Consider the following 71,926-nt stretch of genomic DNA (forward strand, 5'->3'; position numbering starts at 1 on the left):
TTTGTTTTGTTTTGTTTTTAATATAAATTTTATTAAAGCTTGTTGGCTCCTAATTTAACAATGATCGAAATACAGACAGCTAAATCATGGTTAACACAAACATGTTCAAAGATAGACTTGACAATTGCTTGTTGGGAAGGGTAGCCCAGTTTTTCCAGTTCAGTCACTGGTCTGATAAAAGCCGTGCCCTGTCCCCTTACCTGCTTCTTTTTCTTCACCATGGGAGCTACAAAAAGCTCCAGAGGGGAATAATCTCTTCCTTTCCCTTGACTTGCTGCACTCTAGCTAATACAATCCAGATGGCTCCATGAGAGCTCTTTCAGCCCTTTGGTCTGTGGCCCTGAGGTGAGGAGTAGTGATGGCACACCACGCTGACGCATATGGTGGCATTCGTGCACTGCCAAATAAACAGAGGCTTTTCTGGACTTGTTGGCTTGAGCAAAACTGTGTGTGTATGTTCACTGTCAAATGACAAATGATGAGCTCTCCACAGTCCTGTGTGACTACAAGTGTATTTAGCTCATGGTACCACGGTTATTGTGGACATGTCTGCTCATGCACAGGCCCTACTGGGCTCCAGGGAAGTGGTGGCAGGCAGCAGACTAGCTCACAAGTGCTCAGATCTAAAGGGCCTCCATAAGACACGGCAGCAGAGACTGAGGACCAGCTGGATGAAATATTCCAGCAGGTCATGTCTGAGCTAGGCTGCTTCTAACGAGTATCTCAGGATCCAGAGGTCACTGCAGTTGCTGCAAAAATTATCCACCTCAAATGAGTATAGATACCAAAATATCAAACTAGGTTTAGCTCCTTTCATCCTGACAGATCTGGACCTGCACTTTTTCCAGATCCTAAAAGAAGCAGAGCTCCTTAACACATCTCTGGATGCTCCTAGGGCCTGAGTCTCAGCGCCACTCATTCAAGTCATGTTTATCGGGCTGCAGGCACATTTGAGTGCCTGCAGTCACTCACTCACGTTGGGGCAGAATGTGACAGCAGCTATGAGAAAGCACTGGTATTCTTTTAGTCACCTTAAAAAGCAGTTCTCTGCATTTAGCAAATCCCACAGTGCAAAGATAAATTGCAATATGTAGCTCAAAATGATCAGGATGTTAGCATTTTTATATGTACCTGTATAGCAAGAAGAGAGGCTAAACTGAACTAACACTTTCTCTAAATTTCTCCATGAAATTTCTCTGTGAGCTATTATATTTAAAAAGCATATAAAACTGTGATATTGTCTTGCGTATTACCCAGCAGTGGCAATTCACTATCTAGTGAATTCATCATTCCTCTGCCCTGCTGCTTTGTTTGCTCAGTTTCTTTCCATGTAAAGCATGGACAATATGTTCTTTCTAGCACACGTGGGCACTTCCAGAGCAAACAAGAGACACAGGCTTGCAGAGAAAATCTCCAGGTAGCCCCTGTCTCCACTCAGACAGGCTTGAAGCCAGAAATAATTGTCCTGACAGTGCAATATGTTCCCAAATGCGTTCCAAAAATATTGGAGGGGGGATTGACACCACTGAAGTAATCTTTTTTTCTGTGAGGGTGTGGAACAACAAGAAGACCTGGGGCAAAAATGTAGAGAGGACTTTTTTGTCCGTTCCTGATATTCAAATAAAAATATCTTTTTCTTTTTTTTTTCATGGTTAATTCCTCTTTTAAATATTATAAATAATATCTATACCCTTCCCAAAGACCAGACTTACACCTCCAACCTCCAAGCACTTACTGCAGTGTATCAAAGAAGCTGGCTGGTGACATCACGGTAAACCCGCTCCAGGTGGGCTTCTGTCTCCCAATACTGCAGTTATACAGACCCCAAGGCAAATTATCTCCGTGGTCAGCCATGGCAGGGAAGTGCCTTTTGCTAGGTGTTATGAATCTTTACCTTCTGCTTAAAAATATTGGATAATAATAAATATTTACACTGTGCATTGGCAGGAATCATTACAATAGGGAGATGCAGTAATGTCACAAATAAATATCCTCTGCTATACAGAATGTGATAAGCACATTGCCACAAAGCACAATAGTAAACAAATTAATTTATTGTAAATTATAGACACTGTTCTGAAATCTCTATTTATTATGAGGAATCTTATTTCTTAAACTGAATCACTTGAGTTTAATTAAACAGTCTAATTTAGCTCTTCCTCAGGTTACTGTGGGCAATTGCAAATGCAACTTTTCATACTTGTCCTGTGAAGCTCATTAGTTTCAGAGAGACTAGAATAAACTTGAGGATAAGAAGGAACTATATTTTTGGAAATGAAAAACAGCCTTTTTTTCAGAACATACCAGTTATTCTGCTACAAAGAATTTAATACATTTGCCAACTATCCTCAGTTTTGTTTTGCAAAATTTGTAAATATTATTTTAAAAGAGCACTTTCAGCTCTGTGTAGGTAGTTACGTATTTACAGTGTATGTGTGAAGAAGAAAAGTTTTCCTAAGCCAAAACCTGTAGTACTTTCTATGGCAAATCTCCTCAAGAAATCAATGCACAATTGAGTTGCTTGTTGTCTCTTTTTTAACCTGTTTCTGATGCATGGAATGTTGTTTGCCTAATGTCTGGCCATGCCTCACCTAATCACGTTCCTGCCATCAGTAATTTTGAAGGCATCTTTAGTATCTTTGCTTTTCTGTTCATGTCACTAAGCAGCTTCAGACTCACCAAAACATCAGCTGAAAGAGGCCTGTGGGGGACAGCTGCCTCCACCAAGCAGGGCTGTCATGAAAACCAGCTCAGCCCAAACATGGCTTTGCCTTGCAAAGTTTTGAAAATATCCAGTGACAGCAACTCCACAGCCTCCCTGAGCCACATCTTCCCAAATTGCACTACCTGCCTATAGAAAAACTTTTTCCTAATGTTTGTTCTGCACCTTCTGTGGCTGTTGAAACCATGTCTGGCCAGTATGGCAGTGCTGAGAAGATTCTGGCTCTGTCATCTTTGTAACTACTTTTTAAATAACTATAGCTTGCTATCATGTCCCCCTTGATTTCCGCTTTGCTAGCTTTAATAAGCCCTTCTTCCCAAACTTTTTTATTCCAAAAATCCAAATGTTTTAGTGCAGCTGAATCATGTGTTTCCTTGGATCTGCAGGATTTGGGAGTGAATTCAGGGTGTTTGAGTGGCAGGAGATCACATTACCCCTTTTGGTCTTGAACTTAAAAAGAAACTTGTGAAATGAACAGTTGGGGGGAGGGGGAGGGTGTTTGTTTGTGTGTTTGATTCCTGTGTGTTGCTAAGTATAAAGAGTATCAAGTGTCAGCTATTGCTGAAATGATCCCTGTATAAGGTGTACTAACCTTCCACAGTGTGGATTTAGACTCGTATGTAGATGTTTGTATTGGGGCAGGTGCTTTGAATACATCTGGTTTCAAAACCAGGGGGCTGAATGATGCTGATGCTAAGTGGTGCTAAACCAGGATCACTTTATTTTCAAGTGTGCTGGTGAAGAGCAGACAGCCACAGCAAGGTATTAACACACACTTTGCTTTTCCTTATAGACTGTGTGCTTCCATGCCAATGGTGATGGGTAGAGAATAAAAACTAAATTCAGAGCTCCAGCAAAATCTCCTGCTCTTTCAGAGAATAGTATTTGAGCTGAATGCAAGCACAGGCACAAGGCTCTTGTAGCAAGAGGAAGGCAGTATGATTCAGAGAGCAGCATTTACTTTAAAACACTCATATTACCATTATTATTTTTAGTTAATAAGTGAAAGTGGGATTTCCTGTGTTTTTCAAAAACAGAAAATGCTAATAAAACAGTTAACAAAACCTCATATTCTATTAAAAAAAAAAAAAAACTGTCCATGTGAGGCAGTGGCTGGGGTAGAGGTAGGTGGCAGAAAGCACCGGGTCCCTCCTCAGTGCCCCAGTGCTCCCTATGTTTGAGGGACCTGATGGACTGTCCTTGAGCCAATGCCTCCAGTTCACACAGCCAGACCTTGGTTGCTTTTTTCTTCAGACTGGTGAGCTCTATATAATGGCACTACCACCACCACTAGCACCAGTCCCACCTGCAAGCCTCTGCTCTGGAAACACCTCCTCACTATAGTAAATTTTTTGGGGAGGCTTCTCTGGGTGAAAAATCTGCCCTCGGTCCTCAGACCTGCCATGTCTGGAATGTTTTCCTGTAAATGATAGCAAGTGTTCCTGCATCACGTGCTGTCTCTGAGAGATGGTAGCTAGCTGAAAAAGCCAGAGGAAGGAACATATAATATACTGTCCAACAAGTATTGCAGTTCTAGCTGCAGTTGACTTAGCATCCTAAGAGAAAGGGCAAACACGGGTCTGCACACAGCAGGGAAGCTCTCCCTGCTGAGGGGCTCCGCAGACACTGAGGTGACTGTTAGAGCTTGTATGGCAGTACCACTAATTAACTGAGAAAGAAGAGATTTATTTAGCAGTTTTATTGAGCTTTGATCAAATGTAGTGAGCTTGGACTTTCTTTGAAATTATGGGAAGCTCCTCTGATAGTGAAGTGTTGGTAGCAAAGACACGTCTCACAGAGACCTAGCACCAGCTGCAACCAGGTATGGGTGTCACATATATTCCAAGGTTGTCCTTTCTTTTGTTCACTGTGTTTCGAACATTATAATCAATAATTTAATCCTGTTCTTCGTTAGAAACAAGAAAATATATTTTTGTTTTAAACTCATGCACAATCTCAAGTAATCCTAGCAAATGCATAGTTTTATTTTTCAGAAACTGTGAAAGCAAATACAGGCATATTGAAGACATGATATAGAAAGGGCTCTGCAGTCCTAAAGGTTGCAGTGTGTCTTCCTTCTGGCTGAAGATTGCACATCAACATTTGCTCTGCTGTGTTTTTTTTTCACAGAAAAAGCTAGCCAGTATTTTCTGCTTAGGGGTAAGCAGAAAGAACTGGCAATGTCAAGAAACCCCATGTTAACACAGCTGTCTCCTCTTCTGCAGACAAAATTTCTTACAAGCATGAGGACGGTTTATGCCAGGCCCACCTGCCCATATTGCTGATGGTGCTTGGCATCTCTGGAGCGCCAGGTGCTGGGGCAGGGGCACTCCCACCAAATGCTGTGGGCTTGATGCCCCCATCCATCCATATGCAGCAGAAAGATCCACCAAAGCACCCTGATGTGGCCCTGGAGAAAATTATGCCCCACTGATGGGTGTTAGACATAGGTATTGATATCTGTGGTATTTGAAAAGGAAATGAACTCTCATCTTGATTATTATTTTTTTAATCAGGTTCCAAAAAAACGTATCCAAAGTAATTTTCACAGCTGTTGCTGATTTGTTAGTACATCTGTCCCCAAATCTCCCTGCTGTTTGTTTTATGGTTTACGATCATATTTTCATTTGTTTAAAGAAATGTTTTTCTCTCCCCTGTTGTTACATGAGACACCCGCATGAACAACAGCGCAGGGAGGAAACCGCCCATACCCACGGCTCTGTCAGTGTGCAGAGCAAACAGGGCTCCCCTCCCAGCCCCTCTCGCAACACAACACATCTACCCAAAGGTATCAGCATTTTGGTGCCAAAACGTGATTCCTTCAGGCAACTGAGAACTTCTTTAATGTATTAAGGGCACCTTTTCTGTGCCATATGCTTTAGAGGGAGAGTCTGTTTCCTTTATTAGACCATTTGATGCAAAGGAATATACGGACAGCTTTGAGATTCAAAGTCCATTCAGCAAGTCTAACCCCAGAATTTTATCCATTTTTCTAACAGGTTTAAGACAAGACGGGACCTCTGGCTGCAAAGCTTTCATTTCTCACTATTTGCCTTGTGCTGCTTTTGGCATCTTCTGGCCTAACAGTCCTCATTATCAACTGCATTTTCATGGGAATGCAGAGCTGAAGGAGGCAAAGATTATTTTTGTTAAACTATTTGTCTGGGGCTATATTGGAAGTCAGATTTTTTTGGAGGGGGAGATCGTGAAATGGCACACCACAGTCTGTGGCTGTAGCAAGTCAGCAGGAGCTCCATGCTTCCCCTGGGATGGAGGCACCTGGGATGGGACACCCAGAAGGTCCCCACAACATCTCATGGGAACAGACATGGCCCCTGGGGTAGCTGCAGCTCTGATGAGTCAGCACCAGCTCAGAGAAAAACACAGCATGGAAAAATGCCCAGCTACCTACAGCAGCGTGTGCTTGGGTCCCTGCAGGCTGTCACCCAAACTGAGCTAACACAGTCTGAAGGGCTCCACAGGGACTCATAGGAATTAAAAATTGCAGGGTTTTAATCACAAAGCCTACACGGGAGGGAGGGAGAGAGGTAAGGAAAGAGGCAGGTGGGCTTTTGGTTTTGTATATTTTTTTTTTTTTTTTAATTTTGGTCATTAGGTAATTGGATAAAAGGTTTTAAATTCTGAAGCATAGCAGTCACATTGCAGATAATGAAGTAGTTCTCCACGGGCCTATATTGCAGTTAAATGAATAGTATTTGTCACTTGACACACAATTCCACAATTGCTCTTATGGTAAATATTTCAACTGGGAAACTAAGTCATAGGTCAGCCAGCCTGGTTGAAAGCTTCCGACTAAGCCCCGCCGCACACCCCACTGCCGTTTCAAGAGGTGTCTCTGCAGTTGCAGAGATAAGAGCCATGTGGGAGCCCTCAGCTACTTCTCCCAAACGCCGTTTTCAAGGCATATTGGTATTGTGCTGCTGCAAGCTTAATGTGCATGGGTGGCTCAGAACTCAAGATTATCAAGTGAAAGCATGGCCGAGCCTGGGTGAAGCATTCTGCGGAGATGCATTTTGTAATAGTGCTAAGCTCTGAGAGCAAATAGCTCTGGTAAGGGAGATGTTTGCCCTCAGTGTGCTCCAATAAACTGATTTACCTTTCTTCTTTTTTTTTTTTTTTTTTCCCTTTTTTTTGAAAAGAGCTGACGCAAATTTGTCAAAGGGAGTTGTTGGGGTGTAGCAGATGTTGATTGGCTCATCTGATACACTCCCATTTGTCTTTAAATCACTGTCCAACTGCTCTAGGTTGCACATGAGCAAACTTTTCATTACAGGTGCAAATCCTAAAAGACAGAACCTGCTTAGGCAGCAAGCAAGAGAACCAGCTTGGCTCAGAGGTAAACTTAAAACTTTTCCTTTACAATGCATAATCAATGTATTTTAGACACTGTCCACATCTTCAAAAACTGAGAATTAAAAATGCAATTAATATGTAAATTTAAGTGTAATTTGAAGGATGGGCTCCTTAAGATTTACTGACATAGTTGTTTATGTTGGCAAGTATGTTTGGAATTTCTTCAGGAATTAAATTTAGTCTTTTCATTGTATTTTTCTTTTTTATATATATGGACAAACAAAATGTAAGCAACCAGAGAAGTTGCAGGAGTTGTTTGAAATTGACCAGACAATTAAGAAATAAATGCTCACTTTCCTTTGGAGCCTTTGGCTGACTTCAAGGCTCTTGATTTACTTGGCTAATATTCCAGTAAATAAATGAATTTGTGGAAATGGGCTTTGCATTTTAATTGTTTATTTCACAGTGATAACACTTATTTCATTTTTAAATAGCTGTGCAGACAGTAACATTGCAAACTCTCTGTCATGAAGATGAAGAATCTGGCAAAGTCTGCTAAATCAGATACCATGGTGGAGCTTACAAATCTTGATACTGCAAAACCCACAAAAATGCTGTTAGTCATATCTGTGACCTGGCACGATTTGCCTGGTGGTTGTCCCTTCTCTAAATGTTCTAACAGCAGACCAGATGGAAATCAATAACATTGTGCTATCAGACGCCAAAAAAAAAAAATCATCATCATTTTCTGAGTCGTTTATGAAAACCATTATTTAATAACAAAGCAGAATTGTACCCTGTATTTGAACAGAAAAATAGTTGTATAAGAAGGAATAACTTTCCTCTAATAATAGGCTAATCTCTTTTGCAACCAGTATTTCCATTTTAATGCAATACTTTCAGAAATTTTTTTCTGTTTAGAAGAATGCCATAGGAAGCAGCAAATGCATCACCATATTGAAAGCCAAGTTTAAGGAATAACATAGAGCTAAGAGATTTTTCTTGCATATAACCAAAGACTAACATTTTTTTAACTGAAAGAAAAAGAAGTAGAGAGATTTTTGCTTCCTTTCAAACTTACAAAATTATTCTGAAGTGAGACAAAGCTGGGTAGATTTTGATGGGTTTAGGTTTCTGCAATGGGTTTTAGGTGCCAAATTCACAATTCTGAAGCAGAAAGCATTAAACCACTGGGGAGCTAAAGCAGACCTTTGGCTTACCTGAAAATCACCTCATGGGAGGAGTTGTGTTCTGGCAGGGCACAGGCCTGACTGGCCTTGGTGGCCATGTTGTGCTGTGCTTGCCCTGGCCCTGTCCCTGGCACTGGCACATGCCCATCTACCAGCCCTTGCAGGGAGCTTGGGCTGGGAGCAGCATGCTGCTGCAGCCAGGATTTTCTTCTCAACATAGCCAGCTAGCACATCCCCCAGCTCCTAAATAACGTCTCGCAGGTAGAACAGCAACACAAGGGCTGTGTGGTCATGCAGAGGGGTGGTAGTGGTTCCCCCTTGCTTTGCTTGTCCCTTCTAAGTACATGGGGGGCACATGTTACTGGCACATTAGACCTCAACATCCTCCCAAACCCTTCAGTTTTGTGGGTCTTTTGCAATGCTGGGAGCATCAGGAAATGGATTTCCACTGACTAAGAGAAGGCTCTGCCAAGTCCTGCTGAAGATCAAAGACACTCTTGGTTGTAGTTAATGTCAAAGTTATTAGCAGGATTCAAACCTAGTGCTGAGTCTGTTTGATAGGTCTCATCCTGCCCACATTTATGCCAATGGCTTTCAGCTCATAGCTGTGCAGACCCTTGGAGCTCTACCAACTGCTCTCTAAAAAGTGACAACTGCAAGTGGCTGTGTACTCGATAGACTTAATTTTGCCACCCAAGTGTTTGCACCTTCACTGGAAGACTTTTAGGAATTCACAAATTAAAAAAAAAAAAAAAAAAGTATATTGAAAATCACTGCTTTATGCAGTAGTTCCATAGCCTCTTGTGATGACGCCTGTAAATCAGATTACTCATTGTGTAAATGTTTGACAGGACAATGTCCAAATGATTCTTACACTGTAACGCATATTTCTGGTCAAGTTTTGCTCCCCTTTCCAAGCTGTGTTAGCTGTGCTGTACAGAATTCTTGCTCAGTCTAACCTCTGTGTAACTTAACTCCTGGAAACTTTTTTGGCTTATTTTTTCTGTTTCCCAACTCTTTGAAGATGTGTATATTTTGGACTGCCGCTCCTGGAAAAGACATTTCTCCAATGAGCACTTGGTAGCGTGCATTTCATCAGAGCAGGGCTAAGAGCAGGCAGATGTGCCTGCTTGACTTTTACACATTAGATTAAAAATAAGCCTCAGGAGCTGGAAGGACTCTGTTCCCTGGACAGGGCAGCGTCTGCGTTTGAAGACAGTTCAGTGAATGAAGCCACAGCTGGGAGGGTCTGGAGTTGTTTTTTTTTTAATTTTGTTAGTCTCCTGGTGTTATTCATACCCCGACTGGGCAGAATCCCCGGGTCGCTGGAACGTGAGCCTGCCCTGCTGCCACGGGCGCTCATCGCCCTCGCTCGCACTCCCCGAGTGGCAGCAGAAAGGAGTAAACAGAGCCGCGTCCTCTGGTAGGAAATCTCCTAATGCATTCTGATATTGCTTTTCCTTTTCGGTTGTCTGGTCTGGGTGGATGGTTTTAGAGAGAAGTAAGGAAGCTGACTTAAATTTCTGGCCCAGGGTTGGTTTTAGCCTCCAGGACTGGTATTTAAAGTTTGTGTTTACATTTTAAGCCCATGCATTCTAACATTTTGTCACTACAAATACATTTGTAGATGCTCTTAAGGACAGCATGTGATCAGCAGCAGAAGCTAGTGAAGGTCTGGTCCTCAAGAGAGGACTTACACGTGCACAAATGCAAAACCAGGAAAAGCGCTATTCAATAATTTAAATTCAAGTTTAATGCTACAAAGGGCCAGACATGGAAATTATTAGTTGCAATGTTTTCTGATGTTGTTATGAAGCATTGGTCTGTATTAGCATGTGATATTTGTGAAAAAGGTAATGGATCCAGCCAGTGTGCCTGACTGTGAGGCAGCAGGTGAAGTGCCAGGAGGCTGCAGGGCTGGCCCCAGCTGTGCCAGCAATTACAATGCTACCTGATCTCTGCTCGCTCCCCTCCCTGCTGTGTTCCATTGTCTCCCCAGCTGTGAAATGGAGATGCAAGGTGCCTCAAGGAGTATCTTGAGGAAGGGAAGAGTATTGTAAAACTGCAAAGTTTCTTGCAGAATGTTTTCCTCCTGAATGTGGGAATGAGCAATTGAATGTAAATTTCTCAGAAGATGAAACTAACAAGAGCTGAAATCTTGGGGGTGAAGTCCTTTTTGTAACTTTGATTTGGACATTTTCCTTCAATTCATAGAGAGAGCTGAGCATTTATTCATATGAATTTTAAAAGCTGGAATTTTTATGACAAAGGTAAAGATCATGAATCTTATACCTGTTTAAAACCCTGTGTGAGACAGATCTCCCAGCTGTGGGACAGGTAAGGATTAGACACAGATATTCTGAAGAACAGAAGCTGCTATATCAGAACTGCACCTCCTCATTATCAAAGTAAATCATGCAGACATAGTCGCCTTCTCAGACAGAACCCAGCAAAGGGGACAAATCCTCAAGACATTTAAAACTGACAATATTAATCTTATAACAAATGATTCAAAACACTAAGAGTTTCCCTAAAGTGTATTTATGTTTGGAAGCAATGGTAGTGAAACCCTGATATACTCCGTTCATTTCTAACAGTGACAGCTTCTGCATAGCTATCACTTGCAATGCAAAAACAGCAATTCCAGTAACTATTTTCTTCTGTTTCTGTAATGTTGCCAGATGTTGGGCATCCACTGTGCATCTATTGGCCACTGCCCTCTCCACAATTTCAAGGGAGACAGAGGGGCTAAGTGCTGGCACATAAAGGAACATTATGCTTGCCCAGAATTTTCCCAGCCTGCAACAGCCTCCTCTCCTAATGCTGTTACAGAGAACAAACACAAAGCCAATGCTTCACACTCGTTTATCTAATTTGAGGAAAACTGTAATGAGTCCTGTTGTGTGTTGTTTGCAGAACAGAGTGTTCTGGCAGCCCCCCCATGGTAGGGAGAACCAGCAGGCAAGCGCTGCAGTGCTGTTTACCCTGAAGGAGCGAGTGTGTGTGCTGGAAAGCGCTGACCACTCTAATGGATCGCATGGAGCTGCAAAAAGTCAACATCGAGCTCGACGATCAGAGCAACAGCGGGGAAAGCCTCGAAGACAACTACACGGAGCTGGTTGATTCAGAAAAGGCTGCAATTAGTAGGTAAGCGTTTAAATGGGAAGGCTCTTCTGTTAAGGCTAAAAAACAGTAATTGAAAAACGAGCTTCACTAATGGCATCTGGGACTCAAAACGTTTCCGAGGTAATATGCTGAAATTAGTGTGATTGTTTAGCTAGCACTTTCCAACTGCACCAAGCCTCCCCGCTCTGCACTCGACAGATGCGGTGCCCAGCAGAGCAGGGGCAGCCCAGGGTGTCCTGTGCAGGCCACTGCCTGAAGTGACCTTTGCAGGCTCCCAACCCTGAGCACTCACTTTGCAACTCCCAGCCACCCCAGCCACACAAATCAACGTGTAAATTGATATGCACGCAATGCACTGCGAGCTGAGCACATTCCCGCTGTGCTGCAGCCATTCAGGAGAGGGGCAGCCCTGGCCAGGGCATGGGATAGAGGACAACAAGAGAAAAAAAGTGTGGTTTTTGTTTGTTTGTTTTTTTCTGGAGGACCTCTAAATATACGTTGCAATGCCAAAGGAAAGTTTCATCTAATGACCAAAAGCAATGATTGAATAGAACAAGTGTCATAAGCCTTATCTAATGTTTTTGTATTTTTCTTTTTGTTCAGTCCATTTGCTAGTGATGATGCAGAAAGTCAGAAGTTCCTTACAAATGGATATCTGGATAAAAAGAAATTGGAAGACTATAATGAAGAATATGTAAGTTTTATTCATTTTTAAGGGTAATTACAATTAAATCATATTGACCTGAATCATTTTCCAAAAGTTTCAATAAACGAAGTTACTCTGGAGCTTGATCAGCATAATCTTGGCTTTGGAAGAGTAAACACATTTTCTAACAGTTAGCACAGAAATCTCTTTCTGTTGTCTTGCAAGTAAAGCTGGGTCTTCCCTTCCCAAGCAATCAGAAAAATTCCTCAGCTCACACTCAGACTCAGTAGGACAACCCAAGATGTCCTGCATGGGTTGGGGCTGTCCATTTCTAGTTAGAGGTGGGCCCTAGCTTTTGTACTGCTTGTTTCCAGCATCCGTGTAAGGGAAACTACACCCAGCTGCCTTCCTTGAAAGACGGGACACTCGTGTTCAGCTTTGCAGTGCTGAACACGACAGGCGCAGTGTTCCTCCATCTCTGTAGGCAACTCCACAGGAAAATGGCAAGACAGCAAAGGTTTCTGGGGTGTGTTTGTGGTTATCTGTGCTCAACATTATTCAAAGTTATCCTGAAGTTGATGACAAAGAAAGGAATTATGTTACTGGTCATGTTACATATTTTATTAGGATTGTTCAAATAAACCCATCCAGTTAAAGAAAAGAATATTCTTTGTAACTGCAAGTTAAAATTAAGAGCCAGATTCCCGCATCCCTTCCCACTTGGCAGCGGGTGTGACTCCCTCACACACCATCTCCTGCCTCCTGTTTTTTATCCTCTCCACTGTCCTTCCCCCCACCTGAGCCACGCAGACCTTCCTCCTTCGCACTCCACCCTGCTCCCTGACACATTTTTAGCTCCATAGAGAAAGTAATACATCTTAGTTGGAGAAAAACTCAGGAAATGGCTGTATTGCTTTTTAAGTAAATCATCTGAACTTGTCAAAACAGTAACTGGGAAATCTATTAGATAGCAGCATGTGTTTCTATAGAGGCTGGCCAGCAGTCAGACAGCTGTGGCTATCTCACCTCAGCAGACTGTTGCCTTCACAAGGCTCCTCCTCTAAGGATCAAGAGATCAATAGAGGGAAAAACAGCAGTGAGGACAATTAGCCCACTGCGCTCAATAAAATGCAAGTTAGTTGTAATGTCTCTTTTTGTTCCCTACAGCACCGGGGCAGAGCTTCCTTTGGCATGTCTTCGTTCAACCTCAGCAATGCCATTATGGGCAGTGGCATCTTAGGGCTGTCCTATGCCATGGCCAACACAGGAATTATCCTTTTTGTGTAAGTACATAGAGAGAAAAGTGAATAGAATATAAGCAGTGAGGTCAAGTTATTTTTCTTGGGGCGGATAGAGAGGTAAGTTAAGCTTAAGAGCCATGTTTTGTTAGCTGAAATGTTTTGTAAGACCTTCTATAATGAAAACATTTTAGCTGCCCTGCAAGGAGCCATCCACTGCTGACAAACCGTTTTTGTTTTTCTTTAGCCCTGTTTTGTTTCAGGAACGCAACTGTCCATTAATGCTGTGTAGTCTAAAAAAAAAATAGAGAGGCAGAGCAGTATATTGGTCCCAAAATAACAACAGCAATCTTGCTGGTTCATTATGGGAATTCCACAAAGGCAATAAATCACACATGAAGTATATATTTACATCATCCTATCTATCCAATCACTGTGTAGAAATGGGAGAAGAATATTTGATACAAGTCTGAAGTGGCAGTAGGCTTTGAATGCAAAGGCATGCACAGATTTCTTCAGATTTGGTGCCGCTCCCCCAGTCTATTTGTACTTGGTGTGCACAGATGACTGCAGAGGTATGTGGCTGACACACAGTGTCTATACAGAATGGGTTTTGATAGACAGTAATAGATATTCTTGTGAAGTTCTTTAATCTATGGCTAACCCTGTCAAATGAGACTACAAAAGGTTTGTGGGTTTGGTTTAGTTTTGTTTTAATAATCATTTTTAATCTTAACTGGGGCCCTTAATTTTAATCCCCCTTTTAGGCTGGAATGCAGTATGACAGTACCATATGACAATAGGCCATTGTTGTGCATTGCTGAACTCTTAACAAGCCTCTAAATCAGGTTGTATGGCTACCTCTGTGCGTCTTCTTTCTTCTGGAGGTTGTTTAACTAGAACAGCAACAGCATTTGAAATGCTACACGTTGCTGCCAGTTGCTAAGAAACACCTCCTGTTTTTTTCCAGTAGAATCTATAACTGAAAATTAATTGTAGATGCAAATGCTGCCACTCTCCTGGGTAAGTACTTCCCAGCACCTGCACTTGAATAATTTAGATATAGGATTTACAAATACAAAATGGAACATACTTCTACAAGTGACTGCATTAGAGTCTGGAAAATGTAGGATTTTTTCCCCCAACTTTGTCTGAGCGCTCGTGCTAACCGATATACCATAAATTATAGCTGGAAAGAAAACTGATACATCAAGCTTTGTTGGGGAGAGAAGGAAAAAAAAAAAAAAAAAATTACCTTTGTAATATTTTTATTCTTTGGGCTCTGTTCATTCACAAGAGTGACTGAAAAAAAGTCGGATGTGAACCTAATGACATTAGCTCTGCTGGCAGTGCTAAAGAAGTGCTCTGCTGGCAACTCTGCAGAAATGCTACAGCAACCCTATGGAGTCTTATATAGTAAAAACAAAGGATGTCTCCACCCTGCAGCTCATTTTCTTTTCTGTTCTACTTCCATACTTTGTGCATGAGAACATTCTCCCTTCTGGTGGAGGAAGGAGTTTTATTTAAATTGTAGAACTCTGTAGGGATATTGTTACCCCCATGGCATGCATCCCCTTGCCAGAGTTTCCTCTGTCAGATCATGACGTTCGTGTCAGTGGGACAGAAAAATTCCATCTACTAAATAGAAGCTGACGTACATTAATTCTAATTTAGACTATGTTGGCAGCAGTTAATTTATGGTTCTCATATTGCCCAACTACTCTCATGCTGGAAGATTTTCTACACAGTAAAGCCAAGAAGAGGGCTTCTAAAACTCAGAAGCTCCCCAGCAGCTCCCATTACATCCTCCTCTGCCATGGGGAAGGTTTCCATTGGCATGGGCCACACACCAGAATGTCTCTGCTGCCTGGCAGTATTCAGAAAGTGTCACCAGGTAGGCTTTAGTTTACTATAGCTGCACCCCGTGTGTCAGGACTTAGAGACCATGTCTCTGCATAGCAGCTGCATGGGTGCCATTGAGAAAGATGCCATCCTGGAAGGATACACTGCAGCCTCAGACATGATCACCCCTTTCTGTACAGCATGCACCCACAGCATGAGAGACAACCCTACTCACATGAAGTCTGTAGCATTGACTGTCTCTCTTGGAGAAAGAAACATGGTCTGGAGACCATCACCTGACCCCTACACCTATGTCTCCTCTTAGACTATAACTCATTTACAAACTTAGTTATCAGTGTCTCCCATATTTATACCAAACCTTGCATTCAGTTGAATAGAAGGTGTAGGCACAACCTCCTGTTCAGCCATGGAGTAGCGGACATCAGTAGAGTAAGTATTTCCTAGCTCTGTCATGTCATCACATCCCCTTCTGCCCAACATTTGCACAGGCTGACATCAAGATGGTTGCGGTAATAAGATATGCTGCCCACATTATTGTGCCCTGAAAATGTCATATAAAGCTATGATTTTTGCCAGTATTTTGTGAGAGGATGATAGCTGAAATCACTTAGTGTGCAATGTTGTGTAGAAGGAATATGTCAGTAATCAGAATTGATGAAGGGAGGCACCAATACCTTTAAGTAAACTAGGCTGGAAGAGAATGCTGCAAACTCTCCAAAAGCAGGTTTTCCAGTGTCATGACACTTTTTAGCACCATGGAAGATTTCTTATGTAATTTGCAAAGTGTACATTTAAAGCTAAGCTCTACAACTTCATGATTACTTGGTAAAATGGCAGAAGTCTAGGCATAAATTGACAGTGAAGTTGTCACACAGTTCTGGATTTGCTAGTTTTTTTTGGTTGGTTGGTTTATTGTTTGCTTGTGTTTTTGTTTGTTTATTTGTTTGTTTGTTTGTTTAAATCTGCATTAGGAGAGAGATTTAAAGGAGAGGTCAATGAGCTAGTAAGAGACCAAAGACCTGACTCTTGCACAGAGATCTCTTTATTTTAGTTGAGTCTTACTAAGATGTAAAAATTTGAGAACAAGCATACATTCAAATTAACTGAGTGTTTCTGATGTCTTAAACGGGATTCCAATTTCTGCTTTGCCTTGCAGAATTCTGCTGCTCTGTGTAGCAATACTGTCACTCTACTCCATCCACCTCTTACTGAAGACATCAAAAGAAGGAGGTATGAAGATCTGGTTGTGACTGACCAGAAGTCACATGCACGTTTTTTTACCTTGGAATGCAATTCATCAAGAGTACCCAATGTAGTGGCCCATGTTTATTTTTATTTTTTATTATTTTTTCAGGCTCATTAATATATGAAAAACTGGGGGAAAAGGCATTTGGATGGCCTGGGAAGTGTGGTGTTTTCATTTCGGTTACAATGCAGAATATTGGAGGTAAGGGTAAGAAGTATTTAGAAAAAAAGGTTTTCTACCTTCCAGTGCTTTTCTACAGAGCACAAGTACTTTCTCTCCTCTCTCTGACTAAACAGAATCAGAGATGAGAAGGGTACAATATGCATTATCCTTTTCATAAGGATGGCTTGGCCATTTCTCTTCATTGACCATGGCTCAGACAAGACATCTTCCTCAAGTCAGAAAAGATGAATCCCACATAAAAGGAGAAGCCCATGGTACTGACTTCTCCAGAGAAGAAAAGCTCTTCAGTAATTCATTTGCCAACTAAATTCTCTGCTTGAAAACACATCTAGACTGTGATCTCTCCAAGATGTTGGGTGGTTTAGAATGATCATTGAAAGTATTCATCCACAAGGATAATTCCTGTGAAGTATCTATCAAGCAACCTCCGTCCTCTCAGAACGGAGACAATCTACTTGCAGGCATAAGTAGCAGGCATAGGACTGCATGCTCAAGCACCAAAGCTTATTTCCTTTTACTACCCAGGGAGAAACCTCTTAGGATACTGGAGAACACTGTATTAGAAAGCTTAGGGGAGTTTGTACATTTTTTCCAGATTTCTTCAGGAGAGGTAGTTGACAGAAGCTGCATTATTATTGCACTAGAGGTTGGACTTGGTAATCTTGGAGGTCTCTTCTAACCTAGATGATTCTGTGATTATCACTATAAATATTATCATTGACTAATGATGCATTATTAGTCCATGAAACATATATTTTTTCTAGTCTCTGTCATGGAACTTGGAATGTTTCGCAAATCTTTAGTAACAAATTTCTACTGTTGTTTTGGAGCATATTTGCTACCCAGACAGATGTGGTTCATATCTCTTCTGTATTGAAACACTTTTTGATTGTGATTTTTTTGATTGTGTTCATAAAAGCGCTTATTCCATGGTCTTCCTTTCCTTCCCCAAGCCTGGATATTAAATGTGGTTGAACTAAAGGAAGAATGTTTCCCTGAGAGAGAGGAATAGCTGTTCCTGTAGTCCAGTGGTTTTCAACTTACTGTCCAGGTTGATCCATAGGTGTCCAAAGAACTCTCTGTGGCCAATATAAGATAACTTTAAAAATCATGTCTTTTGCAAGTAGATTTCAATGAGATATATAGAAGTCGACCCTTCCACCGTGAATATTGAAAACTAGCTTTTTAGATATATGGAGTAGAGTACTGGAAGGAAGAAGTTAGAAATAGAGGGCACAAGAGAGACAAATTGGTTTTGAGGAACTGACAACCAAAGTCACTACAAAAAAAGTAGATGGATGATGTCCACTGGAAAAACAGAGCAGAAAAGCAAAAGAAAACTTTGAGAGTGTACATTTCATAACGCTGACTAGAATATGTTTTTAGTTGAGTAATGGCTATTGTATTCTAAGGCTAAATGCTAGATGTCATTCAGGACTTGTTTATCAAAGAACAATATCAAGAGAACATACCTTTTCTTTATTTACACTATTTGAACAAAACTCATTTCTCCATTTTAGCAAAAACTGACTTATTGAAACTGTATGCTTTTCATATAGCACCAATGTTTTTAAAAACAAATTATTTTGTTGGAATTATACTGTTTCCCCTGAAGGTGTTTGCTTGTTTTTCAGCAATGTCAAGCTACCTCTTTATTATTAAATATGAACTTCCTGAAGTGATCAGAGCATTTATGAAACTCGAGGAGAATTCTGGGTAAGTACCTTTGTCCAACCAGACCTTTAGATGACAATTTTTCACTTCAGTGTCAATGGTAATTATTGTTTTTGTTTTTAATTCTCTCTCTTCAGAGAATGGTACCTAAATGGGAACTACCTCGTTATACTTGTAACAGTTGGGGTTATTCTTCCCCTCTCCCTTCTAAAAACCTTAGGTAAGGTTAATTTCCCATTTAACCTCTTTTCTTGTTTCTGTTAGGATTGTGAATTTATATGCTGCTGAACTGCATATTTTTTCTTGCTTCACAGGTTATCTTGGTTATACGAGTGGTTTTTCGCTGACCTGTATGGTTTTCTTTGTCAGTGTGGTAGGTTACCGCTCAGGACTTGTCTCTAACCAATTGTGCAACACTGCTAAATCTCTTACCATAACAATTTATTGTGGATGTTAGAGTAGCACCTGCAAGTGAATCTAATCAACAAACCTAGTGCTGAACAAAACCAGATTTAAAAAATCAGCCTAAAAAGCAACACTTAAAAGGATGAAATATAAAGCAGGGCAGTGACAGAACTAGAGTAACAATAAATACTCGTAGGAGAAGCAGAAGTGATAATAGTTTGTTTCTTGCCTCCTCTCTTTCTCCTCTCACTTCTGCGTGTCTATTTTTATTCTTGTTGGCTTATCATGGGTATAAATGTAATCTCTTATGATAGTACTCTTCTGATGACATTGTCTACTCTTTTGTAGGTAATCTTCAAGAAATCCCAAATACCTTGTCCTCTCCCCATCATGGCGCACGGGGTTGAAAACTGGACAGCCACCAATCACACAGTGCCGATGCACCTGATCATGTTACCAAATGAGTCATTCAGCTCTGGTGTGAATTTCATGATGGACAACACAGCTGGGCACATGCCAGGTCTTGAGGAGCCAAGAGATACCTCCCCCAGAAGTGGTGTAGAATATGAAGCACACAGCGACAGTAACGACTTGTGTCAGCCCAAATACTTTGTCTTCAACTCACGGGTAAGAGAGATCCTGTAGAATTTGTCTTCTGCCATTCATACCACAGCTAAACTGCTGCCTGCCAAAAGTCAGAGATACAGCAGTGACCGTTCTTACTAATGGGAGCTTTATTTTACAGACTGCCTATGCAATACCCATCCTGGCATTTGCATTCGTATGCCACCCTGAGGTGCTACCAATATACAGTGAACTGAAAGAGTAAGGTTCTTAAATTTTGTCCCATCCTTCCAGTTACCCATAACAGAGATCACTTTCTACCTGTTCTGCCTTGATTGCTGGTGTGTAGACACCCACCCAATAATGATTTATTGTGTGCCATAGTAAACAGATATCGGCTTTGCTTTCACCTAATAGTCAGATACCGGTGACAAAGAGCCGCTGTTCAGAGAGACATGTTGATCGATATTTACTTAGGAAAGAAGGAGTCTGGACAGTCCTTTGAATGACATGAGATATATTGGGGAATTTGACTGCACAACAGACAGTGCTGAAACAGAGAATTCTGGGTTCTAAAAATATCTTAATCAGTTCTGTGCCTGGGTCAGCTGTTGCTTACTTTTAAAGTTTCCTGGGATGCCATTGGTGTGGGTGTCTTATATAGACTCTTAACCTGGCCTGTTTTGATGATTATATATCAAAAATCAGACACATTTGCTTAAACTAGCACAGAGCTGACAGTTGGGAAGGGCTAAGAAAATGCACTTGTCCAGAAACAAGAATTACCTTACAGGAGGTTGTGCTGCAAAACTCAAGGAGACCAAGACCCATTGCCTCTTATTTTAATATGTTCAACCTCAGAAGTAAACATTTTCTGATGACTTGGAATTTGCTCTCAGGCACCATAAGCTGAATGGATCCCTTTAACCAAGGGATCTCTAAAGAAAGGATTTGACCTGCAGGAGGTTCTTGAACCTACAGAACAGTTCTCTGTAAATATAAGGGCATGTTCATACAAAGCTGGCTGAAAGTTCTTGTCTCAATATTGTTACCAGCCCTGTAATTGTAGACACTCCATTTTTTATTTAAAATACATCATTTGAGATTGACACAGAAATAATGGTGTGGCTCATCTACATGTTGTCACCAAGTAAATAGTAGAAGTGAAGTTTCTATTGAAACTTTCTGTTGAAAATTTAATTTTTGTGCTGTTCTGCACAAAGCTGTGAAGCTTCAGGGGATCTGTATAACTCACATAGTTGCTATGAACTTACTGCTCCTCAGAGTACTTGTGCAAATAGAGGCTTTGTAAGAACAGCACTGTTACCCTTTCTCTCCTAGTCGCTCCCGAAAGCGGATGCAGAATGTCTCAAACATCTCCATCACCGGCATGCTCATCATGTATCTTCTGGCTGGTCTCTTTGGATATCTTACCTTCTATGGTAGGTCAAAACCCTGTTCTCTCCAGAATTTTCCCTCCCATTTTGAATCTGGCAAGATGGATTTACCACATGTAGGCTCAAGTGTTCATGTGTTTTCTGTGGGCCTGGATTCATGCACAAGCATTACCCAGAAATAATGTGCTGTTTGTAACCTCCTGCATAACTGGTGAGACTTATCCAGCTGTCAGGCCACAAGCTCCTCACCCACCCTGAGTCCCAGGGCTACCTAGCAGTAGGAGCAGTTGGTTTTGTGAACTCAGACAGAAAGCTGCTTTAAACCTGGCTCTTGCAAAGTCCAGGAGTGGCAAAACCAAAAATACTCTAATGTTCAACAGCTTTACATGACACTGTTAAGAGCTACCCACCCAGGCTCTGACGCCACTAATTCAGCCTCACCTGTGCTGAAAAACAGGTGCAAACCATTCTAGTGTAAAGAAAATAAGGATGAGCAGGACTAACCGGTAAGTAAACAGAGTAGCCCCTATATTAGCACACCAGTTTATGCAAACAGCACCTCTTTTTACCTTGTTAGTTCCTCTGTTACGGCACAGATGTGAATGACACAGCACAACCTGCACCACACTGCTGTGGTGAGAGGGCTGGGACACTTGGGTGGAGGTCCAGGGATCTGTTCCCAGTTCACTTGGTTGTTTTCTGTTTCGTAACAGAGAAATTATTTTTGCCTCAGGTTCCACACCAACCTAATGACTTTGAGAAAATCATTTGAGATGCTGGAATACAAAAGCATCACCTCACAGCTGTGTTACCCTCATCGCCTCTGAATGATGGACTTGCATCAGACATGCTGGGAAAATTCCTCTTTCGTGCCCAGCCTGTAACATGGATCTGATGGCAGCAGCTGGGCCAGAGCTAATCTTGTTGGGCTGCAGGACAAAGGTTTCCCTTTTTCATGTGCAGATACTGCTTAAGGCACTCAACTCCTCTCTGTTTCCTTTTTGTAGGAGAAGTTGAAGATGAGCTACTTCATACGTACACCAAGGTGTACACCTTCGACACTCTCCTTCTGTCTGTTCGCCTCGCAGTGCTGGTGGCTGTCACCCTGACTGTGCCCCTTGTCCTTTTCCCTGTGAGTAACAGAGCTCCTGGAGCTGAAATTGGGCACAGCCCATACACACTAACTGTGGGTACTTAGGATAGGTTAACTAACATTAAAGAAAAGCAGGCCTGAGTGTTGATTTGGCAGGGTCAGTTTTCTCACACGTAGCTTGCCCGAAGCAAGAACCTTTGGCAGCTAGGGTTGCAAACTTTGAAAGACTGAAATAAATCAGTCTTTATAAATAAATCACAAATAAATCAGCAACGACCGCCTTGGCTCTCCCTGTGCTATATTTAACAGAGCAGCAGTGTGCATACTGAGGACTGGGTATGTAGTCAAACCACCTATAAGATTTCCTAATACAGACATATGCACCTACCACAGCACCCAAACTCACAAGGGTGCACACAGCTCAGACCATGACTCTCCGTGCCTTCCCCCAGCTGCCAGGGAGAAAATAGTGCTAGCCAGTGAGTTCTGGGGGACTGGCACCCCATTTGGTGGGGCAGACACCAGCCCAGCACCACGCTGCAGTAAGGTTCCTGTTGATCTTCATCATGGTCTGATGTTAGTGTCTGCTAAGAGATAATCCACTGTCCCGGATGCAAACACAAGCTCTGCATATGTATTTCTTCCAGGCTCGCTGGCAAATACTTAACAGCAGTGATCACCACTCAAGCTTGCCTGCAAAACAAAATATGTCCTGGTCTAAAGTACCCACAGCAATCAGTACATCTAGCTAAGAGAGCTCTGACGCTCTTCCCCAGATGTCACGTTTAAGCCAATGACTTAAGTGCTTAAATTTGTCTTAGCTAGCTGAGCACTATTCATGGGAAAACAAGCTAAGCATTGCAAAAGCCTCTATCTGTCAGATGCAGTATTTTTCATTTTTAGCTCTCTGCATAATTATTTTTATATCCAAATAGTGTACAAAGGCTTAGCATTTATATACCACAGCACTAATTGTTCTATTAAAAAAAAAAAAAAAAAAGAGAGAGAGAGAGAAAATATCAAAGCCCAGAGAAAATGTCATTTTCTTTAAAACTAGTATATTAGACAACTTTGTATGGCCCATCAGGACAGCCAGCCTCCCCCCTCCCCCCCCCCCAAAAAAAATTGTATTGCTATCAAAATAAATAAATAAATATAGGTCTGTGTACAATTAGTCACTGTAAAAAACATTACTGACTGTAAAATTTCAGTCTGATAGCTTCATTTTATGGATAACATCACAGCAGAAATAACGCAGAGGATGCTGACAGCAAGTGAACAAGAATGCAGGCAGTGACTCTTCAGTGGGGTGATACAGTTTTATACCAACTGAGGAACCAGACAAAAGTTTTGCAATCTGCCTTCTTCTCCATAACATGTTGTTACACCAACCTGAAAAATATAACGTGCAAAATTCATTCCACGTTTCCAAATGACAGGCTCCAAGTCTGACAGAACTCCATACACTTACTGAGTTGCCAAACTCATACAGAAACTGCTTTGTTTTAAAACAACTAAAAATAAGTTAGTTTTGAGGGTTTTTTCCGGTGTAAGCACACTTTTTTTCAACTTCTACCTTCCAAGTCTTCTAAGCTTCAGTACTTCAGAGTAAGACTATCTCTTGACACCAAAGGGATTTGCAGCTGACCTTTTTCCTACTTTCCATCTCATGAAGAAAAACCTCTTTCTTGTGTGAGAAAGTGAAGCAAAAAGGATCCTCTGCAACAGCTTTTATACATACATATATAATTTTATATATATAATTTCCAAATGACATTGCAAGAGATGTTTTTACATATACATATATTCATATGTATATTTGTATACTTAATGTAAGTAAAACAAAAGATTGCTCTTTCTCTCACAAAAGTAAATTGCAGAACTCTTGTGGGATTTTCAGAGGGATCAGGTTCTGGAAGACAGCAACTCATATTTCATCCATGTATTTTTTGCCTGATGATTAGTATTCATAGCGGGGGCTTCCTTTTTTTTTTTTTGTTTGTTTGTGTGTGTGTGTATGTGTGTGTGTTTGTTTTGGATTGGTTTGGTTTTGTGTGTGTGTTTTGTTTTTTTCTTTTGCTGATACCAGCATCTTTCAGTTGAGCAGATTTCATCTCCCTGATTTTACACCCTATTTACTTGTCTTTCTTCTACACTGCAAATATTTGAGTTTCTGCACTAAACTGTGAACCCAGTTCTCAAAGACCTACACCAAAGAGAGATTTATATAAAGGGAGTCAAAGACTGAAAACACATTTCTTTGGTCAGAATTTCTCACAGCAAAAGTAACCAGCATAGGTCATTAAAACAGCAAAGATAAATTAACTGTTGTTAACTGCTTTCCCTGATGGTTTTCATCTTACAGATCCGTTCATCTATCAGTGCATTGCTGTTTCCCAAAAGGCCATTCAGCTGGATAAGACATTTTCTGATTGCAGCAGTAATTCTTGCTTTTAATAACCTGCTGGTGATTTTCGTCCCAACTATTAAAGACATCTTTGGATTTATCGGTAGGTTTCATAAATACGTTTTGTTTACTGTGCTTATCCTTTCCACAACATATTTGCATTTGTGGACTGAATGACAATCTCCATTTGGGTCTTAGAGTGGAATAAAAAAAAATGCAGATTTGATTTTGTATCAGTTAAAAGGGACATAGGAATTCCCAAACAGCTGACAGGCAAAGCTGAATGATATCCACCTTTGTTGCTAACTTGCATGAAAATCAAGGAATTCAATAAACCCAGTATAAAAACTGATAAAAAATGGTTTGTCCCCACTTGGCCAGCTCACATGTGGACATCTACATCACAGGCAGTGAGTGCCTACTTCTTCAGCCTCTTATTTGAGTACTCAAATAAGTGCTTGGACATCTCTATGCTGCCCTTGAGGATGGGCCTCAGCAGAAGAAGGGAACCGTAGGACTCCAAAGAAAATGTCCCAAATCAGACCCCATTAACCCCACTGAAATTATTCCCCAACCAGAGAGCAAACTCTTTTGCATCCTGGAATAGAAGTTCTGGAGGTCATGGGTGACCACAGGAGAGCTCTGTACAAATGCCCCACGTCCTGTTGCACCTTGCAGATGCACCATGCCAGCTGTGCATCACACCACGGTACTCAGCTCCACTTTCTCTTCCAGGTGCTTCTTCTGCCACCATGCTGATTTTCATCCTCCCCTCAGCCTTCTACCTGCGGCTCGTTAAGAAGGAGTCCCTGAGCTCTCCCCAGAAGATTGGGGTAAGGATGCTGGCAGCAATTGCAAAAGAAGGATGATAGGAGTGTGTGTGCTTTTCTCTGGACACAAATTCTAGAGCTTTGACCTGCAACATCTGGCAGTTGATCTTAAATGGCCAGGGATCACACAAAACACAGGTCGGGCAACGTTGTTCACAGTAGCAGGGAGAGCCAGGGTACACGAACCAAAGAGTTTAGGGCTCCACTGCTAGTGATAAGTAAACTTCAGTAAGGGTCTAGTTTAAAGTGTGTCTTTTATCACTAGAAAAAGGCATTTAGTTAATCCAGTCAGCTCTAGTTAACACCTGCACTTGTATAAATAATACCTAAACAGTGCATAAGGAGCTGTTGGTTGGTGCTGGAAGGCCAGCTGTGGATTAACAGGAAGATCTGAGGTCAAGGTTAAGAAGGAGGTTGTACTGCAGAGATAATGCAGTGATAGAGAGATGTCAGTTCTCCACTGGGATAGATTCACGTACCTACAGGAGATACATATGAATGTCTATCATTTATACGCAGCATGTGTTTTTGTCACGCTGGACTGCTGCAACAGTACCTTTTATCTTTGCATTAATGCTCACATTAATAGTCATCTGCACACTTAACAATATCACTGAGGACATGTCCTTTGAAAAATTACTCAGAAAAGATATTGGTGAAATGTATATGCATGCACATTATGTAAACAGTACATATGTACATCTGTATATACATTCACAAAAAGCAAATTAATTGGGATGGAAGAATTTCTATTGGTACATAATGAAAGTATAAAGGAAAGATTTATTATCATAAAATGATCTCTGAAGACAACTTTTGCAAGAACTATCATTAGAGAGAGACTTTGAATATTTGTTCATGCCATTTTGTTCATTCTTTGTGTTTCTGTGCTAGGCACATCTAGAATTTCATACCCTGCACTAAGACCACACACAATATTCATCTTTGTGTTGCGATGCAGAATATTGTTAAGTGTGGACAGATTAGGGTAAGCTAAAGCCCCACTGAGGAAAAGGGGAAAAGTAAGCATCTGGATCATTTTAATACACACAGAAATGCCTTCAGAGAAAAGAGATGGGCTTACCTGTTTGTCTAATAAGGACGAAAAAGATTAATTCAAGCTGTTCTTGGTAGCAGAAACAATGAACATTCACTGAAAATTAGTCAATTTTTAAATTAAAAAAAAAAAGTTAATCAGTTATATTTTGTGTTATCATTCACATTAACAAAACTGTGGGAGTTTTGTTTTGTTTTGTTTTCATTCCTTAAATTTGCTCTTGTAAAGTCCAGCCTTTTTAGACTGAAATTTTACATATAATTAACTTGATGCACATAGCCCTGTATGGTATTACTTATGTTTAGTCCCAGAGAAAAACCCAAATTCAGGCCCTGGACATTATATAAATGTGATTTCAATGTCTGTGAACCATCATCTGCTCAGTCACTTTCTTCACTAATACAATTTTATTTTCCAATTACAGGCTCTAATTTTTCTTATAGTTGGCATAATCTTCATGATTGTGAGTATGACTCTCATTGTAATGGACTGGATTTACAACCCCCCAAGTTCCAGACATCACTAACCTGTGGAGACAACCAAGTGTTTTTTATACCCTCAATGTTTTTATTGTGTGCTCCAAAGGACACCTGAATGGGACTGTTATTCCTAGCTAGTAACTGCAATATTCTGAAGACAGTTTCTGGTAAGGTCACTAGAACCCAATGGAGTCTGCGTCATCCTTGTCACTAAGGACTTATTTATGCATTAGGAACCTGAGCTTAGCATTTCTGGCCAGGTTAAATGAAATGTGTGGTGTGGATGCTTTCTATTTTCAAAACCCAAATAAGAGTAACTGTGTATATAGTCCTCAACAGTAGTTTGGTCCCGCTCTTTTTGACCTCTCCCGTTACATTAATAACCACAGTTCCTAGAGCACTGAAAAGGCAATTAGCCAGAAAACCAGCTGGTGCCTTGTTTTGTACCCAAAGCACATAGGAGCAGCTGCCCAGCTCCAAGATAAAGGGTACCGTTTCTGTAGGGGATCAGAAAGGTGACTGCTCTCCACTGATCAGTCTATCTGAAAGGTGACAGCTTTGGCACAGCTTGCCAAAGCACCGTGGAAAAAGCTGAGCATCAGATATGTTGCCCAAATTTGTCACCCTCAGCACGTGATGGCTGCACGTGATGATAAAGTTCTCTTGCACAGGAGCCCCTGTGCTGGGGCAAGTGCTTGAAGAACAGCTGAGCATTTGTGTTTTGCCATGAAAGACGCCTGTGTTGGAAACGTCAGGCACTTCTGGAGTGGATTTTTTGGTTTTCTTTAATATTTTTTTTTTATTCTTGTGTGAGATTGCATCACTGAACAAGTTGAATCGTCCATAGAAACTTGTCTTCCATTCTCACAGGAATTTAAGGAGACCACAAGGTGTGGCAAAGCACCCTATCCAGTATTGTTCAGTACTTGTCTATTTGATAAACGTTCAGTGCAGGAAACTGTAATTTGCTATATATATAAATATGTGTATTTATGTATATAATCCTTTGTTTTCCTCCAGTTATAAAAATGTTACCCTATGGTACATGATTTTTGATTTTTTTTACACATCACTGTTTTCATAGCCACACATTTAATATCATTTTGAAGAAAACATTCTAGATTGGTGGGTTTGTAAAAGGTTCGGCTTTATTCAGTTGTGTTTGAAATATACGTGTTGCAAACCCCAGCCATTACCTGTGTAAAAACAAATTCAGATGTTTACTACTTATGTTACAATAAATTGCAAGATGTTTTCCTCCTGAGAATTTTTAATATGTGCATCAAAGTTCTGTATTACCACTGTAAAACACAAATTTGGGTAACTCACTCTGTTGCTGTATCTCAGCTTGGCTATGGATATGCCAGCATCCAACAGCATGCATAATTAAGCAACAGCATGCGAAGGAAAAGAAATTACTGATAATCTCAAGAGTATCATGCTATGCAGCTGTGCAAGAGAGAAAAAAAATGTGAAGCTCCATGTTATAAGGATGTTTAATTAGCACTCAGTACCCTCCAGACTGCAATTTTGTCTGTGCTGTGGGGTACCCACTCTACATATACACTTCATACTATTTTTCTCCAAGGAAGAATAGTCAGAGAGGTGACACAAGCTTCATAGCAGAGGGAACAAGTGGGAAGGTGCGATGGGTTTAACATGCTTACACAAATCCAGGCTCCTGCTATTGGAGTTTGCATTATCCAACTTAGAAATCTGTTGCATGCACATGTGAATGCCGAAAGCCAAAGAGCACACAAAAAATGTCTCTGCCCACTTGTCAGTTTCACACAAAATCCACTCTGTGTGTCTATGTGTTCATGTACCTAAATGTGAGTACACACACAAATTGACTAGAAAAGTGTACCAGAGATATGTTCCCTGCCAAGTGCTGTCTTTTTGAGCACTCTCTTATGTTCACTTGAGTACTGTATCCTTAATACACTGGGGCACGCTTCCTTGGGAATGCTGTCTGGTTTTGCATTTTTGAAAGAAAAAAAAAAAGAAAAGAAAAAAAAAAAAAAAGGTTCCAATAACACTTTTTTCTATTTTAAGCAGACTAATACCAGGAATGTAGCTTTATTTCTGAGGAGACATATAAAGTGGACTAGAGTTATAGCAATACACCCACACACCTCTCTTCCTCTTGGAGTTACTGAGTTATGTGTATGGAAGGACTGAATTGTAACTGCATTTTCATTTCAGAGCAAAAGTACAGTACATGTAGTCTGCAGCTGTGTGTAGAAGCTGAGAAATTCATGTATCTCACCTAAAATATATATGACCTCAAGAAAAGTAACAGAAAGAGTATGGGACAATGGCACAAGTCACTACCTTTCCATGGCACAAAGCTATTGGTGTCCAAGTTAATGGTAGAAAGTCTGCAAAATGTCAGATATTGCAGTTAACATGTGCTGCTCACAGCAATATGCAGCTGCTGCTCGTGGTGGGAGTAAGGCTGGTGTTGCACAGTAACTTGTTAGCACTGCTGAGAATGGTGGATGTTGGAGTTTCTTGTTTGTTCTGTCATGTTGACAATGAGGACTTTTATTACAAAACCATCCACTAATGTACAATAAATGAATTTTTTCAAGGACTGCAGATCTTTTTCCTTCTGTTTTAGGATAGCAAGAGAAGGAATATTTTGGAAATCAAGCAGAGACAATCTGGTAGCCTGAACACGAGCATCAGTAAACCTGTGTTCCCTTTTAGGAGAGGAAATTGTGTATCCACCAATCTGCAGATGAGCAAGAGAGCAGATATGGCAGCCCCTTCATATAGTAACCCTGTTACGTACCCTGTTTTGTATCTATTCATGGAGCTGCACAGACATCACCGGGTAGAGAATGGCTGGAATTAAAAGTGAGGTTATCTGCACAACACTGAATGTGTCACACTTCAGAGCAGGGGATTAGCCGGGATACGCAGCACAGCAGCTAAGTATAGCCGCTGCTGGGAGCGCGCACCAGATGGTAGCGCTCTGTATTAATGTTTCCTATCGCTGCAGCTGTAGGTTTTCCTGCTGTTACATAGTTGTCTGGTGTATAATCGTAGCCCAAAATATATGGGTCTAACTAGCACCAATGAGCTCATATGAGAACCACATTCCCCGTGCCCCCTAGCCCTCACTCACAGCCTGCACACAAGCCAGGGGGCACTGTAGACCCAAAAACTTGTTAAATTGCCACAGCATGAATGTTACCAATGTTGCATCCAAGGGCTGCCCTCAGCATCTTCTCACCTCCCCTCCTGCACCATCAGCCTGGAGTCCATGTTGCCACCTCTGTCTGCCCTGCTGCTGGTCTGGGACATGAAGCCCTCCTGGATCTTCTCCCTGTGGTTACACATCTTTTAATTCTCCTTTGCTCTGTCTTCATGTTTTGTGAGCTGAAAATTTCTTGCGTCAGGAGTCTGTGTAATTAAACATGATAAATTTAAGGCAAGTGAATGAGGGGAGTTAGAGAAAAGGAAAAAAGCACGCCTTCAAGAAGAAAAAATAAAAAATGTATTAGGGATTCTAGCAGACATAGAGCTGTGTCACTCAATGGACATGATAAGAATGTCAGGAATGATATAGAAAGAAAAAAAAGAAAAAAAAAAAAAAACAGAAATTATCAATAAATATATCAGTTTGGGATTTGGAAAGAAGCAGAACAAGGGACACTCATTAGAGGGCAAAGTCCTCTCTAGTCCATAAGTAATCAAAGATGATGTTAAACAACATTTATCTGAAAGAAGGTCAGCAGAACTAGATAAGCCACAAAGCAGCTGGCTCTGGTGTTAATTTTCAGTAAACCTTGGCATGCTCGGCTAGTTCTCAATGGCTGACATAATAGTCATTAGACCTAGTCAGCAACTACACGCTAAGAGGTCTAGTCAGTGGTAGAGATGGAAATTTTCCATTCGTTTGTCTTAAAATTTCAATGGAAGTTTTCCCAAAAATGTGCTCTTGCAACAAAATTGTGGTGCAGCCCAGGCAGACCCAAGTGGAAACCTGCCCGGTTTTCCATTGAGGGTAGCAGCTCCCAGCCTGGGTGCTTTGGCTAGGGGTTCATGGTGAGCTGTGGGTGGCAGCTTGGCATTCCTGCCATGGAGCTTGGCCTCAGTGCTGCTCCGATGATCCCTTCAACATGTCCTCAGTACGTGGTGGTGTCCAGTAGCATCCTGAAAAAAAAAAAAAAGAAAAAAAAAAGAAAATGCTCTGTATAAGTACATTAAAGGAGGCTGTAGCGAGGTGGGGGTTGGCCTGTTCTCCCATGTGCCTGGTGACAGGACGAGGGGGAATGGGCTAAAGTTACGCCAGGGGAGTTTTAGGTTAGATGTTAGGAAGAATTTCTTTACTGAAAGGGTTGTGAGGCATTGGAACGGGCTGCCCAGGGAGGTGGTGGAGTCACCATCCCTGGAAGTCTTCAAAAGACGTTTAGATGTAGAGCTTAGGGATATGGTTTAGTGGGGACTGTTAGTTTTAGGTCAGAGGTTGGACTCGATGATCTTGAGGTCTCTTCCAACCTAGAAAATTCTGTGTGATTCTGTGTGATTCTGTGTGATTCTGTGTGAAAATCTGGAGAACAGAAGCTGCTTTTAGTTAATTTAATCATCACTTATTGCAAATGCTTTACAAGCTTGTTCTAAACCTGGATGAAAAAGACTTTTCATAAAAGAAATAAAGCTGGAAGGTGTCTCAAGTAATCTCCTGTTCCACAGCTGGATTAAGCAACCTTCCTGGGTTGGTGTTTGCAGATAAAAATATTGTCTCCAGCTCGTCATTTCAGACATTAAAAAAAAAAAAAAAAAAAAAAAAAAAAAAAAAAACACAGTAAAACAGTGCTAACTACTCTCAGAAGCACTAAACCTGCAAAGTGTTGCTGCCCTGCTGCCTCCAGTGGCTCAGAGGAGGGCAGTGACAACACAGCCACCACCAGCATGCACCCGCCACGTGCTGAGGCCCTGCAGCAAGCCCACAAACACGGCCAGCTGCCACGGCCTGACCCGGTGGCACTCGGAGGGCTGCAGGGCAGCCGTCTTCGTCAGCGGGGCACCACGAGGAGCTGCGTCAGACAGAGGCTAAATCCCCCTGCTGATGTGGTGAGCTAAGTGCTAAACCCAATGCATCGTAAAGTGGCAAATAGCTTGGAAACAAATATAGCATCCTGGAGACCTTGTTCTGTTACTAACAATAAACCAGAAGGTGTTTATCTCCCAGCAGAAGCAAAACTAAATATAATGGGACATTTGCTTGGCCAGAGCTCTCTGGGACACTCTGAGACAGATGCTTCAAATGCCACGTGCTCAAATGGAAAGTGTTTGCAGCATTCATTCATCTTTACGTACAGCATGCACCTCTCCTGGCACGTGTGTCTGAAGGCTTGGGAAAGTTACCCTGTCCTAAACAACAGGCTGTCCACATATAATTTATTACTTAGCTGGCTATTCCCAGAAGTAGGGTCCAGACTCCTTCTCAGGAGAAGCCTTGTGGCAGCCTTGATTTCCCTCTCTGACGGATATGAAACTTCTGCCTCTTCCATCACAGAACACCTGATTCATCCCATCCTCTCTCCCTGAGGTTGGTGGATTCAGCTTTCATACATGGACTTCAAGCAATCGGCCCAGTTTCCATACTGCCATGGTCAAACTGACCCCACAGCTTCACGTCTATGGGTTAATGTGACTGCAGACACTAAGATTTGACATTTGTCCTTTGAATACCCACCTTTAAATTGGTCCATCTCAAATAAATTAGAGCCTTACAATTAAACAAAGCCACCAGCTCTTATTATCTGCAGATTTCCCCAGGAAGCAGCAGCTGCCGAGGCAGACACCTTTTCAGACACCCCACATTATTTATTTTCTACAGGTCACTTGGTGCTCTCCCCTTGGCTTGCAAAAACACCTCACCATTCAGAGACACTTCAGCCTAATGCATTGCTAGTGGACAAAAATAGGTGCCCTACTTATGTCCTCAAAACCTTGTTGCAGGGGTTAGGAGCCACCTGTTTCCCTCCATCAGCTACATATATCTGGAACCTACAGAGAACCAATATAAATATACCCAGGGTGCCTAAGCTGTCTTAAAGCACCCACTGACCTTAAAAAGTTTTTTCATTCTACAAATCATTTCATAAACTTTCTACAAAATAGAGTTCAGACCTGTTTCAATCCACCCTAAAAGCAAACATTTGAAGTACCCTGCTTTTATATCTGTGAGTAACTGGATGCAATAGAAATAATACATTCCCCATTATCCTCTCCAGGAAATCATACGTCAAACCCTAGGCTGCTGCAGGGAATGTGGTTCCTTACATTGCTCATTAAGAACGTGCTGGACATTGAGTACTGCTTCACCCACAGTGAGCTGTGCAAACACCCTCACAACATGCAGCTAAAGCAGTAACGGGAAATTAAAGCAACCGTGTTCCTAAAAGCTATTGGGAAATGAAAGGCAAGATTACTCAGAAATTGTGAGTTTCCATGAAACTGTCTTCAATGCCCAAGACCACACGGTGCTATGTAAATACAACAAGTTGCATTCAGTCTAATTGCTGTTATGGTGGAGTGAGTCAGGCAACCTCATCAAGGCAGCTCATTGTCTCATATAAACTCATACGCACTGCCAGAGTCATCAACAGAGTTTTTGGTTACACGGGAACATTTTACCTGTCTTCAGGTACAAAAGCAAGACAAGGACAAGTTCAATATTCCTGTAAAAGAAGAGGGCATCACCAGCATTCTCTGGATGAGACTGAAAACTGTATCCCTGTTATGGACATTGTGCCACCAGCAGCAATGGGCTCACCTCCTTAGCTTCAGGAGTTGGGACTGTGTAGTAAATACCAGTTAAATCTGTGCTCTAGCTGCTTAGAAGCACAACAACCATAAAGGCTGTGTTACTTAAACACTGGAGTTAAGTCCACAGCCTTTAGCTAACATCTTCCAGATTCAAAGCCAAATCAGAAAAAGGCCTCATGGCTATGAGCATATGTTAAACTTATTTTACAATATTTAGTGCATACTTTGATGGATTATCACCGTAAATTCTAGGAAATAAACTACTAGGATGAGAATAAGATAACTCTCTTGCAGTCAAACTGGATTGTTTCCATTCACCAAAGAGGTATTTCAGTTTCACTTTCAGTTTCCTTTCGTATTACCTTAGGCTCCACAGTCAGTGAATAATATGAACTAAGCATGTTATTGGTAATACAATAAAATGTGAATTCTAGGAGAAAAGGGCCTGCGGGGCATGCTAAGTATTGCCTTCTGGCACCATGGTGGCAGGTACAGAATTTTGTCTTCTTCAATGTGGAATAAATTTTTGTCCTATGGGAAACAGAAAAAAAAAAAAAAAGTTGCACAAAAAAAACATTTGAAGCCAGTAAAAAGTGACTCCATCCTGCCCTTTACAGAATCTATCATAAAAATCACCAGGATGAAAAAGAAAAAAGGAAAAGAAAATGAAAAAATGAAAATGAAAATGAAAATGAAGCGAAGCGAAGCGAAGCGAAGCGAAGCGAAGCGAAGCGAAGCGAAGAGAAGAGAAGAGAAGAGAAGAGAAGAGAAGAGAAGAGAAGAGAAGAGAAGAGAAGAGAAGAGAAGAGAAGAGAAGAGAAGAGAAGAGAAGAGAAGAGAAAAATGTCAGCAATATCTGTTCCTTTAAGGAACAGCAAATAAAAACTTTTTCTTGCTCTCGTAAACTCAGTAGTACATTCATATTGGTATATAATTATGCTGAAGTTGGTGAACAGAAGACAAGGGACAAAGGTTCGGCAGAATGACAGATTCACCCACCTGGCCCTAGCTTTGGAGGGGAGGTATGAAAACCTCTCTCTTTCAGCTGGTGTGCATGAAGCAGACAACTAGGAGAATACAAACTTTTCTTCAACATCTGTTTAAATATCACCCATGCACTGTCTGCTCTTTTCATTCCCAGACACAAAAATACTTGCTGACAGTTTGTGCAAGGAGATGGCCTGGAAAGCACTGATGTGCAAACGAATTCACCAGAGTAGTCACTGCTGCTTCGGGCAGACATACAATCTGTGATGGATAATACACAAACACACTTTGCTATGGCAACACTCACACTGATATATGTTTGTACAAAGGTCTGAGTCCCAATGGACTCATTCAGCCCTTCACAAAAAGTTTCAGCTCACCAATTAGAGAGCAGGCATAATCCCATGAGACTGACCAGGCATAATCCCATGAGACTGACGATGGCCAATGCACTGTGTATTGCATGAATTACTGGTTGCTCAGGGCTGAATCAAGTGACAGGACATAGTCTGTGAGAAATCCAGTGTCTGGCTAAAACTGTCCAGAACTAAGTAGCAAATGTATTCATCAAAATCCAAGTCTTCCTATGGCAATGCACAGGAATCAGTAAATATAGAGTTAACTGTTTGCCTTGAACCATTAGATCATTTCTTCTGAGGTATGCAGACTTGATGCACCATATATCCAATACTGGCTGGCATGAAGTTGCTCCAAAAAAAGCAGGCAGACAAATTCACATGCATCCAAAGACAAGCGGCAATGAAACCACAAGAAGGAACACATTAAACATGTTCCTGAAATAATTTCCCTTCTTCTGAAGACCCCCATATGTTATCTTTTAATGGAAGGAAATCATGCAAGCACTAACCCAGACTGACACTAAGCATGTGCTTTATTCCATCAAGCCTGTCACCCCTGTATAAACTATCAGTTTCAGCATAATCCTCTGGGCTTTTTTTTTTTTTTTTTTTTTCTGAGGTGTCATTGTCCTCTGGCATTCATTAATATCATGAACCTAAAATATGATGAGCCAAGCACCTGACATATGTAACAAAATGCACAATGTTTCTAACTTCTGAGTTAAAATCACTTTATATTTACATTTATGTTACATAAAGAGAATTGAGCTGACTGTCAGATGGATTTAGATTGAGTTTCCACTGATCCACTGATATTATCAATGTGTCCTTTAAAAGTATTCAGCTCAGTTACATCTAAAGTTCAAACAGATTTTAACGTCGATGTGGAAAAGTCCTAATCAGAAAACAAAAATATTAGATGACTATTATTATTATTATGTGATTTTGTCCCATCTTCAGAAAGAAGATATAACCTCATTTGCCACCTCTGTTTGCAGTTACATCCTTATGGAAGGGGAGGCAGGGGTGAACCCTGACAGCAGGGAGCTCACAAAACTAGTGCTGAAATTTATGCAATATAAGGAATTGCATCTTGCAATTTCTTCCATGTCTCTCATCATAGTGATGAGTCACAGCCCAAAGCAGTATCATTTTTAAGACAACCAGCCTTTGGGGGTGACTATTTCAAACACTGTTGTGCAAAGCTAGATACGAGAGTAGTCACAGGGTAGGAGGAAGCTGTAGCAATGTGCACAGAGTACTGTTGACACAAGGCAAGATATCTTTGTTTATTATGCACCAATTAGATTTTTTTTTTTTTGTACCTTAAATGCACTTTCCAGATTGGCATTGCTCAACATCCCAACTCCACGTGGACACCCAGAAGTGCCCAGGCATCTCCTGCTGGGGCAGCCCGCAGCACCATGAACACTGTGGGATGAGCAGGATCCAAAACGAGTGATGAGCACATGTGTCTGTCCCAGGGGCTTGACTGCAGGAACTGAATTTCCAGCAAATGCCAGTAGTAAATTGTACAAAAAAGCAGTATTTCAAGTGCCAAAACCCTTTCTTCTGACAATGCATGCCTATCCATCATTGTGTGCAGGGTTACTGACAGCAGCCAGCCGATACCCCTTAACTTAGAGGGTATCTCAAAATCACACAGAACCCCGGGATGGCTGAGGCTGGCAGGCCCTCAGGAGCCCACCCACCCCAGCCCCTGCCCAAGCAGGAACACCCAGAGCAGGCTGCCCAGGACCACGTCCAGGTGGGTTTTGGAGATCCCCAAGGAGGAGACCCCACAGCCTCTCTGGGCAGCCTATGCCAGGGCTCAGGCACCCACCCAGCACAGCAGTGCTGCCTGGTGCTCAGGGGGAGCCTCCTGCGCTCCAGTCTGTGCCCACTGCCTCTTGTCCTGACATTAGGATATGAATAGAATGGAGCTGGTACTAAAACAAATGGACTAATACCTGTTTTCTGAGTTAATGTATCTATTGTAACCAACAAAATAATTCTCTTTGAGGAAAGAAAAATTCTCTCTGCATTTCTGTTGAGAACAAACAGCTCTGCATGCAGTAACACACAATGTGCACAAGAGAAATGAGCAATTTTGAATGATCTCTAATTGCTGTTTCCTGATTGCTCATGCCTCTGTGAAGAGCATGACAACTTCTTCAGTTACTGCAGACCATGACATACTAATCCTGAAAACTACTACAAACAAGCTGAGGAGGAATTTCTGCCATACCCACTCCTGACCCTAAAAGCACCACCTGCCAACTGATTGAATGGCACTGTGACAGGTCATACACAGTCACTGCTGCTCTACACCGCCTCACAGAGAGCAGCGGCTGTTGTCTGTCCAACACTTTGACTCATGTTTTGAGGAAGACGCTTTGAGATGCTGCTTCATGTGGCAAAGGTAATTTCACACCATCCCTGAGGCACCAAGTAGTCAGCGCAGGTGGAGTGGCACAAACAAATTTAAAATAACAATTTTTCCTCAATAGCTGTGAGCAGAAGTAGAGAGAGAGATTCAGAGATGTTTTGATTTACTCCAATTATAATGGAGGAAATGCCAGGTCAGTCTCTGTGCTCATACTTCTTTGAACTGGGGAGGAGCAGATGACAGCAGGTGAGTCTGTCTTGACTCTCTGGGGAGAAGTCAGCCATTGTCTGTTTTCAAGGTTTTTCTTTTTTTAAAAAAATGGGGGGGAGAGCGACCTGGAGGAATTCACCTAACCACCACCTCTGAGGCCTTCCATGAGCTGCACAGTAGGGTGTTTGGATGGGGTAATGATAGCCATAGCCATACAGATGGAGCAGCAGAAGAAGGGATCCCGGTGCTCACCCAGGGTGGCAGGCTGCTTTTGCAGCCTGTGGTGGGCCACACACCATATCTGTGCCTGAATGGATGAAGCCACATGGGGTGCAGTCATGCTGGGGGGCCAAGTGGCTCTGTGGCCAGGCTTGCCCTCAGCAGTAACACCAGTTTGGTCAGCTCTCAGTTAGCAGACAGCATGTCCCAGGACAGAAATACCCAAGCCAGCTCTACCCAGGGTAATGTGGCTGTGGCTACACTATCACACAAAATGGCTCTGAGCTTCACCCCAAGGACAAGCTGGACCGTCCACATGGGCAACCTGCTCTAGATGCCACTGCTTGAAGAAGTCATTGGACCAGATTGGATCCCCAGAGGTCCCTTCCTACCTCACCCATTCTATGATTCAGTGACAAATTTGCTTCCACCCCTGGGCAAGATGGCCATGTCCACACTGCCCCCAGGAATGGTCACCAGCCCATGTCCAAACTGTCCCAGTCCACCTCAGTCTGCAGGACTGGTAATTGGCAGAGGGGAAAATCCTACCAAGGGGTATGTGAACAATTAAGGGCAGCCATCCAGGTCTATATTCTGGCCCTAATATTTTCAGTACAACTGAGGTTCCCAAATTAGGTTCATGTGGGTTGAGCCAGCTGGAAACTGCACACCCGCAGCCCCAGGTGCTGGGGAACCTGAGCTGGCTCCGTACTGCTGCACCCTGTTCCCTCATGCTCTGCTGTAGGAGGGCATATATATATATATATGTTTATATATATATGTATATGTATAATTGGCTCAGACCTGATTCCTCTGGTCCTCTGTGAGCCAGCTTCCAGGCACCCACAAGACAACTGGGAAGCCATCCCCAGAAAGCATTCCTGGTGGTGTAATGCAGAAATTTGGGCTTGCTTTACACAGAACCATCTCAGGAAGATGCAATACCTGTACTGTGAGGGTCTTCCAGCCCCTTCAGTAGCAGAAACCTGACAGGATATATCTACAGCAGTGAGGAAACGAGCAAGTTTAAGATAACAATTGTCATCCAGGAAAATGCTTACAATAGCATACATAAACTTTAACTTGTACTTTCAGCTTCCATTGCAGGACTTTTGTTTGGTACAGTCTCTCTGTCCTTCACATGCATATTAAATGATTTAGGGCCTAATCCCCAAGTTTTTATGCATTTACTTATTTTGAGCATCTGTTTCTTCAAGACAACGGGGCATACATGATCCTGAAGGACTAAGGTCCAAGTGACTGTTTCCATCTCTGTGTTTGTATAGTATCGATCATCTCTTTGTACTTTACCTTATTTCACTGACAAAACCTTTCAAAGCCAAAAGAAATGAAACAATACTTCCCTCTACTGGAAGGCCCAGGAATTCTGAAAATTTATCTGAAGTGTTCAATTTTTCTGAGCTATTTTTGTTTGTTGAGAAGACAGACCACAGAAGCAGAGCACAAAGAAGAAGAAAGAGAGGAACATTTTGTTTGGTTAATAGCCCTATTTTAAAGCATTGGAGAGCTCCTACACATCTCATCCTTTTTCCTCCATGTTTTATTATTTTCATTATTAATGCACTTCTGAAAACCCTTGTGCCACTCGGGTTATATGCTGAGATTTTAAAATTCTCACTGTGTGATCAATTTGCTGAATCTTTTGCATGATTATTAGGTAGGTTTTCTCAAGCTGCAATGACATAATTTATTCCATGTCTCCTACAAATGGTTTGCACAGAATGAAACCACCACCAATGAACATCTTTGAAATTCCCTTTGGGGGTGTGAATCAATGACTAGGAAGATTCCAGGGCTCATGGAAAACTTTGCTTGTGGCTTCTAGATCTTGTTGAGAAGGCTGCTCCACAGGGCTGGAAAGGGTGATTCCCATCGGAGTCATGGGAGCCCTGAGATTTCCAGTATCTTTTATAAATCGGGATCACATAAAGCAAGGTCAAACATTCCACACCAGCTGTCCCATTCTTGTTTTCCAGGCATCATCTACTGGCAGCTGTCCATAAGCTTTTCTATAGATAGAGAGAAATCTGCTGGTTGTGGGGGCCAACAAGGAAATTTGATAATATGGGGGGTTTATGCAGAGTAGTTCCCAGATACCCCTGCTCCCAGTTTTGTCTCTTCCAGATTGCCTCCCAGTCTCTCACAGGGGTTTGCACAATAATTATATTACCTTATATTCCTTCTGAATATGCATAACTTACTTTTATCATGAAATTAGGACCACAAAAGTAAATCTGATCAACAGGCTTAAGAACTACAAATATATCTTCCCATGAAATCCGGTGTCCCGGATTGCTCTTTAACTGACGAAGTATCGTTATCTAACACCTCTTTAGCCAATGATATAACAGATGAGGTACTTCAGCTTAGTAAATGTTACCATTTCTGGACTGAAACATGAAACTACACAACAGCAAAACTACACAACAGCAAAACTACAGGAAGGAAAGCAGCCACAAAATAGATTTGTCAACTGAAAACAAAAAGGATTTGGGGTAAGATCTCTACGGTCACATCCTGAGACCGTCTTTGGTATGCATTCAGCTCTTGCTGAAGGAAAGCTTTACCGGTTCAGTAATCACTGCCCAAGGACAGAAACCGTAATCCCAAACTCACTTATGCCAGGACTCTGGAATTAACACCTGCTACTTTGGAAAAAGCGCAATGGAATTCCTCAGGGGCTAGAAGAGGTCAGGTTGCCCTCCCCAACCTCGTAGTTGAATCACTGTGTTAGCAAGCTAGCTTAAAAAAAAAAAAAAAAAAAAAAAAAAAAAAAAAAGTAATAACAACTTCACAAGTTGATTCATGGGTTTGACATGCTCAGCTGAGGACTCTTTCCCCCTTTTTTGTTCACTTAGTCAGTTCCTCTGTTTTGCAAGGGACCCTGGGTACTGTGTTGTGTTTTTTTTCCTGCATCCAGGAACATATTTGCTTCAAGTCTGAAAAGGAAGGAAAATGTACTGTTGCTAAAAATGACTGTACTGTCACTTCAGGCAGGTCATGAGCTCTTTATGCCAGCAGCTAAGCAGTCATGCTCAGCTAGCTCCATTCAATGAAATCAGGTTGCATGTATGAGTAACTACTTATTCACCCTCATATAGAATTCGAAATCTGCTCATTTAAAGTCAGAATCAGATATGAGAAGACCGTAGTGGATCACAAGACTTAAATCACTTTGTAGGAAAGGACGTTGTGTTCTCAATTATTCAGAGCAGTGGGACCTCAAGATTTGGCATCTTGTATCAAGCATTAAAAAAGGGCCCTTTTTTGTAGGAAAACAGCACACCAACATCCCAGAAACAACATAGCTGGAAAGAATAGAGCTGGAGAGATTTCCTTTTAGGGCAAATCCCTCAGCCATTCACTGATTTATTATTAACATTCTTACTGCTGTTGTGCTAAAAGGCTCCAGCTAGCTTGGGCTCCACTAAGCTAAGTGCCACACTGATGACTTTATCTGCAACTTGGAGCTCAAGTTCAGCCCATAGCCATAGATCACTGATACTTCACCCAGCTAAGAGGTAACCCGCTGGTCTTTTACACCAGGAAACTGGGGAAGAGAAGGAGAGGTTCCCATGTGAGGGCTGTCCCTACAGCTAACATGATTAATGCTAGCTGAACAACCTTGGCTTAGAAATTGGCACCAAATTTGAGAAAAATAACCCACACTGTCTTCAGATTTTCACTTCAGACTCATCAGAACTGTATGCTGTGTTTCTGAACACAAGGGTCCATCATTACCCAGGTATAAATAGCAATCTGCAGAACAGTGGGAAATTTCAACCCCTCAACTTTATGAGATACTCCTCAGTACAGCAGCAATTGCCTTAAAAAAGTCCTGATAACAGCTCACTAAGTCTGTGGTCTTACACTGGCTTTGCTCACTGTGGGCAATAATGTTGTAAATTCAAACATTGCAACACATGTGTCTTTTTTTAATTGGTGACCATTGTCCCCATATTGAACACATTGAATCACGTTCCTCAGATGCTTGAACAGACACATCCTCAGTGGGACAGGAAAAAATTATGCATCCCCTCCGTGGTACCACCTATGCATACCCTGTCTGCTTTGGCTGTGTTTTAGACCCCAAAGGCACAATCTGCAGTATCAAAGTCCTAGAGTTGACTTTGCTTGGCTGTTGTATCCCTCCCACCAAAAATACCTGGCAGAGTCCTGACGGAAAGTGTGCTGCTGCTGCTCTTCAACCACTGTCATCTCTGCTGTACTCTGAGGCTGTGTTGCATCTTGGCAGTGGTCAGCCTTCCAGAAAACTATCTGAGTTTGCACTGCTCCCCAGTATGTTTGCATTTTGCTCAGCAGCTGGGGATTATTCTTTCAGCCTGGAAAGCAGTGGAAACTATGTTTTACAGCAGCTGAGAACTGCTAAAATAATCCTTTTTCATTGCATTACTTGAAAGTAAAGATATAGGGTCCAAGTACTTCAAGGAGAGGCTACTACACCTGGGGATAAGTTGTCAGGGTACTGAACTTCAGCCTTACAAGTGCTACAGGGTAGCATGAAAGAGTCACAGACTAATTCTAGATGGTTTTGTTGTGTAGTTCTGCCTCCAGACAACTAGAACTGATGAGTTTGCTGTCAAGAACAGGATTTTGTGAATATATATAAATAATAACTATGCTTTAAAAACAGTCAAAGAAAGCAAAGATTGAGTGAATAGCATGCGTTATATTCATAACATCCATGAAAAAATAAATTGAGTGCTTTAAGGCCCACGGCCCTTTAATGCCATTTATATTTGTTGTTTCCTGTCTCCCAGGCTATGAAAGGTTGGCCACTCCAAAGCAGGCTAAACAGTCTTCAAAGAGCACGTAATTGCCAAATCAACCGTTCTGTATTTTACATACCCTTCTTGTGAGTTATTAAACTTTCCTGCATAAAGGAGCCTAAGAAGAGTCTTTGAAGATAATGCCCCACGTGTTTAGCAGTGGCCACTGCTTGCCAACTCTCTAATGACACTGCCCTGGGAGGAACCCATTGCTAAAGAGCTTCCATTTCCTGATGCACCAAAACAGCACAACACTATGAAATCCACTTTTGTGTTTCCTAGTCATGGGTAGTAGGTGCCACATGCTGCCAGGGGCCATGGAGCCTGCCCTGCCCACCCCTATCTAAGGGCCAAAATGCAGAACCAAAATCCAGAACCTCCAAACAGTTCTCCAAGAGAAAATGCAGAGCTCATGTCATCAACACCAGCAGGGCAGTCCTCCTTCCAAGTTTTTATTTCAAAATGTCATGCCCTTCTGAAACACACCCCCTAGGTGGCTGCATGACATCACCTATGAAGGACATATTACTATAAGAAATTCTGGGGCCTGTGCTATCAAAGCTAAATATTCAGAGTAGCTCATTAAAATGGCCACTTTCTACTGTTTTTTTTTTTCTCTCTCAGCTGTCTTAAACAATCCAAAGAATCACATATTCTCAATGTTTTTCACAGGGGCTGTTTTCTAAACCTTCAGGAGTTTCTCTTGCTCACCTCTTGTTCTCCATCTAATTTGTCTGTATTTTCTGTTCCAGATCCCACAGCATCCTTGCTCACATGCTCCAGAATTACATTTGCAGCCTTTCCAGTAGCAGAACAATCTTTATACAGAAAGGGAGAATAGGCTAGCAGTCTATCTTCACACTCAATTTGGTTTATGGAGGGCAGAGAGGAAGGACAATGCCTCCCCGTGCTTCCTATTCTGACTATAAGTGGCTGACTGCTGTTTGGCTTGTGATCCTATGTAACACCCAGATCCCTTCTTTAGCATTGCTGCTGCATAAGCACTTGCACCTTATTTGTAATGCTGCATTTGATTTTGCCTCTCTGGGCAGAGTCATGAAATTAATTAGATGAAGTTTAATAGTGATGCTTCCTGAATTGATTTAATTTGAAATTCACCATGGTAATGCCCATCCCTCTTAGACTGCTTAGGCCTTGCATTTCTCCACTCCTTCATGTTAATGTCCATGAGCCCCTGATAAATATTTATCAAAATATTTACAGTTTTAATCCATGTTCTGAGCCCCTCATAGGTAAAATCGTATCAAAACCAGAAGTTTGGAAAAAACAGTACATGAAATACTTCAGCCACCTGTTTTCCTTTACAGGCTGGCCAAAGGAAGAAGGTCAGGTGTTGGTTTGGTACATAAGAAGTATTTCATTGTAGGATAAGGAAAAATTTTCTAATTTGATTGAAAGACTTTAAGTTTGGGGATTTTAAACCTGGGAAACTCAGCCACATAAAAGTGGATGAGCTAGCAACAAAGGTATTCTGTTGTGTCTATGATTCACTAGTCTTCCTCATTAAAAAACAACTCTACATTTCTTTGTCTACTTCAGATGTGTTCCTAGAATCTCTTATATCATCTGTAAACTGTGACTCAACTTCTTAAGTTTTCCTTCCCTCTGACTCCTTCCCTACTGATACACGTAAAGGCTAGGGACTACTACCTGTCTTTATAAGAACACAGACAAGAAGACTCCCTGAAATCTCACAGGAAAAAAAAAAAAAAAAAAAAACCTACACCTGAGTGAAGGATTTCTAGTGCTGCAGTATCTACCACTGGCATAAGTAAGCAATTCCAAGGATGCCTACATTACTGCAGATAAATAAATATTGTCTTGATGTCAGTGTCCCACAATCCAATAGTAGCATCAGGAAGAGAGCCCAGCCATCTCATGACCCCAGCGACCACCTATCTCTTCAATACCACCACCTTTGACAATCTAGTCCTTTCCACTGTGCTTCTTTGGCTGTATATATATGCTTGAAACTGAACACAACTTACCAAGCAGTATTGATTGAAACATTATGTTATCATATTACTTTCAATAGCTCTGTACTCCAACCCAAAATAGCATTTGCCTTTGATCTTCTGTACCAGATGTTTTCACTGAGCTATCCACAATGACATCTGATTTCCTGAGTGACTACAAATCATTTCCAACTCCAATTACTCTTCCCAAATGCATATACAGCATTTAATACACTACTGTATCATTGTGTTGGTTGGCTTAGTTTGGTCCCTCCGATAACTGAGTCTCACAGTATTCTTATTTACCTAGATAAAATGTTATCAGCTTTATATCTGGCCATCATTATTCCATGTTCCACCCGCTTAAAAAGAAACAGTTTTTAAAACATCAGTCAGGACAGATCCCTGTGTTATCAGATCAGCTTCTCCTGTTTTTGACCAGTTATAGGATCAGGCCTGACCTTTATCCACTTGTTCACTGTGTAGTTAATTGTAGGGACTCTTGTTCAAACCCTGTTTAAAGGAAGGGATATGCACTATCACTACATCACCTTGTCTAAGAAGAAAGGTGACACGGCACAAGTAGAATAGTGTAGAAACTTCCCATTTCTTCTTGGGTATCAAATTCCTGTTCATCTTCCCCAGAGTATAAAAGAATGAGGTAGTTGAGAGGATAAAATGGGGAAGGATTAAGTAAGCTAATGGAGGACTGGCCAGGGAAGTGGTGGAGTCCCCACCACTGAAGGTATAGAAGAGAGGTGTGGTACCCCCTGAAGGTATAGAAGAGAGGTGTGGACATGGCACTAAGGGACATGGTTTAGTGTCCCTGACTCAGTAGGTCAGGTTGACAGGTGGGTTTGATGATCTTGAAGGTCCTTTCTGACCTAGATGTTTCTATGATTCTAATTTGTCTTACATAACTATTTGGAGCAAATAAGCACCTAAAAACATTTTGCATAATCTGAAGCAAAAGATCACATCAAATGAAAAGTGGGGTCCATCAGTACTATTCATTCACAGGAGGCTGCCTCAACTCAGAGAGAATTTCTCACATAGGATCCATCAGAAAGCTTCCCAGTAGTTTTAGTATCACAGTGATCTCATCCAATAATTAAAGGATTTGGGCACTTAAAAGTATGATCTAGACACTCCAGTCAAAAAAAAAAAAAAAAAAAATCTTCAAATCTCTGTTGAGCTTCCACCTATGCAGCACTCCACAAAGTGAGTGGGTGTGAGAGCTGGGCAGGGAACCGCCCCTGTGCAGGCTGCTCAATGCAAAGCCATGGGGACAGCCTAGCTGGCATGGGTGAGAGGTCCATGTGGGGTGGTAATGAGCAGCAGATGGCAGAGAAGCGCAGAGGCATGAAGCCATGCTGGAAGTTACAGCCTCCGGTTCCACAAACCATATCATCTTTTATCAAGTCTCACTACTCAGAGTGAACTGCTAGGATAAAGCACATCACATCAGCCTGGGTTCCCACAGGAATGAAGATCATGCAATTTCTCTTTGTCTCTCTGTCTGTCAGATCTTCCTGCTGTTTTCTGCACCAGTTTTTAGCCCATTTCAGCACAATCTGACAGAACATAGCAGCCTTCAAGAAGTTAACGTTTCTAAGAGTTGTATGAAATTGATTATCTAGGGAGAGAATAAGGATGTAAATCAGGGCCTTTACCAGGGGAAAGGCTGCAGATTGATCCTGCTTCCTCTGGTCTGTTTGGCCATTTGGCTGTGCCTCCAGCCAGACACAAAATACATTACCTCTTGCCCAGCCAGCAGCTAGGGAAAAGGGCAGGGTTCTATACATAGGTTCGAGGAACATGGTGGGAAAATGGAAATATTGCCAAGAGCTACAAGGGACATTATTTCTGTAGATATCATGGAGCACCCTGGCTCAGTTAGCACAGAAGCAGCTGCTCCCAGCTCCCCTGGGCTTCCACAACCAGCAGGAATTAGGAGCATCTGAGGCAAAATACTTCCAATCAGACAAAAGCTCCAGCTGAGCCCTAACCCAGCCTCAATAACTTTCCCCAGTGTGAGTCCTGCCTTTTCTACCCATTCCCCAGCCATGACTAACAGCAGATTCCATCTGAGCCAGCTCCAGGCTTCTTAGCCTCAAGGCCAGCAGCGGGTTTTGCCATGCTGTGTTCAGGGGGTTGAGAAGAGGATGGTCCTACCTGGGGAGGAAGAGGAAGGGATGGTGCAGGGCAGAGACACAGCTCAGCATCTACCTCTGCACATCCTCAAGTGCAAGAAAACAGCAAACCTGGCTTTCCAGGGCACTAGCTTGGTCCATGCAAGTCATGAGTCCAGGGCTGTTTTACCATCCCGGGGGGCTGCTGTCCTCAGCTGGTGCCAGCCCCAGCAAGGTGCAGAGTCAGGTCTAGGTTCCTCCCAGAAGACAGCAGCTTCCTTTCTACCCAAATCAACTCAGAAGTCCTTAAGCCTGAAATTGTTCCACTTTACAAAGAGGCATCACTGAGACCAGAGGTGTGTTAGAATGAACTCTGCAGCTTCTCAACACTTAGCAAGGCAGGGGGAAGGCCTAGCTCCTGTACCACCTCCAAGAACTAGCTCTGCATTTTATCCATACAGTTGGGAGTGCTGGAGAAAAAAAATCTGTTGGCGATGTTTGAAACCAGTCTGTCTGATGCAAAACATTGTGCAAACAAAAGTAGAAATAAATTAATTTTATGCAGTCTTGATTTCTCCCAGTACAGTAAATGCAGTCAGCCAGCCAGCATCATCTGAAAAGCCTCAGACATTTTGAAGAGTTTTCCTTGCCCTCTTCAGGACAGCAGAAATAGGACAAATGGCATTAAAAATAAATAAATAAATAAATAAATGGATAGAAAAGGAATTTTCCACATCTGCTTAAGGAAAACACTAGATAGCACTCAACATCACATTTGTGGGAGAATGAATACAGCCAAAGGTTTGATATGTGTTTTTGCAACACAGAATGACATTGGGGAAGAAGAGGGGAGGCGTTTGCAGCCACTAAAATGCTGTGTTTCTAGTGTGGAGAAATACTCCATTATCTGAGAAACTGAATCATTATGCCTCAATGGTAGTGTTAGGACATATTTTTAATCGGGAGCTTGTGTTGATAACAACCAAAAGTGCATCATCTTTTCCAGGAAGCCAGCCTAATGCAGAGATCCATTTGATCTTTTGATTTCTCTATCAACTTTGTGCCGCATGCCAAAAGAACAAGTCATGCCTTCATGTCACCGCTAGAAATGAGCTTAGCCAGAGTTCATCTCCAGACAGAAAACATACCCAGAGTCTGAAGGGTTTTGAAATCACTAAATCATAAGTCGGGAAACAGCGTCCAACAGCAGAGTTAGGAAGAATTTGGGAGGACGGGAATAAAAGTGCAAGGGGGAAGAGTGAGAAATAGCGTAACTTAGAGCAGGAGATCAAGGGAAGCACTGTAAATATAGCCTGGTTGTTATTCTTCTTTAAGTAATCAAAGCCTACTGAATATGTCAAGAAGAATTTGTGCCAATATGCTGAGGACATCAAGAATGAGTATGTTACTCCCAGTGCATGCAGGGGAAAGACTTGGGGACTGGTCCGTCAGCCCTCCTGAGTAATGCTGCTGCTGAGAAAGGCCCTGCAGGACTCCCTGCCAGCTGCAGGAGCAGAGCCAGTTCGGTCTCCCTGTTTCAGCTTCAATTTTTATCTTTAATCCAGGTGAAGCAATTTATTTTATTTTTTGTTGTTTTGGTTTTGTTTTGTTTGTTTGTTTGTTTGTTTGTTTTTACTCTGAAGTATCTAGCTCATAGTGAATAACCCTGAAAAATTGTGGACAGTTTCCCCAGCTGTAAGAATATCTCATAGTGTTGCAATAGTAGCACCCTCCAGAAGCCTGCTTGGCACGTCAAACACCAAAGGCCAAAGCAGACCGCGGCGACCTGTGACAGGGGAAAACCACACAGGTGCTACACATAACGCACATGGCTTGGACAAGATGTGCAACACCCCTCCTTCCCCCAAAATACGTAATCCAAGGTTGCGCTCTGCTGATTGTCACGAAGCCAGGCAAGGAGGGGTCCCCATTTTCCTCTGTTGCCACGCTTGTGCCACGGATTTGCCACTAGAGGACACTGAATCAACACGAGACCTTGCTGGAGGGCTGGAGCAGGGCTGGGGGGCACTCCATGTGCCCACACCCATATTTTCCCCCACTTACCAATACCCTGGGTAAGCTGGAAACTGGTCTGTGGGGTACCGAGCTACTTGTGGTGGCTGCCCCTCAAGGCCATGACTTTCTTAGATGTTTTCCATCCCTTTGGGATTCTTTCATTTTAAATTTGGGGTGCACTTATAGTGCAGGGGATGAGAACTGGGAAATCAGTGTTATTTTGCATTGTGCAAAGCTTGATGTGTTTGTTTATGATGGGCTCCTTACTAGGGAGCCCATTCAAAAGAAATTGTGAAAGAAACCAAACAGGAAAGGGTAGAACAATGATCTCGATAAGAAGCATCACAGGCAGGGCTCAAACACAATAGTTAGATTTACAGCCTGGGAGATGTGACGGCTCTGCCCCAGCCCCAGTGAAACTCTTGTTTTCCTAAGGCTGTGGATCCGGAGATCAAAGGGTCAAGATCAAGCCTGCAGGAGGAGCAGGGACAGAGGGCTGCAAAAGCTCTTTGAGGCTCACCCAGACTGACAGAGTCATGAAGTCTGCCCCGGGTAGGCTGCGGCTTGGTCTCCCAGAGAACACAGCCTCATCTCCTTGTGGGCATGAGAGCTGAGTACAGGACGGCAGCATGTAAGTAAGTACACTTCTGTTTTAAATCAGCGGCTTGGAAATCCAAGTGCTTTGGACACAAAAGTCATTCTTTGTTATGAAGCTCTTTAATGGTATACAGCAAGCCATAAGTATCCACAAGTGCCCCAGGAAGGACAAGCTGTTGGACTGGGACAGGTATCACCCTCCATCAGTGAAGAGCTGGATCTTGGGAGCTCCTTGGGTTGGTAGCTGGCTGGAAGGGGCTACACACATGGCAGCACCAGCACTAGGGTACTTCAGAGGCAGGGCTGGCGCCAGATATGGGCAGAATAGGCACCAGACTACCTAAGGAGAGCAAAATGGACACGGTTCTCTTGTGGCTTGGCCTCTCTCAGGGTAGCCAGAGTACTTGCTGATGGCAAAAGAAGGTAAATGGGGAGCATCGACATTGCAGTGAGTCATAATCCTCCCGGCAGCAGGCACCCTTGCCTTTCCCTACTGCACTTGCAATGTTGGCTTTCCCCCTTGCAATGCTGGCTTTCCAAAATCATAGAAACATAGAATATCCAAGTTGGAAGGGACCCACAAGGATCATCAAGTCCAAAGGCACATGAGGAGGAGCCTGCTGAGACCCAGCATCAAAATCAAACACTGTGTGAGTGGCTCCAAGGCACAACTGCCACCTCCAGGAGAGGAGAACAGAAATGTTCTCCATCAGAAGCTTGACAAGGCCCTGTGCCAGTGGGGAGGGTTAGGGTATGTGTGTGCAGGGGGGCACCTCAGCACCACAGTGTGCAGCTGTGCTGGCGGTGCTGCCAGATGGAAGGAGGAATGTCCCCTTGGCACCTTTCACACCCCAGCAGGTCTGCGTCCAGAAAGCTGTGCTGAGTCTGTGGGAGGATTCATAGCACCATACCAGGCACAGAGTGCCGCAGAGCTGAGTTTGGAAATACAGGCTCCTTTATGACACCTCTGAGCTTCCTCCTTCTTTGAACAGATACATTAGGACAGAGCTGATTTCTGTTCTTCACCATTAAGCACAGAATAGCAGTCTTTGCACCAAACATTGCTGCTGGTAAACATCTCCAGCTACTAAAACCTGCAGCAGAGAAGAGAAGGGCGGGACTGTCCCCAGAGATCACACACACACAGCCTCTCCCAATGCACAGGAGGTACACTGAGAATAAGAAAATAGAAGAAAAACCTGTTTGGAGATTTTTTCATATATATATATATTTAAAGTTGCTGCCAAACATTAACCTTTTTCAGTTACTTTATCTCCCACTGCACCAGACAGCACACTGTCACTGCAGAAGCTGATAGAGGCTCTCCTCCAAATTCCATTTCCCGACATGTAGGACAAGTTCAGAGGAGGAGAGTGGGTCCAATTCAGAGTAGGCTTACAAACTACTGTCTTAGGAAGCACCTCAGGCAGGAGACTATAGGATATCTGAAGGGAGAGAGAAGAGGCTGGCTCCACCACTTACCCCCTAAGCCCTTGGCTTCTTTTATGAATGTTTCTGTTCACCATATTTGTTTCATATCTGCAACATCAAACCAACCCATTCAGATATAGTTCTTCCATGTTCTGATCATTCAAACCTGATCTATAGGCACCAACAGCTAATATGCATTTGCAGAGCAACAATTATTTGATGATATTAAAAATATAAAATAAAATAAAAGTCCAGCTTGTTTTAATATCCAGTTGGAGTTCAAGACAAGCAACAGTGATTTATTTTTTCAAACTCAGACGAAGAGGGAAAATTTAAGAAATGAGTTTCTGGAAAATTTGTCCATGTCAAAATCCCCACAGCCACCAAGAGGCAAGACTATGGCTCTAAATCACAGCATGAGACAGGAGGGGCTGCACATCCTTGTCACACGTAGCCAAAACCAAGAGCCTGCAGGGAGCTTAGGCAAATCCCTTATTGATGTAACTCATACTTCTTTCACCTCTCCAGCCCCATCCCTCAGGATGATATCGAGACAGACTCCTGCTAGGTTATCCAAATTCTGAATTACTCCCTGGGCATGGGTGCACCCCCGCCTCACCCATCCCTCACCTCTGCTCCCTGGCCCCGAGTCCAGGGGAGTTCAAGGTGGAGCCTCCCACATACCTCAGAGCCTCACTCCAGCAACCCTAACAACAACATTTAATGCTTGTTTAACTCCTGTGATTGCTCAAAAGAGCTATATTTAGGAGAAAAATCTAAAAAGTTGCCCCTTTGACTTGTGCTCTCAGGAAGTTCCTGGCTCCTGCAAGTCTCCCTGTACCAAAACTAACTGCTAGGCTCTTGTTATTGCAGCCCCTTTCAGCAACAGCAGTTGCCCAGTAAGCATTACATTTAGACTGCACAAACCTTCTGGAATTCACATTAACATATAAAGGAAGCTTTGCTCTATCAAAACACTTCTTAATTTTCTGCTGTTATTCGCAGAACCGAAATAGGGATAATGGGCAGCCAAAAATAAGTTTTTCAACTTCTAAAAGGTGACAGTTGCCTCAAATATATCAGATATCTTCCTAGAATCAAATGTGTACACATTTTTTAGTATTCATTTCTGGCTTAGCCTTAAAAAAAAAAAAAAAAAGAAAAAAAAAAAAAGAATTGAAATTAGGACACCTGCTGGTATTCACCCTCCACCTAATTTCAATTATTGTAAGAACACAACAGAAAAGCAAATATAGGCAGTTTCAAATAGCACTAGCATGTGTTATCACATTCCAATTCTTGTTTAAAAGTATGCTAGCTGGAATGGGCTATTTTCATGGGAAAAATAAATCTTAATGTCTTGTTCTGATTTCATTTTTGTTGCAGAAGATAGAGATGTACAAGACTTCAAAGAGTCCAAAATTGAACAGTTTTAAGATGCTGCAGCACAATTATGATCTCAGTTACATGCATATTCAGAAGCTCTGAGCAGCAGATTTTAAGAAATATCAAGAAGCATACACTTCAATTATGGGATGAGTTTTTGTAATCAAAAATATCAGCTTGAAATTAGGAGCATTATTCATTCCTTGCTTGTCCCAGAATTTATGTTAATGAAAAGAGCCATGAAAATCCCTGGCCCAGTGAGTTTATGGCAAAGCTTTCAGACAGGAATAGCAGACGTATCATTTAGGTGTATGTTAAAGGTAACATAAAAGTCTCAAACATTTTTTTTTTAATTACTTTTTGAACAAGTACGTTGTGGAGAAGAGACTTGAGTGGTGGCTCTGGTTGCAAATAAGTAATTCAATCTTTTACAGCCAGACTACTTACAGGGGGCTGCCTCTCTGACGGGGCTGCACCATTTGGGAACATCAGTGAGCTGGAGCGTAGCAGGCTTCAGCTGGCGTCAATTGTCATAGTTCCAAAGGCAAAGAAACAGACAGCAGTTTGAAAGAGCTGAGGTTTAGGTGTTTAATGCTTTCCTAAACATGCCAAAAGATTTAAATACAGAAAACAAAAATCTGTATTTTTTCTTCATTCTAAGGGGAACTTGCATGCAGAAATAAAAGCTCTCTGTGGCTGTAAGGTTGACAGCAACATAAATTCAACCAGCAGCCAGGTTTGCTAATCCCTTCTCAGATCATATTGGAAACTTTTTCTAGCAGGGATCAATAACTCCAAGGTTACGGCCCTTGGATGCCCAAGAGAGCCTCCTGCATCTCAGGAGACTCAGCCAGTATCTATTACAGGCATCCTCAGATGTGTATCAGCTTGCAGCTGAGCTCAGCTTCAGGAGTAGAAAGCTGGGACTCATCCTAATAAATGTTTGGTCTGATACATATAAACATCTGAGCAGATTGTACACCTCCTAACCTGATGTTAACCAGTCTGCACTAGAAGTATGGTACAGGCCATGTATGCCCGTCTTGCCATTGATCTTCTGTGGCTGATCTTCTGCAGAAGGTCTCCCATGGGACTCAAGCCCACTCCACAGCACTAAACTGGGAGGCTGATGGCAGCTCTCGGGAGCACGCTGGATCATGGAGAGCTGGGGCTGGCTGCAGACTCTAGCTGCTTTTTTTCGTCCCTGTCCTTGGCACAGATGTTTAAGATGGCATGTTAAATGAACATAGCTTTAAGTGACCCTCACTTTCTAACAGTACAGGTGTCTTCTGTTCCCAGACTGCTTTGAAATGATATCTTTCACCAATTGCTTAATAAAAATGGGCTTTATCTTGATGTCAGTGTCTGTGGTACAAGCAAGTCCTGCAGGTGACACTGCAGCTATCAGACATGTCTACAGTGAAGGGGGTCTTCAGGATTTACTGCAGCCCAGTGAGGTTCTGAGACTGAAAGGACCTAACCCCTCTGCAGCAGCCAGAAATCATAACTCAGAAGCAGGTAAAAACATAGCTTTCTAACTATGGACTGTTTATATTTTTCCTAAACCCCCCAAAACTAAGTTTTATAAGAAGCAATGGGAGGGATCAACTGCAGATTCATGTTGGGAGATTCCAGGGTGAAGGTATGCATTACCTCTCCAAACAAAACTGTGGTTAAAAGTACATCTGCAGTGAGGCAGGCAGTCTATCAAAAAGTTCCTGGGCCTTAAGCCTAAAAAGACAAGACGGGCAATGAAATCCCTAAGGCCTTTTAAACTGTTTTGAAAAATTGCAGATTAAACAGAGGAAAGAATTTTAAGCAGGCTTGTAAACCATTTATTAAAACAGTATAAACCTTCTGGATATAGCCATCATTGAGAGGCAGAGGCCTACATGCAGCTTGAAAGGTAAAGGGAGAGAGAGAATTACTGTGGAGTTTTTAACAGACAGAAGAAGGAAAAATCCTATTTAATGTAAAAAGAGTAGGTAAAGGCAGACATGACAACTGTACTGTATGACAACTGTACATGACAATTGTACTGTACTGTGCTCCCCCTGAGGAAGGAAGGAGACAGCCTGGGGTGAAGTGGTTGGGATGGCCCAGTAAAATGAGCTGCTGGTGGGAGCCTTTCAACACCATAGTGCTTAGTTTGTACACCACAGAAGAAACAAGGAACAATAAGAATTATTATACCAAATAATGTTGCTCCAAGGGATTCCCACAGGAAGAACAGCCCAGTTTATGTAACTTTTAATTCTGGAGTATTTTAACTTGTGGCTCACAGGGTCTCTGATGCCTGACAGATGGCCTAGTGAAACAGCTCCTTCCAGGGCTCAGCTCAGCAGCAATAAAGTCACCTGAAGCCACAATTGCCCCCTGCATCCCACCTCTGCAGCTCTTTGCTGCTGTGCCTTGTTAGAGGTTGCCACCTTGCAGCTCACAGGCTGGTCACAGGGGAGATGATGGGTGACTGCCAGAACTAATCTCATCAGAAGTGCAGCTGTGTTTGGAAGAGGGCATCCATAAACAGCCTCCCACACAAATACCTGCTTAGGAAGATGGGCAGGAGGAACAAACTTGTGTTGGGCACATGGTAGTCACCAAAGCAAAATATCCGAAGAATGACATGGGGGAAAATGTACTCAGTGTCTTCACAAGTAGTTGTTTTAGCAATGCTTTCAACTTTAAGAATTAATCTCCTTCTTCCAAACAGCTGGTAAATATGTTCTTGCAGAGGCTTTACAAGTGGTCCTTGGAGTCTGGTATCATTTCAGTGGCTCCTGATGAGGAATTCAGCAACCATCAGGTCACCAATTAGGACCAGGAATCTAGTATGTTTTCTGAGGGCTTTACAAGTCACCATTTATAGTGCACAGGGAAATGTGACAGCATTCAAGAGAGTCAGGAAAGAGACATCCTGCTTTGCTATGTACAAATATAATACCCTTTAACTCATGTCTCATCAGTAGACCCTTCTCCTGTGACACTTAAACCCCTTTGCAAAGGCCATTCCGTTTAATAATAATAATAATAACAACAACAGCAATAATAACAATAATAATAGTCACAGCCTGTGTTTGTCACAAGCTAACTCTTTAGGAGACCTTCCAAAGATGGCCATTGTTTCTCACCGTGTTAAAGGCATCCCTCTCTTTTCCTTCAATTCCTGTGCCAGTGACCTAGCAACTATCAGTTTTGTTTCCCCAGCCTTGGAAAGAACTCTGCTTCCTCACAAAGCTCTCAGATGTGTCATCTCTCTCTGTCTTGGTTAACAAAGAAGAACATGCTCCATTTGTCCTTCCCATTTCAAGTCACAGCAGAAATCCTGGTACCACCAGCTTGCACTGAATGGGTGCTTTGTGTAAGGGAACTTGTCTGGCCCTCTGAGAAAAACACCATACAAATGCCACAATTTTAGTAAATATAAGCCACTTCTTCAAAGGCACACAGAAATTTTCCATGGACCAAATGCCAGCATTGCACCTCTTGTTACATGTGCAGCAGGGTTGTTACTGGGGATACACAAGGCACTGAGGAACAGGCAGACATCCTTCTCTGAAGGAAGAACTCCCCTTCAGCATGTTTACGACCCCAAAGCCCTTTGAGAGGCACCACGATGGATTTGGGGAACCTGGGAACACATTTGGTGTTGGTTACCTGCAGTTTCAGGATGGGCAGTCTGTTCCTCTTCCTTCGGGTACTAAGTGGGAGAGTCCTGTCAGTGTCTTGGACACCCTCACTGAATCAGCTTGGTTTTCTGAAAACCTGTGGGTCTTAATATATTTTGCCAAATTCCTGGTACCACACAGACCTCATTATAGACCTCATTTTTCTGAGAAAAATCTGGTAATAACAATGGCCAGATGCTTTTCAGTGGGGCTGTGCACCTTTTTACCACATCAAGCTCCTGGGAAAGGCACCCCTCACATCCAAAAACTCTGTGTTTATCATCAACAGTGGTAAAATTGTTTACAAAACAGCCTGGCTCTTGAAACTCCTACCTAGGAGCCTGCTGGGCATCACTGGCCTGTTCTAGGCTGCACCCCTCCAGAGCCCTCTCAGGACACAAACCCAAACATCCTAGGGAGGAAGCTGAGCGAGGTGACAAACTCTGCTTAAAGCTTTGCATCCCCCTTTGAGGTTTGCCACCTTACCTGTAAATTCTGCACCCCTTCCTTTCTTTCCAACATTCACTGACAAGTACTAATGTTTGCACCTCTGCAGTGTGTGCTATGAAAAATACTGCGGGCATCTCATAGTCTAAAGCACTTTTTCAGCCTTAAATTGTCCACTAGATATGCCACATTTCTTCTTATATTCAGAAGCCATCCTTTATCTTCAAGACTTGTTCACAATGAGACATTGTGTAATCCATTGTACAACAGACGAGGCAATCATTCCTGTCCTGGGTCGCCAGGGATGCTACCTGAAAATGGCACATGCTGACACAGCCATGGCTCAACAGCACTGTCACTGCAAACGACATCTTCCTCGATATGCCAGTTGCTGTACACAGCAGGATAAAAGGCAGGCAGCTCTCAGCACTGGGGATATTCCCCATCAGTCAAATCAACCTTTCCAAGTACCCACCAGCATTTAAGTCTCTAGAGCTGCACACTCCTCCTCAGTGCACGCTGTCCCTGTGCAGCTTCCCAGCTCGTTTCACTGTTGCGTAGCTGACCTTTCCCCAGCCAAGAAAAACCGGGATGTCTTTGAAACACGTCCCATGTTAGCTAAGAAGTTTGCAGGTACTTTTTCATTGGATTTCCACAAAAGCCAACTGATTGAACAGTTCTCACCCATACAGTTAGATCACAGCATACAAGAGCTGATTGTTTTGCATGAATGTACATAAATAAATCATTCTCCCTACTCGATTTTAATGGCTATCAGAGATCAGTGGTCTAAAAGAGCATGTATTTTGCTGAGAACTACTTCAACTTCCTATTTTTAACATACCCAAAACCCTTATTACTTAATCCCTGTACCCTTATTCCACTATTTTTTTAAAGCTGAGGTCTTACTGCAGAGGTGCTCTCTTGCGCTTTTGCCTCTTAGCACAGAGAAATCCACTTCCCTGTTATTTTCTCTGCCCAGCTCTGACATCCTTGTGTAAGCAACAGGGACTTCTTTTGCCAAGAACCACTCATGCAACCTGGATATGATGCAAACACTCCTGGAAGTGTGACCTTTTCTGACAGCAGCACTAACAAAAAGCCTCACTTTGAGGCTCTTTTTGCCACAAGACACAACTCTCCTCCACAGGCAGACTTCACCTCCCAATTTTTCCCTTATCCTAATGCCTCAGGAATGCAAATCACTTTCTTCCAGCTCCATCTCCTGAGGCCGTAGCATTGTGTCGGCCCCCAAGGAACAGAGCCGTGTGGTCTATTAGGACAGCCAGCATGTGCTGGGTGCTGGAAGGATGGGTGTGAGGAGAAGCCACGCTCCCGCGCCCCAGCAGCGCTGCCCGCAGGCTCGGCAGAAGAAGCCGGGTTTTTGGCAGCCCTGGTGCCAGCCCCGGGCAGCCTGCAGAAGCCTTCAGGACTCCTCTGCCTTCATTAAGAAAGCAGAGCTGCTCTGGCTTGATATCAAACAGCAGATTTCATAAAGAGCTGCACTCACACCAAAACTTGATGAGATTTGCTTGCTTTTTTTTTTTTTTTTTACCAGAAAGAATCTGCAAGCAATGAAGCCTGGCAAGCCACTGATGAGCAGTCAGAATATATGCTAGTTATTACCTACCATAATTGCAGTAATTATTAATTACCTGCCATTCTGCCATGCCAGAGAATTTCCTTTTTCTGACAGTCTCTTTCCCTCTGAGCTTATTAATGACTCCTGCCAAGGAACCTCTCCTGGTTTGTCCCTGCTATGTATGTGTTCCCCTCCATATCACGTAGCCTTGTAAAAATTTTTAATAAATACTGTAATTACTTTGGAGAAGGGTTTCAGACCATATAAAAAGCTTTCCAAAGAAACAGACTTCGATTTATAACATTCACAGTGACTGCTCACAAGAATGCCAGTTTCTAAATCCCCACTGATCTTCCCCCAGAGACTTCTTCCTTGCCCTGTCCCCAGTTCAGGACAGAAACCGCTGTCCTATTTTATACGTGAGCATCTCTGCGTGCCATGAGCACCCTGTAGGAAAAAAGGCAAGCAGAGCCAGCTAGGCACGGTAGGCACATCAGGCAGAATTCTTTCAGGAAGGAAGGAGAGAAAGAGAGAAAGAGAGAAAGAGAGAGAAAGAGAGAAGAGAGAGAGAAAGAGAGAAAGAGAGAAAGAAGGAAGGAAGGAAGGAAGGAAGGAAGGAAAGGAAGGAAGGAAGGAAGGAAGGAAGGAAGGAAGGAAGGAAGGAAGGAAGGAAGGAAGGAAGGAAGGAAGGAGAAGAGAAGAGAAGAGAAGAGAAGAGAAGAGAAGAGAAGAGAAGAGAAGAGAAGAGAAGAGAAGAGAAGAGAAGAGAAGAGAAGAGAAGAGAAGAGAAGAGAAGAGAAGAGAAGAGAAGAGAAGAGAAGAGAAGAGAAGAGAAGAGAAGAGAAGAAGAGAAGAGAAGAGAAGAGAAGAGAAGAGAAGAGAAGAGAAGAGAAGAGAAGAGAAGAGAAGAGAAGAGAAGAGAAGAGAAGAGAAGAGAAGAGAGAAAAAAATCCATGTCATGAGATGAAGACATGATGCTACATGATATTTGTTCTATTTTCACCCACTCATGCTGAAAAGCTTTGGCTTAACTATCACCATAATAGCAGTAGCAATGAGCATTACTTCCTAACCACCAAGTTTGCTACGCTTACCTAAACAAAAACAGACATGTTTTAAAATAAGGCTCTACAACTGCATTAAACATATGCATGCTTAAAGAGAACTTTTACATTAATTTGACAAATACCAGTGGGGAAACATTTCATCTTCAGGAGATGTATCACCTTGCAATGGGAGCAGGAGTTATTGCTTGGAAAACATCCTGCAGAAACAGAAAAAGGGTATGTCCATAGAAGGAGGATCATGAAAGAAGCACGTGTATTTTGCAGCCCACTAACAGTTCTGCTCAGGATCCTGCCTGATGTAAAGGACAGGCTTAACGCCTGCCACTGTCTCCAGAGGAGCTATTCTCCATCTATCCACTGCTTCATTAGTTCTTTGGTATCTGTAGCGGACATGCTCTGAACTTCTCCTCTTTAACCAGTACACAGCTGATAGGAAGAAAAGATGTGATGTACTTACCCTTCCTCACACCCATATAAGTATGGTAGTCACCATCCAGAGCCGTTCCCTCAACAGGCTGGACTGCTCATTTTGTGGGGATTTTTTACAGCACATTTTTATTGATCTTTAGGATTTGATTGGCACTGCTGCTGTCCAAAAGAAGTAGTCATTTCCCACCTCAGTGCAAACAAGGGCTGCCTTCTTCAGAGTGTACATTTTTACAGCCTCCCTGCAGTCAGGCAGGGCCATTGAACCCAGCCTGGCTTGGGCAGATAAATCAGCATATCCCGGGTCAGGTTCAGTGCGTGTAGCACAGCACCATTATTCCCAGCCACGTGGCTGGCAGAGACCTTAATCTATTTTCTTTGTTTAAAGTACAAGCAGCTGATTGGCTTTAGTCAGCCTACTTCATTCAGCTGCACAGTTCCTTTATTTAAAGCCTAGAGACTTGGTGTCATGATAGATGCTTCAGCAGACACTTCAGCTCCTTTGCTCCACAACAGCTCTTTTCTTGAGGACACAGTAGAAAAGCTCTCTAAACTTGATTTATGCAACAGATACATGGCCCTTCAAAGGCTCCAGAGGGCACCTTTCTCTCCTTGACCCATCCATTTTGTTAAGGCTCATGAAAAAAGGGGTCACCACCAGCAGCAGGTCCTGCCTGAGGTTTTATTTGGAACCAGCACATGTCCCAGCATCCCTGGATGGGCTGCAGGGCTTCAGCCAAGTGGGGCAGCCAGTCCCCAGCCCATGGGCAGTGGGGACATGAATCAGATGCCCATGGCTTCAACAGGACCTCCTGCCAGCATCATGTTCACAGAAAAAAAGTCCAGAGAATTAAAAAGCAAACTCGTTTGATAAGTGTGTTTATTGTGTTACCAACTCCATTTTTAATTGCTGTAATGAAGCAGCAGCCGGCTCTCTGCTGTGGAAGCAGCAGACTTGGGCATCTCCCTCCCCGCTGCACAGAAAAGCTCTGTATGCCACAGGGAAGAATCAGGCCCCATGGGGAAAGAAGTATATTTTAACTAATTTCCTCTCTGGTGGGAATGTCATCATTCATGAGGAATTCTAATTTTAGCTTGTCCCCAAGCACTTGGTTTCAGTTCTGTTTTCCCTGAACACTAACAGGGGAAAAAAAAAAAAAAAAAAAAAAAGGCTGGAGGCTGCTCTCTGTTTTCCATTCTGGGGTCTTGATCTCTGCATGAGGAAAGTGAGTAAAACCAGAAAATAGCATCAGGGCCCTGGGGCCCAGGGGAGAAGCACAGGGCTGGGAGATTCACTGGGCAGCGCTGTGCTCTGGGTGGCTGCACCTCCCGAGCATCCCCTATGCTGGCTGTGCCGGGAGGCTGCTTGCAGGAGCACAGTCTCTGCTTTTGGTCAGATCATGGCAGAGACCAGGGCACAGCATCTCTCTGCAGGCGATAAAAGTATCCTGGAGAAATAAAACCGTGAGCTTTATTTCCAGTGTGTGTGAAGGTGCTAACACAGGTGTGAGGCAGCCCAGGGCAGCTGTTGATGTTTCACATGGAGACAAAAAATTGGGGAAGATCAGCTGCTGACAGCCTCTTTTTTGAGTCTTAACCGAATGTGCCAATAACAATAAAGGTGATCCCTGTGGGGAGCAGGTGGATAACGAGGCCGTGCCCTGCATTGCTCTGGGCAACAGCTCAGGGAGCACCCTCAGGGCTCTGCTGCCCCACAGGGTGCCCAGCCCCACACACAGTGGGCACAGGGGTCGCAGAAGCAGTGGCCTAGGGAAAAAAAAAAAACTTTTAAAAAAACTACATGCGTCACAAGGCAAGGAGGCATTGCTGTGAAACCTCTCCTGCAGGGTGGTTTATACCCAGTGATTCAGGGGCTCAGGCAGAGAGGGGACCCCAAGCCCTGTCACACACACCCCAAGCAGGTCTCCAGGCATGGAGCTGCTGGATAAGAATGATGGCAAACAGCCGCTTTAATATAAGATAAAGCTCTCTCCATACACACTTGATTCCCTTCCTGGCCTAGGAAGGGAGCCTGGGATGACAACTGCACAGCTGGGGAGATAAATCCAAGCACATGGTGCTGAACCACTCGTGGTCTGAGCTGGGGAAGCACTTTGAATGGAGCCAGCATCAGACAACACAGCACCATCGAACTTAAAGCATCTCCAGGACATTGCCAGTGAAAACTGGAGCACCCACAGGCATGGTGGCAGTTCCTCTGGGAGCATTTGGTTTCCAGTGCACCCCACTGCTCAGGTAGGACTAAGCATCTTCCTGGCTCTGGATCTCATTGCCTACATGTTGTCAGGCTGCAAGCTGAGCAAGGGGAGCGCTGTGCTGACACCGTAGATCCCTCCCCAGGCTGTGGTTAAGTCATACCACAGCTAAGCCACCACCAGCATGGACCAGACGCACAGTCACCCAGGGAAACCAGCCTAGCTGCCATCCCAAGCACTCCGTGAAGCCAGCAGTGCAGGGTGGTCTCTCCATACCCTGTCCAAACCCAGACAATTTCACTGCATGACTTCACAAGCCACAAACACAACACCCTCAGGACAAGAGGCCATTCCTCCTCGTGTGCACTTTCTACTTGGCCTTATCTATCCTGCCATTGTGAGGGGCAAACAGACCAGGACAGGGGCTCTACAGCAGGGAAAACATCAAGGAGCAGATGAATGGCTACCGCCCACCACAGCTCAGGTTGCCATTTTCACTGCCTTGGCATGCTCTTTAATGTCATATACAGCCGAGTTAACTGAGGCATGAGGCTGCTGATATTATTCTGGCTGCTGCCGCCAGGGTACTAGCCAAGAAAGCAACCTTCCTAGAGAAAGAGCAGCAGCGTTGTCATGCTAGGAAACAAACTGGTGCTTCTGAACCACAAAACCGCTCAGTTCCTATTTCATTTCTCCAGAAGGTCACTGAGCTAAAATAGTTGGCGGTGCAATCAGCCGCTTGACTGCCGAAACTAATGTGACCCAGGCACCAGGCAGCAGGACTGGAGCTTACCATATTAGATATGTTAGGCATCTGTGGCTTGTGAGCATCGAGTCCTTCTGCTTTAGCCTTGCATGTGTGCTCCTGGCACCCCTGGACCACCCCGCTGGCTGCCTCCAAAGGGCACCTCTGGTCCCAGCCTCAGCCTCTCCTCACCGCTCGCCCAGGTCACCCATGGTTGCCAGTGATGCTGGGAGAGGCATGCTGCCCCAAGTACACTGACAGTCAGCAGCAAACCACGGGCACCAAGGGGTCATCAAGAAAAGGTGCTTACAGGGATTAGGAGCTCATCCCTGCTGTTAACGTCAGGAGAGCTCTGCCCTTGATTTGAGGGGCTCAGGAGGTCACAGCAGGGCAAGGATGGGTTGGAAGGGTTTGCACAGTGACTCTCGACACAAAACCAACCGTGCTCACTGGTAGGTGCTGGTGCACAAGTGGCTGGGGGAGCTAGTAGCATGGGGATGGTTATCCTAAAACTAAAAGGTGCCATAACAAGATACAGGCTCTGCCTGCCAACATGTCTTACATAATTCTGAAAAGTTAATGTGTTTTAAAAGGTGCACAGAAATTGTAATTTGTAGGAATCTTTTAGAAAGGCACTAAGAACCATCTTAAATACATAGACAGAAATATGGTCAAGTTAAGCATAGTAAGAAGATGAAAATATTTCCACTCCTGCTGCTGCTACATCTGTAGATAGCAATTGTTTGGTTTTTAGTAGCTGATAACCTTCTAGAGGAACTGATTCAGGATGCTTCACTATTGTAGCTTTGCTACACACTACACACTAAACACTAAACACTATACTCTATACAATACACACCTTTTGAGGAGAACTCATGCAAGGAGCTGACTAAAAGGGCAACCAGAAAATATAGTCAGTGACAGACACAGATGAACCTCCTGGCAGCTTTTTTTGCCCTGACGAGTGGAAATCAGATCTGTCGACATCTATTTTTAATAGGTACAGGACCACGAAGGACTCGCTGCAAAGTTTTTATATGTTTCCATTTACCGATGTTTAATATTCTCTGTATCAAACTTGGGGATGAGGTAAACTTCTGCAATGTGTGGAGACAAGCAGCGTATGTAGACAACAAGTACTTGTAGGAGCTGGCCGCTTCTCCAAAGGCAGCGGCCCCAATTAACGTGCTTTGTGTTAAGCTAGGAAGCAGCTGGCCTGGGTTTCATGAAAGTTCCCACAACAAAGATGCAATGGAAGGGGCAAGCAGAGACATACACGCAGGCTGAGCACCCTTTATCGAGATCACGGCACACTCTGTTCCCAGGACAGGCCTGTCCAGAAACCAACCTTGGCAGCTGTTGTGTCAAGTGTCACGGGAGGAATAGTGTACACCATGTAACCCAATCGGGGGCTGAAATAAACTGCATAATGCAGAGGAACTCACATGTGTTGCTGTTAATCTACCTCAAGTATAAAAACTGACCTGAAAAATTGCCAAATAGATGCCAAGGAGCCTTTTCTGCCCCTTTTATTTAGTAAAGGGCCTGGATGCCCCTGGAGTCATGCTGCTGTTGCTGCAATGGGGAGATGGCCCTTGGCTGGTTGGAAGCATCAGCTAACAGACTAAAGGGTTGGCCAAATCCTCCCTTTTCAGCTATCCAGCAGGGCAATGGAGAGGAATTCCCTTTCCACACCAAGTGGGAATCTCCTTGCTGCAGCACAAGTGACCAGGCGGCAGAGACAGCATCAGTCCCCCTGCACCACCCTTCCAGCTCTGAGGGCAACAAGCCAGGCAGGAGCCAAAGGTAAGGAAGAAGATGTGGTCACACCACAGCAGTTTTTCAGCACTGTCTGCATTGTCCAGATACAGCAGGTAAGGACAATGTGCAGGGTGCTGTGTAGGTAGCTACAGTTACAGCCAGCTCTCCAAATACCTGTCACCAGCAGACCTTGCCTACGGGAAAGAACTTGACCCGCTGCGTGCATAAAAATGTGCATGGACTTGCATAAGATGTGATTAAATTACAACTTTAACTAACATAAATATTAGTCAAGGAGTCTTTAAGAGATTAAAAAGCCCATGATGTTGCTACATCTAATTATGCGTGTCGTCAGGAGCAGGACACGTCCAGCACAGACGTCAGCACAAGTACCACTAAAGAGCCAGTAGTGCAAACACGACTGCTTGGTAATCTCTGAAAAATGAGCGACTGCTAATTTTTTGTCTTCATAACTATAAGGAGTCTCTCTCCCACTGCCCAGAATTTCAGGACATTTTCTTGGATTACAGATGGAGGAATTGCCCTCACAGTTTTAGCTCATAGGCTAATCTTTTGACTGGAGACCTTGCCAAAAGGGATTATTTACACTGATCCCCCAGTGGAAATTTGGGATTGTTCTGTGTGGAGAAGGCAATAATGTGAGTACCTGTACTCTGTGGGGTGGCAAAAGGACATTCAACCTTAAATGCTAGACGTCTTGACAATCATGCACCTGGTTCAGCTGAGGTTCAGTGTCACCAAAAATATTCCTGAAAGCACTGTGTTGTGAATGCACTGAATGCATCAGTGTTGGACCTGATCCAAATCAACCCCCCAAAAAGGCTCAACTAGACAACTGAACAGAAGAGGCAGTGTCCAAGGAGCTGGCCAGGGAGGCATCCTGGGTCAAGCAGGCAGGTAGCAGGGAATGGTGTCCTAAGGCAGTGGTGGGGAAAACCCAGGTTCTGGAGGTCTTTGGCCCTGCTGTTCCCTGGGCTGCCAACAGGCAGGTTCATTTCCTGGGACAAAAGCACCAAGGATGAAGAAGGCCCAGTTAGTATGTTAGCATTGAAAACAGCAATTAGAAAAAAAAAAAAAAAAATTCCCTTTTTGATAGAAATTTAGGATACCAGTTTACAGCTTTCATAGCCGCTTTGCTTCCCCAAAGCAGCAGTTCATCCTTAGAAAAATCCAAAAAGTAAACATTCAGTAGTTAGACCACAAAAAAAAATTATCTGTTGACAGAAGAGAGGACAAAAATTTCCAAGTTCTTCCATAATGCAGCCTTTCTCCCTCTCTTCCCAACCACCTCCCCTGGCAACAATGGAAATTACTGGCTCCAGTTTGAACGGCTGATGAAAATCATACAAGTTGTGGCAACAAACACATCCTGAGGTTTGCACTGCTGCCTGCGTGAGGCTCGTGTGGCTGGTTCAGCTTTCCAAGCTGCAGATCAGCATCCGGGCCCTGTGTGCTCTCCTGGGAGAAGCGCAGCAGCACCAGCCTGGTTTGCCTCGGCATTTCTTGGGGACAGCTCGGGGGTAGCCTGCTTTATCTGCTCCCAGAGACCCCTGTCATGCACAGGAGTCAGAGTAGGTTTTAAATCAGTTATGATTCTCCTCTCCTCTCCTCTCCTCTGCTCTCCTCTCCTCTCCTCTCCTCTCCTCTCCTCTCCTCTCCTCTCCTCTCCTCTCCTCTCCTCTCCTCTCCTCTCCTCTCCTCTCCTCTCCTCTCCTCTCCTCTCCTCTCCTCTCCTCTCCTCTCCTCTCCTCTCCTCTCCTCTCCTCTCCTCTCCTCTCCTCTCCTCTCCTCTCCTCTCCTCTCCCCTGCAAATTAAAATTAATCAAGGTGTATTTCAGAAGTGGTGAACAGAACCTTACAAAGAAACCAAAAACCTGCAGGCCTGCCAGCCTCCAAAATGAAAAAAAAAAAAAACATTAATGACTTGCTTAAAAGTTCTTTGTGACGTATTCTGTTTTGGTCCTGTAACTCAGAACTAGCAAAGTGAGACAAGTAATGACTAATGTAAGGCTTTGGCTTGCAAATCCATCACTTCCCCATGTGATGGCTCTCTCCCAGTCTGTAGGATCTAGGAAAACCGTTTCAACTGTTAAAGACATTTTGATGTTCTGCAGCAGTGACACGCGGTAATTAAGGTGTCCTCCCCTCGCTCAGCACCGCTCAGTCAGTGACACAACACCTGAGACACCCGTCCCACATGAGAAATGCAATTACACAGCTCTATTTCTGCCCTCACGTGGGAGCACGCCTCCGTCAGCAGCCCCTCTCTGGAAAGTCCCCCTGGACCTAGGGGGAGAATGGGGCCAGGGGGACGAGGCCTTGCCTAATGGGGAGGAGGCAAACCCGGTCCTGCTCACAGCATCGTCCCCTGGGAGCCGCAGCAGGGCCAGGGGAGCGCAGGCCCCACAGCTCCCACCCCTGCTGGGGCTGGCGAGAGGGGGTACAGCCCCCGTTTTCTGGTTGATGCTCCCCACAAAGCACTTTCTGGGGTTGTCTCCTTACGAAACGAGCTGGCAGTTCCCCAAAGCAGCAAGGTCAGCTGGCCCCCTTGCGCAAGACGTGGGGTGCCAGAGGCAGCCTGGATGGGCTGGGAGTGAGGGTTGCGTTTTGCAGGGCGATGGCAAAGGGGAGCTGTGGGAAAGGCGGGTTGGCACGGCTATAAACACAGCGCGGGGAGAACGAGCCTCCCCAGGGTCACACGTCCATATTGCAGTGGTTCGGGACATGTAATTTCCTTGCAACATAATATTTAATTGTATCGCATTAACATTCCTGCGCTGTAGTAAAATGTGCTATTGTAGCGTGTTTTGACATGAGCTCTGGGTTTTGGCCGCGGGCCCGTTTTCACTGCTGGTGCCGTGGTGTGGCTGCTCCCAGCAACTGCATTGTGCGCACGCCTCGCCTCAGAAAGAGGAACTCAAATCCTTTTGTTTCGAAACAGAAAGCTTCCGAAACTTGCATTTTAGCCTGCAACCCAGGAAATCCATGTTCATGTTGATACGAGGGAGCTGAACTCCCCCCGACACACGCAGCATGTGAGATTGCAGCGCTAAAACGCGAGGGAGAGGTGACAGCAGCCAGAGGAAGAGGGGGCCCCAGGGCGGTGCCAGACCTGGGCAGTCTTTCTGATGAAATATGCAGCTGTGGTGTCAGTGCCGCTTTGCCTTTTGTTGGCCTTTCTGCTGGTTAAAATATTTCTTGGGAAAGCCACTTATGTAAAAGCCAAACAAATGAGAGTGCTGAAGGCGGGCACCAAGGCTGTGCTCCAAATACCAGTGTTCATGCAGGCACCAGCCACACAAGGCAGGCCCAGGGGATTTGGGGGTGCTGGGTGCTTTAGCAGCATCTCTTGGCTTCAGCTGTGCAATGCAGAAAACTGCCAGCCCCAGCTGGGTCTCAATAACTCCAACAAAGGCCAGGGCAGTAAGTGTTTCCTTTGGGTTTGCAGAGATTTCTGCTTCTTTGGGTATTCCTCACAAACACCACTCTGAAATCCAGGAAGAACGGTGAAATCGTCATCAGGTGATGCTCCAACAGCATGTTCCTGCCATGTTCCCTCTGCCCCCAAAGTCCGTCTGGCTGACAAAGAGAGCTCAGCCTTCAGCATCTGCTGGAGAAAGGAAGCCCCAGCTCATCTAGGGGAAGTGGAGACCAAGAACCCCAGGATGGCTGAGGCTGGCAGGCCCTCAGGAGCCCACCTGCCCCAGTCCCTGCCCAAGCAGGGACACCCAGAGCAGGCTGCCCAGGGTCACGTCCAGGTGGCTTTAGAGGATCTCCAAGGAGGAGACCCCACAGCCTCTCTGGGCAGCCTGTGCCAGTGCTCAGGCACCCACCCAGCACAGCAGTGCTACCTGGTGCTCAGGGAGAACCTCCTGTGCTCCAGCTGGTGCCTCTTGTCCTGACACTGGGCACCACTGAAAATATCCTAACTCCATGTTTTTTGCAACCTCCCTTCAGACATTTATGGACATAGATTTAATCCCCCCTTGGCCTCCTCTCCTCCAGGCTGAGCAGCTCCAGCTCTCCCAGCCCTCATGGGAGAGGTGCTACAGTCACTTCATCACCTTCATGACCCTTCACTGGGCTCTCTCCAGTATGTCCATGTCTCTTTTGCACTGGGAGGAAAGGGAAAATCAGGAAAGGGAAATCAGACCAGTGTCCCGTGCTCCTGATTCACCACTTGACGCAAACCACCGGCCTCCATTCTCACCATGGCCCACTCCTAAATCTGCCACTGACCAGCCAGCAGCTCCCTGTGAGCCAGAGCTCGTGGCATGGGAGGGAGCAGCCCCTCAGAGCCCCCTTCTGCAGCTCATCCGCCCCCGGAAAGTTACCAGAATGCTGTCCGCATAGGACGTTGGGTGGAAGTAGTAGCTCGCTCCCAAAATCTGGGCAGCCTCCAAGTTGAGGCAAGGACAAGTGTCAGTGACCTTTGTAGTATTCCAAGAACTGAAATCCCTCGGCTCCCTTCCTCTCATTGGAGAAATAGCTCAAAACCTGTTCTCTTCCCAATCTCCACCCAGGGGAAAAAAAAATAACCTCTCTGCAAGTGTATTTTTTCCTCATGTTCCCTAATTTATATTTTACAAACTGATGCCAACTTTCAGTCATTGAATCCAGACAATCTCAGTAACAATGGATGATTACATTTTCCATCCAAACGTTTTCCCACTAGTGCAAGCATTAACTCAGGATATGCACTTTGCAAGTGACACTGCTCTAAAGTATGGCAGGACCAAATATTCAGCGGGTGTGGAAGGGGCTCCACTGACACCAGAAGAACTGCACCAGTTTGCACCAGTTTACACCTCTGGAGGCCTTCGCCCACAGTTGTGTTACCACTGCTGACCAGCCAGGATGCTGTGTTAGGCCAAGGGGATTTATGGCCATTTTAAATAGAACCAACTTTATCATGCACGTCACTGAGCTGCTATGCTATTGGGCTGCAGGCAGCCGAGTACTTTTCCACTCTTTTTAGCTATTGCTATCAGAAATCATGGGTTAGTCGATAACCACATTCCTCCGAGATGAGTTTGCCAGCGCACTGAAGGAGATCTGTTCACACTGGGAGGCATTGTTTCCCAGGCTATTCCAAACAATACAGAAAACACTGTGTTCTCATTCGAGTACTATGAAGAAAGAGCTCAGTCGATGGGCTTTTAAAGAACTCGCATGTGCAATTATATAAACTATATCCTTTAAAAAAAAATAAAACTCTATGTCATACAGAACTAAATCACAATCTGCTCGTGGACGGCATCCAGCATCAGAAATATGGATGAGCTTTGGCCGGGCTTTCTAAGCAGCACAAATAAATGTTTCATTCCCAGCAGAAAATAAATAAATAAATAAATGAAAGCAGAGATTACACTAACGTTTGCGATCGCTTCACCCTTGTTAGCGAAATGCAATGACAGATTCATTGAAATTAAGCAGGATCGAGACGTTTGGGATGAGAGCGTGCCCTGAGTTAACTCTTGCCTCAGAGACCTGGCCTGTGAGTCAGCTCAGAGCAAGGAGACGTTGATCCATACGTTCCATGCTGCCAATCCTGCCAACCAGGTCAGAGGCAGGGTTTCAAACACTGACTTGGCACAGATGCTTTAAATAGCAGCAGCGCATATATGCCCCTAAATAGCACTTGCTGTGAGGAGCAGCACACATATGCGCTGGTTTTGAGGTGGCCCTGCAAACCAGCCGTGTCCCGGTGGAAAACAAAGCGGGCAGGCTCACCTGTTTGTCATTCTAAGCCAGACAGTAAGAAGTGAGTAGACTCTTCACTGCCCAAATTAGAAATGAATAAACTCTGTTTATGTGCTTTTTGCCCTCAATTATACTGTGGCTCACACAAGGGACCTCAGTCTTCGGCTCTGCTCGCTCAGAGCACGCACTGAGTTTTGCAACACTTGTTCTCACCTCCCCACTTATACCCACTGAACGTAACAGATTTCTTTTCACTCTAAAGGCAACCAGATCAGGCCAGAAAACAAAGAGCAATAATTTTCCCAGTAAGAGTTCAGCACAGTCCAACAATGAAACAATCTTTTAATGAGGCACAGCAGAAGGAACATGTGAAATGAAGATAATCATTTTCCATAAAGAAAGCTTGAACTATTTCACCTACATGGCTTAAATCCTTCAAGAAGCAGGAGGATTTAAAACCACAGCTACATTTCTGTCCTCCCATTCCCTTTCTTTACTCCCTCTTACAGACAAGCAGCCCCAGAGAAGCCTGTAGGAGGAGAACAAGCAGATCCTCTGCTGGACTGCAGTGGGCTTAGCTGCCTGGCAAAGCCCAGTTGATCGGGTTCTTGCAGGAATCTGTGTCCTATACAGCAGTTCCAAGGAAAGCCTCCAGGCTGGATCATGGCCAGACTTCGTGCTGCTGCTTTAAAGGGGCAATTTCAGTTCAGGCTTCTTGTGTTTTTGTTTTGTTTTTAAATCTCATGTTTTGCATTGCACAACTATATGAACCCATAGTCACGCTACACTGAGAAGAGGGTGAAGGAGAAGGCAGTGAAGAAGAAAAGGAAATCCAGCAGTAATACAGTAGGTGTGTTTCAGCAGAGTCTAAGTCCCTCAAACAAATCTTCCTGCATGTTTTTTGCAACAGAACCAGGTCTGAGAACAGATGTAACACTGACATCCAACAGCAGGGTGGCTGCTGAGGCCCAGAACATGAGCAGACACAGGCAGGAGCAGAGGCTGGCCAGCAGCTGCAGTACCTCCGCTTTTCCTTCTGGACTCACAATGTTGCTGCAGGCAAAATGTCCCCATCTGTGCCATTCACAGGTGACAAGAGGAGCAAGGTAGGAGAGGGTATGTTCAAAGAAGGGAAAGCCTGAGATACAGCTGACATCCAGAGTAAGGAACACCGTAAGTTTTCAAACAGAGGTTATTGCTCTAAGCCCACCAAAGATTTGAATGGGCATTGGTTGGGCCCTACACCAGGAATGAGAAGAAATACTCAAGAAATTCCTACAACACTAGATTTTATATAAAGTGCTGTGAGCATTCAGTAAAAAAAAAAAAAAAAAAAAAAAAAAAAAAAAAAAAAAAAAAAAAGGAGCAGAAGAACAAGAAATATTCTGCCTAAAAAAGGTTTACATTTTTCTGTGAGGCTCCTTCAAGGTGGAAAGTCTACAGAAACTTTGGAAAAGGTTCAGAGAAATATTAGATTGATCAAAGGGCTCAGCTAGGATGAGAAACTACAGGAACTGAATTGTTACTGTTTGGAGAAGAAATGGCTGCTGGGGAGGAGGCAAAAGAGGTAACGTACACACACACACACACAGACCATTCTTGCATGGTGAGCCTAGAAGGGAACCACGTGCATTGCTTACAATCCATTCACATTACACTTCAGGAAAAAAATATTACTTTATAGAGCAGCTAACCACCTCCTCTCAAAGGCAGCACAGGATCCTTCCAGCATACTGCCAGGGAGAGCCCCTGAGCCCCATTATGTAGAAGGGGTTGGGGAGACAGGATCCTGCAAATCCAGCCACAAAACCTGGAGAAGAGCCCTCAGCCCTCCGCACTGCCCACTGCCAGAGGCCATCACCCAGGGGCTGATACCAGCCCTGAAAAAAAAAGAAAAGAAAAAAAAACTTGGCACCCTGATTGCTTCAGCAAAGGAACTCAGATGTATGCCTGAGGGAGAAGCATATTTTAACCCGTTCTAGCTGCTTGTCAAGCAAATATGAGCCAAATCCCTAACATACCACATGAAATTAAATGACAGCCAGAACCTGCTAGAGGCTGGGGCTTCTGCTTCTTCACATAGTTGAGCCAAGTAGGGCTGAGATGATGCCAGAAGTGAAAGTCCCTGTCCCACCTCTTATACTGGCTCTGTTACTCATCTAGCTTGCAAACATGGGAGAGCTGAACCCCAAGTAAATTAAAATCACTGAGGTTTTGGTGTTGTGGTTCTGTTAGTTTTCTGACCATGCATCTCCCTGAGGATGAGGAGGGAACAGGCAGCAAGGAGCTGCAGCCTCATGATAAGTTTTGTTTTGGCTGGTTACCTAGCCCAGCAGAAAGAACGGTGACCAACATATCTGGCCGTGTAAGCATCAATGCCAGAACAGGAGACACTGGGCAAATTGGTGACAGAAGCAGGGAACAGAGCCTCAGCTTTTGGGGAAAACTAGCACTCTCACCAGACCTTGAGGCTGTGGACACACAGCCGTCCTTATGGTGACTTTCATCAACAGCCTAGTAGGTAAGGAAATCCAGGCATCTCCAGAAAGGGAGAAAA

At 43.5% G+C, this 71,926-nt stretch overlaps 1 protein-coding gene and 1 long non-coding RNA gene across 3 annotated transcripts; one reads left to right on the forward strand and one right to left on the reverse strand.

Moving 5' to 3' along the window:
* The first annotated feature begins 6,923 nt into the window (after window positions 1–6,923).
* SLC38A4 (solute carrier family 38 member 4) lies at window positions 6,924–29,030 on the forward strand. 2 transcript variants are annotated; one of them, XM_068669349.1, is made up of 16 exons: window positions 6,924–7,079; window positions 11,143–11,373; window positions 11,956–12,046; window positions 13,166–13,281; window positions 16,256–16,329; window positions 16,454–16,546; window positions 18,163–18,244; window positions 18,340–18,422; window positions 18,517–18,575; window positions 18,956–19,234; window positions 19,353–19,432; window positions 20,513–20,613; window positions 21,576–21,700; window positions 24,027–24,171; window positions 24,804–24,901; window positions 26,380–29,030. In XM_068669349.1, the coding sequence occupies exons 2-16, from the start codon at window positions 11,255–11,257 to the stop codon at window positions 26,479–26,481; spliced, it is 1,647 nt and encodes a 548-aa protein (XP_068525450.1). In that variant the 5' UTR covers window positions 6,924–7,079; window positions 11,143–11,254; the 3' UTR covers window positions 26,482–29,030. The 2 variants fall into 2 exon arrangements, with proteins under 2 accessions (XP_068525450.1, XP_068525452.1); XM_068669351.1 differs by lacking the exon at window positions 6,924–7,079 and adding an exon at window positions 9,183–9,649.
* On the reverse strand, window positions 28,410–46,752 carry LOC137849595 (uncharacterized). The gene is made up of 2 exons (XR_011091982.1): window positions 46,347–46,752; window positions 28,410–30,598 (listed from the first exon to the last, which is right to left on the reverse strand). It is a non-coding gene; the product is annotated as an uncharacterized lncRNA (long non-coding RNA).
* Window positions 46,753–71,926: the final 25,174 nt, after the last annotated feature.

The sequence above is a fragment of the Anas acuta genome, chromosome 1 (assembly GCF_963932015.1).
Source record: "Anas acuta chromosome 1, bAnaAcu1.1, whole genome shotgun sequence".
In the NCBI taxonomy this organism is placed as follows: domain Eukaryota; kingdom Metazoa; phylum Chordata; class Aves; order Anseriformes; family Anatidae; genus Anas; species Anas acuta.

Bases quoted from the DNA above. Each gene is read 5' to 3' on its own strand.
- SLC38A4 (XM_068669349.1), top strand. From the start codon at position 11,255: ATGGATCGCATGGAGCTGCAAAAAGTCAACATCGAGCTCGACGATCAG. The intron at 19,235-19,352 runs GTAAGAGAGATC...TTTATTTTACAG, and splicing joins ACTTTGTCTTCAACTCACGG to ACTGCCTATGCAATACCCAT. The intron at 20,614-21,575 runs GTAGGTCAAAAC...TCCTTTTTGTAG, and splicing joins TGGATATCTTACCTTCTATG to GAGAAGTTGAAGATGAGCTA.